General features: G+C 35.3%; 2 protein-coding genes across 2 annotated transcripts; one reads left to right on the forward strand and one right to left on the reverse strand.

Moving 5' to 3' along the window:
- The first annotated feature begins 25,337 nt into the window (after positions 1 to 25,337).
- On the forward strand, positions 25,338 to 28,592 carry LOC104604213 (uncharacterized). The gene is made up of 3 exons (XM_010268472.3): positions 25,338 to 25,869; positions 25,965 to 28,165; positions 28,267 to 28,592. Exons 1-3 carry the CDS (start codon positions 25,683 to 25,685, stop codon positions 28,339 to 28,341), a joined length of 2,463 nt encoding a protein of 820 aa, XP_010266774.1. The 5' UTR covers positions 25,338 to 25,682; the 3' UTR covers positions 28,342 to 28,592.
- A 2,829-nt stretch (positions 28,593 to 31,421) lies between these two features.
- Positions 31,422 to 45,752, reverse strand: LOC104604214 (inositol-tetrakisphosphate 1-kinase 4). Its single transcript, XM_010268473.3, has 10 exons — positions 45,151 to 45,752; positions 43,337 to 43,418; positions 43,020 to 43,052; positions 35,997 to 36,117; positions 35,721 to 35,813; positions 35,187 to 35,306; positions 34,919 to 35,095; positions 33,146 to 33,201; positions 32,968 to 33,052; positions 31,422 to 31,805 (listed from the first exon to the last, which is right to left on the reverse strand). The coding sequence occupies exons 1-10, from the start codon at positions 45,324 to 45,326 to the stop codon at positions 31,672 to 31,674; spliced, it is 1,077 nt and encodes a 358-aa protein (XP_010266775.1). The 5' UTR covers positions 45,327 to 45,752; the 3' UTR covers positions 31,422 to 31,671.
- Positions 45,753 to 72,089: the final 26,337 nt, after the last annotated feature.

Genomic DNA, 72,089 nt, shown 5'->3' on the forward strand with positions numbered 1-72,089 from the left:
GTTTTCGTAATTTTTTGTTTTTGTTTTTTTTTTTTTTTTGTAAACAATGCATCTTCATCAATTTTAGTGATAAGTGTTCATATCACATTTGAAACTTTTTAAAAATTATTTTACCTTAGGCCATGTTTGGGAGTGCTTAAGTTAAAAATTAGTGCTTATTCGAATAAGCACTTATTTGCATTTGGCACCCAACTTTTTTTCAAGTGTTTTTTTTAATAAGCACTTGTTTTATATTGAGTGTTTGGTAGTCTTTTTCTCTAATAAGCACTTAAATAAGCGTTTGTGACTATTTTGTCCTTCAATTTCTTTCAAAATTTCAAAATATACCCTTTGAAAGAACTTTTATGAAAGTACTTTTACAAAAACACTTTTATAAAAGCACTTTTGTAAAAGTACTTTTAAGAAGTACCCTTATGAAAGCACTTTTATTAAGTACTTTTATAAAGTGCTTTCATAAAAGTACTTTCATAAAAGTGCTTTCACAAAAGTGCTTTTATAAAGATGCTTTCATAAAAGTACTTTCTTAAAAGTGCTTTCATAAAATTACTTTTGTAAAAGTGCTTTCGCAAAAATGCTTTCACAAAGGTACTTTTATAAATTTCAACTAGGGATAATTTTACAAGTGGTATTTAAAAATTCAACTAGGGATAGTTTTGAAAGAAAAAAATTCATGTGCTTATACAATAAGCACTTAAAAAAAGCTGGAATTTGGGCTTAAAAAATAAACTCTTATTTTTGAATCCCAAATACCGATAAGTGCTTAATGGCCCAAATAAGCACTTATTTTGAATTAGCACTTATTTTTAAGCACTCCCAAACATGCTTTAAGAATTATAAATGCCCTACTTTCTTTACCATAATTTCAATAGTCAAAATATTTTAATACTTATAATAAACTCAGTATTTTAAGGAAGGCTTTTATTAGGGTTAAAACACAAAGGGGATTTATAATATTGTCAAAAATCCCAGAAGAGGTTTTCGTAATTTTTCCTTTTTTTTGTAAACAAGGCATGCATCATCATCAGTTTTAGTGATAAGTGTTCATATCTCATTTGAAACCTTTTAAAAATATATTTTATCTTAGAAATATAAATGCCATACTATCTTTATCATAATTCCAATACTCAAAATATTTTAGGGAGAATGACGGTTCAGCCCAGGGTCAGAATTCATAGGCACAAAGTACAGTTGGGGTAGGTGCCAGCTCGGAATTGATGCCAATTCACGGGCGGGCATTGGTGCATAGAGTGGGGGTAATTGACCTTTTGAAATATTGTAGATCTGCAATGGAAATCAGAATTCTGCAATGGGCCTGTCCGTACTTCTCCGAATATTTTAATAGTTATAGTGTACCCAATACCTCAATAATAAAATGTATTTTAAAAGAAAATTTTTATAAAACAGTTGTAAGGCCAGTTATGCTATATAGAGTAGAGTATTAGGCAATCAGAAATAACATGCCTAGAAAATGAGTGTAACCAAAATGCGTATGCTGAGATGTAAATAGAAAACTAGAAAAGATCATATTAGAAATTAATAGGGGTCTTAGTTTCTATATGCTTGCGTTGACACTTGACACCCCCTATATTTTATGTATTTGCTTATGTTTGAACTGACCGATACAGACTGTGGGGAACTCTGGATGGGTGGAGGTCTGTTCCTGTCCCCCAGTGATGGCCATCTCGACGATCTTTCCGGTATTTTTAGTTGATGCCATTGATGGGATGTTGAAAGGTGTGATTAAGGTAGAGAACTCGACTTTCTTGTCATTCCCACAAACGTTGCTAATTGGTGGTGCACGATCTGGAACTCCTAGCTGGATGATACCTCAGACACCGGTTGCTTGGCTGGCGAGTTGATATGCAAGAAGAGAAAGCACAGAGAACCCGGGGTGGTTAACCCAGCGTGGTCACTCCGATGCTTAAGTCAGTGGCTAGTTTGTAAGTGAGCTAATACTTGAATGCAGGAGAGCTAGTAAGCACAAATCGCGCATACTTGGGTCTTAGGGGCTGATGCCCTTATATAGTTGGGTTGTTGTGGGTCTCACGAATCACCTCCGAGATCCTCAGCCTGAGCCGTTAGGAGTCCATTCCACCCGGGAAGTGGATAACGTGTTAGCCGATAAGGTCGATCGTGTCTGTCTGATCCGGGCGGGATGAGGATTAGTCCTTCGAGCGTGCGACATAACCTGAAGAGCTCAGAGACATCTGACAAGCTTCTAGAAGTCTGATACGTGTCACCTCGGTAAGTTAGGCAATCTCAAGCTATTCGAACCTCGATCATTGCTGAGGTGCTCGAGACACCCGAGGTGGCAAATGGTGCTGAGATGACAATATGTGATGGGTCATGATCTACCTGGTAGGTCGCATCCATGTGTCCTCCATCTACTAAGTCGGGCAAAATCATCCCTCATCACTTTCCTTTCCCTACTTTTTCCTTTAAACAAAACATAGCCAAAGGTTATCTTTGGTTTGAAGGAAAATGTAGGGAAAGGAAAAAAAAACCTATATAAACTTTGTATTGGTTTCCCCATCTTTCTCTACCTTTTCCTTCAAATCAAACATGGCCTAAAGTGAAAAAAAATTGAGATGGTAAGATTGTATTTAATTAATATAATGTTTACAATAAAACGTGCATAATTTATCAATTTCAAAATGTACATTTGCGAGTAAAACTAATCATTAATGTTTTATTAATAAAGGTATTTTGATAAAATATCTATCTAATGCCTTGATTCCCACACCTCTAATAATAGGGGTAGGGGTGGAAGTAGGGGTATTGGACTGTCAAGAATGTAGTTTAATTCTTCAAGTAGCCCATGTGGGAATCAATTCGGATTAGCTGCAGTTGGCCGTGGAACCAATCATAAGGTTCCATGTCAATAACAAATTCACGGGCCCCAACCTTATCATTAGTTTCACAGTCCGTTAAACAGCCATCGTGTTCAGCCATTCTTTGTTTGTGAGAAGAAATTATGGCACGCTTAAATGGTGTGGTTCGGATCATGCCTAAGCTAATATGCTTAAGGGTAGCAATTTTTAACTCAACCCGCTGAATCCACCCAATCCACACCCAGAATCTAACCCACCCAACCCGCCCATTTACTTGGCGGGTTGTGTGATCAATCCGTTACCTAACCTGCTCATTTAAATGGGTTGGATTGGGTTGGGTTGTAGATAATTATCGGGTTAATCATTATATACATTAGTATTAATTTCTTAGTTTTTTTTTTATTTTCTTCATTTGAATTAAATAATTTATAATTAATGTATTAATTTTCTATTAATTATTGACTAAATTTAGTTTTGTCTTGAATTAATACACTTCACCTAACATAAATCCAAATCAATTTGACCCAAGTCCGGACTAGTTCAATGTGGTCTGACCCGACCCAACATATACCAATCCGGGTCGATCCGAATTCAAAATAGACCTTGGATGGGATGTCTCGGTGCCGCTTGCTTTACCCAGTTTGGGTTGTCCGGTCCAACCGTTATTCACATAGCTCGGCTCGACCCGGTACAAACCGATCCGGGTCGACCTAAATCCGAAACAGGTCGGATTGGGTGGGGTCCGAACCCTAAACAGCCCCGCTTACTTTGCCTGGTTTGGATCGTCTAGATCGTCCCAATTTACTTATTTTGACCTGCTTCGGCCCCAAACCCGTGCACAAACCTAATATGAGCCGACCCAAGGCAATCCACCATCTGGCTGAACCGGCCCGATCGGGTTTTGTCTGACCGGACTGACTCGGATCTAAACGGTTCAACCACTCTTGAACTTGATGTGATTACCTCGAAGACAATCCAATTAGATAGTTCAAATTGGTCTGACCGGTTTGAACCTATGTGGTTCGTCAAATCCGAAACCCAAATATAGTTAAATGGCTTTGATGCTTGTATAAAAATAACATGCATGTAATGTGATTTGAACCTTCACCACTTGTATAAATAGCAATTACTATTATCACCAAGCTATGACTAACTTATTTATTAACAAAGAGTTAGTTTTTTTGTTTTAAGTACATAAATATAAGATTAATGGGTTTGGGCGGGTCGAATTGGATTAAAGCAGGTTTGGGTTGCAACCCAACCCATTTAATTTTATATAACTGGGTCATTAACAAGTTGACAAGTTAAATGGGTTGGGTTGAAACTCAACCCAAACCAAACCGCCCAATTCCCTTGATTATATGTAGTACAAATGTAAATGAAATAATACAAAATATAAGGTTTTGCATTCTACATATTTGTATTTATAAACATAAAGTGTTGTATGTTTTGCTCAAAAACACTGGAATTATGTGATTTAATTTTAGAAATTCAAATTTCAAATCAATGGCGATAATAATTTCGACCAAAATACAATCGACTAAAAACTTATAACTTCACATGAAAGACTTATTTACTACTTAATTACAGATCAGATCATGAACCTAATCAAAACTGGAGCTGTACCTTTATCTATGCTACCTAAGTAGGAGCGAACAAGGACCAATTTGGCAATGTTTGAGGAGAATAGCCTATTCGAATACCCTCTCTTGGATCGTTATTCAAGATTTTAATGCCACCCGATCTCCCAGTGATGATAAACTTGGGGGAAGAATGGTAACTCCTAGCCAGTTGAGAGCCTTCAATAATGTAATTGAGGACTGCAATTTGATGGGTTTGGAAACAAGGGGAAATAAATGTAATTGATGAGGACTGTAATTTGATGGATTTGGAAACAAGGGGAAGTAAATGTAATTGAGGACTGTAATTTGATGGATTTGGAAACAAGGGAAAATAGATATACTTGGAGAAATAAATTTATTTTCGAAAAACTTGATAGGACTTTAATTTATAGAGTGTGGCTCTCAACCTCTCCTTACTCGAATCCCTACTCTAAAAATCAATGCAGCATGTATTGCAAAGTTGGGTTGGGGAATCTTAACCCAACCAAACAACTTATGGGTCCAAGACATCAAAAACAAATAGGTAGTGGTAAGTCCATCAAATTCTAGGAGGACAACTGGGTTGATGATAAACATTTGAATTTGGAGCAACTCCAAACCCCTCTTTCTAATTTTCTGTTTTTTTACATCTTTTATTTATTTTTATTTTCCATAACTATCCATCATTAAATCAATAAGGAAATAGCATAAGCTTAACTATTTCTAACAACCATAAAGAAAGAGAGATTTGCTTTTCTAGTGTTTAGCAGTGGCACTACCTTCCCCCACTTTCTCCCTAATTGTCTCAATTCCTATTTATCTCCTAAATTATCTCTAATTCCCATTTATCTCTAAATTATCTCTAATTTAGTATAGAGGTTCCCTCCTAAACTATCTCTAATTCCTATCTAAAGAAATTGCCAATTAAAAAATTTAGAACTATTTAAATATTATAATGAAATTATATACTAACTTTAAAATATTTATTCAAAACACAAAAATTAATTATAATACATTTAACAATATCCATATTATTAATAATTCTTTATTTTGGCAAAATTTATCATGAAATTATGTAGTAACAATATAAATTATAATTTTATGAATTATTCAATTTAATGTTATTCAAATAGAAAAAATTAAATATTAAAAAACAAAATATTATTTAAATATTTCAATAACTAAATATCTTAAATAAGGAAACATTAAAAATAACTAAATAATTATGTAACAAAATATTTAATACTACATAAAAACATTAAAATAAATAAAATTCAAATAATGAATCATTTTAAATATTTACATATTATTTAAATATTTAAGTAACAGAACATTTAACATAACTGAATTTTAAATAGTTAAAATAACAAAATTACGTAATAAAGTTAAAACGATTCTTAAAAGTAGAAAAATAATTATAATAGATTTCATAATATTCATATTAATAATAATTTAATATTTTACAGAATTAATGATGAATTATGTAATAATATATTAGTAATAATTTTAAAATGATAGTGTATATTCATTATATATTTATATATACTAAAATTATATTTATTTTATTTTCGGTAATTATTTATTGTATTTTTGATAAATATGTTTTCAATAATTATTTATAAATTTATTTTTTCTTTGTTATTTAATAGTAAATTGTCAATAGTTATTAGAGATTAAACAACTATTATTTAACTTTTGAAATTTAATTTATTGTATTTTGGTTATAAATTTATTTTTAGTAATTATGTATTTTTTGTAATTTATTGATTAATATTTATTTGAGATTAAACTATTATTTGATATTACACTAATTATTGATTAATTTAATATATTTTTAGTATTTATTGCATTTTGTAATTATTGTAATTTTATTAGATATCTATTGTATTTTCATCATAAATTTATTTTCAATAATTGTGTATTTTTGCTATAAATTTTTAATAATTATTGGAGATTAAACTATTGTTCTTTATTAGAGACTAGACTATTAACTTAGCAGAAATTAGGAGTCTTTAAGGATTGGTTCAGTTCGGTTGTAGGTTGCTTTGCCAACCAAATCGACCTATTTAGGTCGGGAGTTTGTCACCTGAAACCGATTGACCATTAGTGAAAACCCATCAACTCGAGTTGTATCAGTTTGGGTCTATTTTCGGTTTGTTCTTTTTGTTCAAAATAATTAAACTTAAAAATTAAATTTAAATTTAATAAATTACAATGGTATTATTAAAATAAATTTATTATATAAAATATTTTAGAGTAAGAAATATGAGAATTTCCCACTTTCTTGTATTAAAAATTATATTTAAAATATAAAATATTAATATATATCTATGGTTGGATTGGTTCAGTTTTGGTTAATTTACAAATGGCCAATTCGAAACTAACCTAACTTGGTCGAGTTGGAAAATTGCTAAACCAAAGCCTATCGGAAATACTAGAAAATCAACCAACTTGGGTTGAGTTCAACCGGATTGGTTATTAAAAAGTTAAAATATAAAACAATTATATACTCCTATGTATTTCTATTGTTTAACTTTCTCTTAACAAAGCCCGTGCATTGCACGGGTCCCTGCTAGTATATACTAAAGTTGAGCTTGACATCTCATATGGCTTCTCTTTGCCCCATTACCCAAATCGAGCAATTCTAGAGGGAGTGCAAGATTCCCTCTAAAAGCCCTGAAGACCATTGAGTTGCCACCTAGCATGGCTCTCTCTCCCTTTTTTGCCCAAAAATTATCACTCCCAAAACCATTCCTTATTTTTCTCATCCAATAAAGACTCATGGGATACCAATTTCCTCTTTTAATGCAGATTTATCTCCTTTATTATAGGCATCTCTATCTCTCCCACTAAACAAGGACGTTACCCTAAATCCTAGCTTCTCATTCATTCACTCTCCTTCCTCAAAGTGCCATCAGCTTGCCACTCCATTCATGTTTTCCCTCTCCCATTTGACCACATCTGTTAAACTATATTTAAATTAATTTAAACTATAGCCTCGTTCGTTTAGAGCTATCACACTTACCTGAGAAAAGTCACTTACCGAGGTAAGTGTTTCCTGGGTAAAATTTACCCAAGAAAGTTTATTCACCCATGTTCTTTTAGTTGAAACTTACCCATGTTCTTTTGTCTCACCAACTTTCTTGGGTAAGAGGCCAATATGTTACACTATTGCCAAAATGAATGTTTTTTTGTGGAGGTTTTATTTTATAACCTGTGTAATAGGTCCATGCCATATCAAAAGGAACCCAATCAATCATAAACCAATCACCATTGCCAACATTACCCTTTTTGGAGGTTTTCTTAATACCACTAATTATAGAAAGATCTGAATTAAAAACAAACTAGAGGTTCATCCTGTCCAGACTTTCTCTTTGAATTGAAACCAAAGAAAAACCAAAACTACCTGAAACTGAGTTAACACAATATATATACAAAAAAATGAAAGAAAAGAAACCATTATGGAGAAGCCAGCTCCTTAAAATCCACATAGACTCCCAAACCAAACCAAACAACTTGAAAACCTAACTGATCTAACAAAGTTTAAGAAAAAAACAACATTCAGCCATTAATCGGATGGAAACCCAAAAAATTAAACATCAAATACAAGAACAAGCTCTTACAAAAGCTATGAGATTTGCAACTTACCAAAAGCTACCTGATCGAGCTCGAAAATTCCAACAATTAAAGCAAATTTTTGGCAGATCACTTTTTTTTTTCCAATTCCTTTCTTCGCCTTGCGTCTTTACTGAAACAAAGAGAGAGTGGAGGCCTGGAGGTGGAGGGGACGCCAACCTTTGCAAGCAAATGAATGAAACTATAGATTGCTATTTGCTAGCAATGCGAATGCCCTAAGTTTGTTGACAACATAGGGGTATTTTCGACTGACTAAAACACCCCACGATGGGAAAGTAAACTTACCCCCCTCTGAGGTGGGTAAGTTTTTCCCATGTAAGTGGGCTTTAAACTTACCCAGGGGGAACTTTATTTTCTGTGGGACCCACACGTTTTTGAAAAATAACATGAGAAAGCTGGTCAATGGGGAAGTTGACCAACTTTCCCACCTCAACTTAGCGGTAAACAAACGGGGCCTATAATTAACATTAATTATCTTCAATTATATTTTAAATTCAAATGTTATCAACAGTCCAACTATAAGTTTTTAATTATCAATGAGTTAGAATTTAAAAAATAATTAAAAAATAGAAAAAATAATTATTATTCTGAATAAATTATATTTTTCCTATTTAAAACTATATTATTTAAAATAAATTCTACTTAAACTGTAATGATATTTAAATTAACATTAATTACATTTTAAACTATAATTAACAGTAATTATATTTTCAATTTAAATATTATTAATGCTTCAACTATAAGGTTTAATTATCAAGCAATTTAAAAACAAACTATAAAATGACAAAGTAACTATTATTTTGAATGACTAATAATTTATACTTAAAATTTAAAATAAATTATATTTAAATTAATAGTAGATATATTTAAACCATAATTATATTAAAATTAACACTTATTGTATTTAAACTATAATTATATTTAAATTAATAGTAATTATATTATTAACTATAATTAACATGTTTTTCTCAAAATTATTTATATTATGACAATTCTGAATAATTACAATAATTAACTAATTGCTTTCTCATGTAATTATTCAAAAATTTTGTTCAATTATTAATACTAAGTATTTATTGAAAAATGAAAATAATACAAATTATTGTAATCATTTTCATTTATCAGTAATTATTAAAAATTATTAATTAATATTAAATTATTCAACAATAACTCCCATTAATTAGTTAATCTGAAATTAAATTAAATTTGAATAAATTAAAGAATTCACAAATTAATTGAGTTTTAAAAGAAAATTATCATTTAGTTATTCAAAATATTCTTCAATATCAAAAAATTATTGTGTTTAGTAGTATTTATTTAATTATTTCTTATAATTAAATAAGTAACAATAAAATAAACATCAATTATTGGTGAAATTTCCTAAATTAGTGGATGGGAAAGTGAGTTTCCTAACAAAAGGGAGTGGGTGTGTGTACATGTATATATATTAGTAAAAGTGTATGTACGTTGCACGTGGCAATATCAAATGATGATAATGATAATAGCTAGTCAGCAACCATATGATCTTATTGGTTGAACCATAAACCTATTTAATTAGGAAAATAGATTATGATTAAGATATTAATTCATTTTTTTCTTTATATTTTTCTATTTACTAACAACAATTCTTATTTTTCAAACATATTTTTGTTTAATATGAAGAATATATAATATTAATGCATGTTTAAATTTTTCCATAAAATTTATAAAAAATTATATATTTTTATTTTTATTATTTAATTTATGAGATAATGAAAATTAAGTTTTTACCAAGAGGAAATGCAATTCCAATATATTGTTTGAATATTGGTTTTTAATATTGTGGTCAAATCAATTATTTATATATATAGTATATATATTATTTATATATAATATATATGATATTAATTATTTATTTATAAATATGTTATTTACATTGCATTTTTGTAAACTTTTTATATGATGGAAATAGTTGAAAAAAATACTTATATTTTTTTGTTTTTTATTTCAACTGTTATATTTTTTTTCTTTTAATAATTTATTACTTTTCTAAAAAATTAAATTGGACCGTAGCAAATTTGAATATTTGACATCTTGATCAGATTCGGATTTGAATCAATATTTATGAGATCCGATCGAATCTTTGGGTTAGATCAAATTTGAATATATACCCTAATGCAAATCTAATATGATCTATTTGCATCCCTACCAAACCAGTTGCCTATGATGACCTAGCTAATTAACCTATTGAACCATTTGACATAGTTAGTCAGGTCATGTGTTAGACATTAATGCTCTTTATTTTTTATCCTAATTTTTATCCCATTTCTATCATTAATGAAAATAATTCTCATTAATCACACTTTTTATATGATGAATATATAATATTATAGAATGTACCCAAAATTATCGACAAATTTCTAGATTTTCTAGAATTTTATCTATTTTATTATTTAATAATAACATCCATTCGACATGGATAGTTTAACCACTAACCCACCACTTGGATGGAAAATCATGTATTCCATTTTCATCATCGATAAAAGCAATTCTTATTTTCACGTTTATATTTTTTTAATATGGTTAATATATAACAATAGAATTGTATCAAAATGCTTTATACAAAGCTTATAGCTTTCTTTGAGTTTATATATATATATGTATGTATGTATGTATGTATGTATGTATGTATGTATGTATGTATGTATGTATGTATGTATGTATGTATGTATATATGTATGTATGTATATGTGTGTGTGTGTGTGTGTGCATGTATGTATTTAATATTCGCTACTTAGTTATGACATCATAGATTGATCCATTTGACCCGGAACGTTAAATCATTAACCTACCTACCATCTAGATATGGAAATGGTTTCATTTTCAAATTGGTTTTAAAAATTTCATTTCATTTGTATCATTGATAAAGTAATTATTATTTATCATACTTATTTTTGTTTATATTATTAGTATATAATATTATAGATGTGCCCAAAATTGTTTCATATTTTTTTGTACTATTCTATTTTAAAAAAATATTTTTAATTATACATCATGAGTTAACCTATTGACCTGTAAGGTTGAACCATTAACCCACCCCCTAGATAGGAAGATGGTTTAATTTCCCATCGGTTTTAAGTTGTACATTTGATGTCCATCATTAATAAAATTATGCCTATTCTATCATAGTTATTTTTTAATATGACATATGTAATAATAGAAATGTGTCCAACTTTATTTCAAAATTTCCTTTTTTCTATATTTTTTATATTTCTAAATTTGTATTATTTATTTATGGCATCATTAAATTATCAATTTGACCCAAATGGTTGAAGTACTTACCCACGACTTAGATGAAAAGTATGATTTCATTTCTAGGTTTATTTTCAAAATCTAAATTTTCATTCTATTAATAATTATTGTGTATGGATTTATTAGTGGAATTTAATGATAATAAACAAAGTATCTTTTAAATTTCTAAATTTGTATTATTTATTTATGGCATCATGCAATTATCCGTTTGACCTAAATGGCTGAAGTACTTACACACCACCTAGATGAAAAATATGATTTCATTTCTATGTTTATTTTAAAAATATAAAATTTCATTCTATTAATAATTATTGTGTTTGAATTTATTAGTGGAATTTAATGATGATGAAAAAAGTATAAATGTTGGATTCGATGAGAGTGAATGTGCTTTATCTAATGACTTAAATGTGAGACTAAATGAGAGGTAATTGAATATATTTAGTGTTATTCTTTTAATTACATTTTCTGTCCTTTCAATGGAGAAAAGTATAAATGAAGGGTATTTCAGTAAAGAAAATTTTCAGAAGCCAATACCTCCTCATTCGCACTTTTATAAGTAGTATATATATATATATATATATATATATATATATATATATATATATATATATATATATATATATTGTAATTTGAGCCCAAGAAAATGGTTTTTTTTTGGAAAAAATAGAGGAGAAAGGAACTTGATGCATAGATATCGAAAAGTTACCCAAAATAAAAAAGATCACCTTAATCGAACATCAGAGTGCAAAGTTATGGTCTCTCAAAGTTTGCATAAACGGTTAGTGTGCAACCAGTGACCTAGTCACTAGGTTGAACGGACAACGGTTCAACCATTGACCATGTCAGATGGTTTTTGACCAACTCAATGGTTTTTAACCATCTACCAGGTTTTACTAAAATCAGACCTGGAATCTTGATTGGTGATGGTTCGAGTGGTTCAACCGGCTGGGTCAACGACAAGTTGAAAACACTGATTTAACATGGCCAATTTTGTTTTAATATATTATAATAGATTATTGTTGATGACTAGAAACTATTAATAATTTAAATGTTATTTTCCATTAATTATTCATGTGTAAATTATTATCACAAATTATCAGTAATTCCCTAAATTTATTAGAGTTTACTAAATATACCAAAATTTACTAGACATTTCCAAAACTTAGATAAAATTAGTAGAACTTAGTTGTAATAAACAAAAATTACTAAAAAAATACAAGAAATGACCAAATTGTATTAGAAATTAGTAGAAATTAGATGTAGCTAATAGAAATTCTATGTAAATTACCATGAGATATCAAAAAATTAAAAAATTATCAAAAATTACTAGAAATTATCTTTAATTACCAGAAGTTAATTGTAAATTATCAAAAACTACTAGAAATTAAAAATACCAAAATTAACTAGATTTCACCATAATTAACCATGAATTGCCAAAATTTACCAGAAACTATCTACAATTATAAGTAATTAAGTAATAGTAAATAATCAAAATATACCAAAAGTTTCCATATTTAGCAATGCTTTTTGTAGTAATTATAATTTCCAGTAGCTTTTGAATTGATTTGAACTAATTCTAATTCAATTTTGATTAACAAAGTCCTTGCATGGCATGGGGTCCCACTAGAAAAGTGATTAGACCTTGTTAATTAAATTTCTATATTAATTTAGTGTACAATATTTAATAAGTTAATTAACTTAAAACTAATTAATTATGTTAATTTAGATAATATATTAATCTCTACCCAGTTATTAAAGTGATTAAGTATCTTAGTCATTGATCTGTTAGCTTTATATTTTTATTAATTATAACTATAGGGATAGCAATTTTCACTACAAAATTGGGGCTCTGCCCCGCTCTACCCTAAGTGGGGTAAGTTTTCCCTGATCTTAAATGGGGATGGGGCAAGGACGGGAAAAATATGTTTGCCCCAATTATGGGATGGGGGTGGGTAGGGGTGATCATTTCAGCCCGGCTTAGCCTGCATAAGCCCGACTCGGAAATTCTGGGCTTGGCCTGGGTTTTGTGTTCAGGCTCGGCCTGAGCCAAGGTCCGCATCAGGCCCGCAAATTTTTGGGTCGGGCTTGGGTTAAATACTTCAAGTCTGGCCTGACCCACATATATTTAAACTTACACATTTTGTGTATAATGTATACATGTAATTTTACATTATTTTACATATTTTATATATAAATATTATGACATGACATGTATAATTTATATTATATGTAATATTTTATATTATATAATGTATAAAATAAGTTTATATGCATGTTATGCCATTTAATATAAAATATTATAGATATATAATGTTTTATATATGAGTGGCGGTGGCTCAGAATCAGGCCCGACCCGATCCCACCCCTGATCACCCCTAGGAGTGGGGATAGAGTTTGCATATAATTCCTAGATTTAGTAAGATATCCCTAGATTTAGTACCAATTTTTAAAATATCTCTAAGTTCTCCTCAAATTCTTATAATCCTAGGATAACATAATTCCATTTACAAAATACTCCAAATTGTCATAATCCAATCCTAAAATACCCCTAAATTCCAATAATCCCATTTGTAAAATAACCATAAATTAGATTATTTTTAGGTGGTTGCCTCAGGGCAAGAAAAAATTGAGTATTCCCCGTCCTTAATGGGGAGTGGGTGCCTTGCCTTGAACCTTCCCAACACTTGGGAAAATGTGGGAAAAATTTGAGGATTCCTGTCCCTAACGGGGAGTGGGTGCCTTAACTTGAACTCGCCCAACACAATAAGATATCCCTAGATTTAGTATCAATTTTTAAAATATCTCTAAGTTCTCCTCAAATTCTTATAATCCTAGGATAACATAATTCCATTTACAAAATACTCCAAATTGTCATAATCCAATCCTAAAATACCCCTAAATTCCAATAATCCCATTTGTAAAATAACCATAAATTAGATTATTTTTAGGTAGTTGCCTCAGGGCAAGAAAAATTCGAGTATTCCCCGTCCTTAATGGGGAGTGGGTGCCTTGCCTTGAACCTTCCCAACACTTGGGAAAATGTGGGAAAATTTTGAGGATTCCTGTCCCTAATGGGGAGTGGGTGCCTTAACTTGAACTCGCCCAACACAAGGGATGGGGTGGGGAAAATTCGAGGATTCCCTGTCCCTGATGGGGATTGGGTGCCTTGCCTTGAACCCACCCGACATTGGGGACGGGGTAGGGAAATTTCAAGGATTCCCCTCCTTGACGGGGAGTGGGTGCCTTGCCTTGAACCTGCCCGACAGTGGGGATAGGGCGGGGAAAATTCGAGGATTTCCCATCCTTGATGTGGAGTGGGTGCCTTGCCCTCAACTTGCCCAACACCGAGAAGAAGCTAGGAGAATTCAAGGATTCCCCATCCCTAACAGGGAGTGGGTGCCTTGACCTTGAACCTACCTAACACTTAAGACGGGGTGGGATAGAGTTTCTTGACTATAGGGCGTGGATAGGGAGGGGGTGCCCCGCCCCATTGTCATTCCTATATAATTGTTAATTATTAGTGAAATTAATAAAAATATTAGCTTTTATAATTATTTTTATTTATTTAAAGACAATCAAAATTTCATTTAAAAATAATGAAAATAATAACAATTATTAAAATTACTACTAATGATTTATAAAACTATATTTATTCATATTAAATTAACAATAATTATTTTTTGTAAATCAACATTAAATAAAACATGCAATTATTAATAACTTTGAACATTTTTAGTTAATTAACAACAAAATTTGATCATTAGTTTGTCAATTAATAAATACTAAATGAAATTATTCAATCTTTTAGATTTTCCCGTGCATCGCACGGGTCCTCACTAGTATATATACTAAAGTAGAAACATGCCATGTCTTGGCTTGAGCTTTCTCCTTTATCCCAACTGAGAACTCTCGGCCCCTCTTCAGTTTAGCATTCCTTGCTCCCTCATGAAGCCACCTCATCACTAGGGATGAAAACGGATCGGATCAGATTTGAATCAGGGTATTTTCGAATCTGATATGACACTATTCATGTCGGATCCGATCCGAAGATTCGATCGGATCTGATAGGACTCGATATGAATTCGAATCCTATCAGATCTTCGGATCTTAATTGATCCAACTTATTTTCTTCAAAAATTAATGAATTATTAAAATAAAAAATAATATATACCAATTTAAATAAAAATACAAGTCTTTTTTTTAATTATTTTCATCATATATATACATGTTTTTTATAAAAAATAAATAATATAACTAATTTATGAAAATACAATATAAATATATTTATAAGTGTATAACACATCGGATCGGATAAGGGGTGATTCGGATCCGATCCGATTTCTGATAGGATTATTGGATCCGATCCGATCCAAAGATCCGACAAGGGGTGATCCGAATTCGGTAGAATAGGATCAGATCTCAGATCGTATTTGATCATGATCTGATCCATTTGCACCCCTACTTATCACTCCCATCTCCCTCTCATTTTGACATCTCAGCATGATTGGCCCATCACTCTTTTCTCTATGTTTATCCCTTTGGATATCCCTTCCTAAAACTATTCCTAAAATATCTGTTTACCAAAATCTAATCTAATCTAGCCAAGTGGCACCACTATCCCCCATTTTCTCTTAAATTATCTATAATTCCTATTTATCTCCTAAATTATCTATAATTCCTAATTATCTCCTAAATTATCTCTAATTTAGTAGAGAGTTTCTCTCCTAAATTATCTCTAATTCTTATTTATCCTACCCCATTTTTCATCTACTTTTTCCTTCCTTTCCCTACTTTTTCCTTCAAACCAAACATAGGTTTAATGAAGCTGAAACGTGGGCTGCCCTTCAAACTCACCATGTTGCAACAAAGTTTTATTTTTTGAAAATCATCATTGGAGGGGATTCAAGTGTCATCATCAACGGTTTTCGTGGCAGAGAAAGACCCTCCGTGGAATATCAAAACTCTCCTTTTAGACTCGAGTTTAGTAGGAGTACAAATACAAATATGTAGAGTGCAAAGCCTTATATTTTGCATTATTTTGTATGTATTTGTATTTTACATATTTGCATTTATACTCTTTCCAAACTGAACGAGTGTTATGAAGAGTGCAAGCATTATATGCTTATAGATTCTTACAACCATGCCCTTATTGAAGCAAATTTTGCTACGGATTGTTTATCTAACCTAAGTCATGAAATAGATGTTTTAGAGTACTTTTTTTCTATTATGCTCAGTTTGGAAAGAGTTCAAATGCAAATATGTACAGTGCAAATACATATAAAATAATACAAAATATAAGGTTTTGCACTTTACATATTTGCATTTGTATTCCTTCCAAACTGAACCTTATATGAGCTTGTAAGCTTGTGTCTATCTGTTTGAATATGATGCGTGGGGTCATGCTACCCCCACGATATAGCTTCTTTGTTTTTTCTTCTTTTTTTTTTTCAAAAGAGAGACTTCATTACTTGGATAACCATTGATGATATTCACAATACCTTGAGATTCAGGCAAAAGAATAGCAAAATTGATCTTTAGTGAGCAATCTTTTTCAAGGCAGAATTGATCTTTACTGCCCATCATTCGACTTGATTTCTTGATGAAGCTTTGATCCTTCGACTTACTGTTAATACCAGAGATTGATATTCCAACTGCATACCGAGTTACTGGATCATATGAGCCATCAACATAATGTAGATTCCAGTGTTTTGTTGGGAGTCTCCCGGTGCAGTGGCTGATTCAGGACCTTTGATCAGTGGGGGCACACCTGTGGACTTACCTGTGAGGCCTTTCAAAACCATGAAAAAAGACCTCATTAAAAAAAGTTGACCCTTAGTATTTTATTTGAGTGGGGGTAATTGTAAAAATAAAATAAATAAATAAATTTCTTCGTATACATATAAAGCAGTTTTAAATTTTAGTGGGGACAGTTAAAGTAAAGAGAAGAATGGTCTTTAAAGAATGGGTCGAATTTTACTATAATGAACAATTGTGCATGGCTGAATATATATACAAAATAATAAAGAATAAATTAGAAACAATTAAAAAAATAGAAACAGAGAAAATAAGGAAAGGAGCTCCAGTAGGAAACTTGCTAAGATGAGAGTTTCCTTTTTGCATTGATTGATCTCTCTTTGGTAAGAGTCCTTTGTATAGTAGCTGGTTCTTCTTTGGCAGGAAGACTAGAGCTTTCTTTGGTAGGAGATCTAGGGTTCTCTTTGGTAAGAGTTCTAGAGCTCTTTTTAGGAGGAAGACTAGAGCTCTCGTTGGTAAGAGGGGAAGTAGACCTAGGGTTGGTCAACTCCTCAATACGCCCCCTCAAGCGAATGTGAGCGGGAAGCACTTGAACCTTGAACCAATGCCACTCAAATCAATGAGAAGAGAGAGGCTTAGTGAAAATATCAGCAAGTTGATCCGGTGTGGGAGGGAACCGCATGATCAGAGACTTCTTAACGATTATATCTCGAAGAAAATGAAAATTGACCTCAATATGTTTAGCATGGGCACGGAAAATTGGATGAGCTGCAAGATAGCGGCCCCAATATTATCACAGTAGAGAACTAGTGGAGACTAAATTTTGACCCCCAAATTGGAGAAAATATAATTTAGCCACAAGAGTTTGGTGGTGGCATTAGCTAGAGCTCGAAATTCAGCCTCAGTACTAGAACGAGCAATAGTTGGTTATTTCTTAGCACTTCATGAGATCAAATGAGAACCAAGGAAGATGCCATATCCGCCAGTTGAGCGTCTATCATCAGGGAAACCGGCCCAGTCAGCACCAGAGTAAGCAGTCAATGTTTCCGATGTGTAAGCCAAGAAAAATAAACCAGCATCAATGGGACCTTTCAAATATCGTAGATTACATTTAACTGCACTCTAGTGCTCAGTTGTAGGAGCATGCAAAAACTGTCAGACTTTATTAACTGCAAAGGCAGCATTCGACCGAGTAAGAGTGGTGTACTGAAGTGCACCCACGATGCTTTGGTATTGAGTGGGATCAGAGAGTAACTCGCCATCAAACCAAGAGAGACGAGAAGAGGTGGCCAACAGACTGGAAACCGGTTTGGCTATAGCAAGATTAGTTTTCAGCAAGAGATCCAATATGTACTTGCACTAAGAGAGGAACAACCCCGAGGCACCACGGTGAGATTCAACACCAAGAAAATAATGCAAAGATCCCAAATCTTTCAAAAGTTTGAAACAAACTACTAATAAGTTGAGAAACATGCAAAGAAGAAGAACCAATAATAATAATATCATCAACGTAAACAATAATATATATGATGATTTGATCCTGACTGTAGATAAACAAGGAAGGATCACATTGAGAGCTATGAAAGCCAAGATCGTATAGTTTATTACTTAAATGAGAAAACCAAGCACGGGGAGCCTGTTTGAGACCATAGAAGGCTTTATGAAGTTTGTAGACGTGATCAGGATAGTTACTATCCTCAAACCCTTTAGACTGACGCATATAGATAGTTTCAGTAATAAACCCGTTAAGCAAAGCATTATGTATGTCTAATTGGCGAATGTCCCATCCACGGGAAACCGCTAGTGACAAAACAGTGCGCACGGTTGCCAGTTTTACCACAGGGCTGAAAGTCTCAATGAAGTCAACTCCCAGAACTTGAGTGAAACCTTGAGCGACAAGACGGGCCTTGTAACATTTAATCGAGCCATCAGGGTGCCATTTGATTTTGAAGATCCACTTGGATCCAACTACGTTCATAGAGGAATCATAGGGAACCAATTCCCAAGTGTGGTTCTGAAGTAATGCATGGAATTTGACAGCCATAGAAAAACGCAAATGAAGGGATTTAGCAACCTGTCCGTAGGAAGATGGTTCCTCTTCATGAGTAGTAACAATGAAGGAGAGCAAGAGGAAGAGGATGGCGAGTGGCTGACAAAGCATGAGCCGATCTGGATGCCATTAACCTTGTTGTCATAGTATGAGTGCGAACAGGGGTGACACAAATTCCTAAATAGGTCTGGTGCACCAAACTGGTAAGAGATCATCAGTAAAGGAAGCTTCCTGTTCCAATTTAGAGGAAGAAGTAGCATATTCCTCATTAGTAGCAAATAGAAAAGGCAAGGAAGGAGGAGATACCTCAGGAGTAGAAGCAGTAGGAGTTGGACACGTGTTAGCATTAATGATACCCAGAGAAGGGAGAGTAACACCAAAAGGAGTAGTAGGGTTGAGAGATGAAAATGACGCTACAAGTCCAGGAAAGGAATGTTCATCAAAAACAACATGGCGAGCAATGATTTCCTTGCTGGTAGCAGGATTGTAACAACGATACCCTTTGTGACTGTTGTTGTAGCCAATAAAGATACAAGGAGTAGCATTGGCCCAGCATTGGCCGAAGTAGAGGAAAACCTTTGTAGCCAAATACTTTCAACATAGAACAATCAGGAGGTTTGCCAAATAACTTCTCATAAGGAGAGATATTACCAAGACCTGGAGTAGGCAATCGATTGATAAGGAAGACTGCAGTTTCAGTAGCATTGGCCTAGAAGGACTGAGGGAGAGAAGAGGACGCCAGTAGAGATAGGATGGAGTCAATGATGTGTTGGTGTTTGCATTCAGCACTGCCATTCTATTCATGCGTGTGGGGACAGGAAAGAGAGTGAAATTCACCACCCCAATCACTCTAAAACATCTTGATTTTTGTAGAGAAAAGATTCTCAACATGATTCTTGAATTTAAGAAACATATTAAACACATCCGATTTTTTCTCAAGAGGAAAAATCCATGACAATTTTCAATATGCATCCATAAAAAAAACATAATACCGAAATCCTTTATTGGATAAAATTGGGGCAAGTCCCCATACATCAGAAAATACTAATTCAAGAGGGGAAGAAAAAGATGTATTTGAAGACGGTAAGCTTAAACGGTGGGCTTTGCCCATCTAACAAGCTTCACACACAAAAGGATGACTAAAAGAACCAAAATAAGGCAAACCAAATTTAGAAATAATGCTTTTCACAATTCTTAAGGAGGCATGACCAAGTCGTTGATGCTATTTTGCCAAGGAGGTTTTCTCTCCAACACAAGCTTCCAAATTTTCTGCCCTTTGCTGAACCACTCCAGGAAACTAATAGAGTCCATGTCTACCATGTCCTCTGAGTAAAATTCTCCCCGTATGGTCCTTTAAGAGAAAGAAATCCAAATGAAATTCAAAAATCAGATTATTATCCTTGGTAAATTTACTTACAGAGAGCAAATTTTGGTAAGTGAGGGAACATGAAAAATATTCTTCAAGATAAACTGATTATCATTGCAAACTAACGAAGTCGACCCTATATTATTTATAGTCAAACCTGTGCCATTACCAATCTTGACTTGATTGGAACCTTGGTATTCGGATCAAACTTGTAAGTTGTCAACATCCGGTGTCATATGATGGGTGGCGCGAGTGTCTAGATACCAAATTAAATCAAATCTAGATCCAACCGTAGATCCATTGTGAGGTACACCACTGTGGAAGATTGTAGGATCTGCTGGATGCGAACTGCTTTCTCCTTGATATGATAGATCAAACCGTTTGTAACACTTCTGTGCACCATGGCCTGGTTTGTTACACAGTTGACAGACAATGGTATTTCCTTTGTCGCGAACTTGCCCATGGCCTAAGGGCTGACCTCCACGCCCCCTGCCTCTACCACGATTGTTGTCACCCTTGTTTTGATTATATGAGTTCTAAGGAGTCTGAAAATTGTTAGTAGCATTTTTATTATTCATGGCAACATTTTCATTAGGATTTTCACTAGAAAAATTATGTTGCAAAAGCTAGGATTCATGGCTCAAAAGTAATCCAAGGACATCACTAATATTGAGTTTAACTACATTAGCTCAATTTGTGATGGCTGTAATAAGAGATTCATACTCACTTCCCAAACCAAATAAGACGTATAGAACCAAATCTTCTTTTGCTACTGGTTCTGAAACTGCAAAATGATTATGTGCAATGATTTTGGCCTTCTGGACATAATCACTGATGGAGAGATTTCTTTTCTTCAGATTTTGAAGTTGGCGCCTCAATTGTAGCACCCTGGATCAAGAATGAGAGGAGAACGATCTTTTTAGAGCACTCCAAACTTCAGTAGTAATGAAAAGACCAACAACGTGCACCAAGACTCCTTCAATTAGAGAGGCAACGAGCCAGCTAAGGACAAGCTGATCTAACTGCACCCAGGTAGAGAAGTCTGGATTTAGAATTTGCCTACTGTTGTCATTGGGATCTGATATTTCTTCTGGGGGAGGCTTGGCCAATCCATCAATCAGTCCCATGAGTTCGTGAGCTCGAAGTATTAGAAGCAACTGAGCTTTCCAGAGAAGAAATTATCCCCATTAAGTTTGATGGTAAGATAATGAGAGATGTTGGGAATCGAACTGATGCTCATGGGTACAGAAGCAGTTTGGGAGAGGGTTGAGCTCGAGCACATTGCTTCAGAAGCAAGAGAGGTATTGTAGGCCATAGGCTCTGATACCAATTAAGTTAAAGTAAAGAGAAGAATGGTCTTCAAAGAATGGGTTAAATTTCACTATATTGAATAACTGTACATAGCTGAATATATATACAAAATAATAAAGAATAAATTAGAAACAATTACTAGAAACAGAGAAAATAAGGAAATGAGCTCCAATAGGAAACTTGCTAAGATGAGAGTTTCCTTTTTGCATTGATTGATCTCTCTTTGGTAAGAGTTCTTTGTATAGTAGCTGGTTCTTCTTTGGCAGGAAGACAGAGCCTTCTTTGGTAGGAGATCTAGGGCTCTCTTTGGTAAGAGTTCTAGAGCTATTTTTAGTAGGAAGGCTAGAGCTCTATTTGGTAAGAGGGAAAGTAGACCTAGGGTTGGTCAACTCCTCAATAGGAACAATTGCACATACAGGATTCTACGCCATTGTCCCAGTGCCCTGTCTGAATTCAGATTTGGTCCTCACAAAATCATTGCCATATCCTTCTCCAACCATGTATTGGGAACATCTCTGTTACTTATATGTTTTAATCATGGAGAGATATTCCCAATGCACGATTGCAAGTGAGTGTGAGGACGGCTTTGTGAAGAACAAATTTGATTTCCTATCTATTACTTGTAGGGATTTTCATGGGTCTATACGGGAATCAGCTTTCTCCATTAGTTGTACTCTCCCATCCTATCCAAAAAAACATCAAAATTTTAGTACAGATTTTTTCCCTTTTTTTCATGCCCTAAGGCACTCGGGATTTCCTACTCACTCTTTCTACCCACTATCTACCCACTGTGAATTGGAGCCACACATCTCTATTATGAATTGAGGGATGTGTGGCTGCAATTCATGGTGGGTAGAGAGTGGGTAAGAAAAGAGAGTAGGAAATCTGGGCTATACATTAGAAAATTAAAGGGAATGCAAAAAAGGCACTCCTATAGAATTTGTGAGTGTGATGTAGTCCAACACCTTCGATCGAATGGTGATAGAATTCAAGTTTTAAAAACCAACCCAGAAACGAAACCATTTTGGCCACCAATTTTCAAATCAGTGGTTCAACCATCCGGGTCAAACGGTTTAAATATTCTAATTGGTGATATGTCATCTTACCCATTAGATTGGAATATTTGGGTAAGATGCATATAAATACAAGAGAAAAAAGGTTTGACTATTTGAGAATGAGAGAGATATGAGAAGCTGTTGATGGCTGTGAGAGTTTAGAAGAGAGAGAAAAGAGAGAGAGAGAGAGAGAGAGAAGAACAAGAAGAACAAGAACAAGAAAAAGAAGAAGAAGGAAGAGGGGGAGGAGGAGGTCACTTGCAGGCTCAACGGGGGCAACGACGACGACTTACAACGGCAATAGTGATGGCAACGATGACGAAAGTAGATATGAGATTTCTCTCAGTCTCAAATCTCTCTCTCTCTCTCTCTCTCTCTCAGATATGACATAAAGACTCTATCCTGCTCTCCCAGATCTCTAAGATCTCTCTCACTGTCTCAGACATCCCTCAACTGATCTCTCTCTCTCTCCCCAGTATATCTCAAATCTAAGAGATCTTCTTTTCTTTTCATTCTTGCCCTAACTTAATAAACCACAAACTGCTCTCCGGGTCGAACGGTCAAACCATCTGGGTCAATGGTTTGTTGACTAATTCAACAGTTTTGATCAAAGACTGGGTTTAGGGTAAAATGGAACTGATTGCCTGAATGGTTTCCAATCTGAATGATCCAATCGTCTGGGTCAATGACGGTTCAAAAACATTGATAGAATTGATTTCGCCTTGGTATCATGCTGCTTGATTACCTTTCTAGTGAGTGTTTTGAGTGTTTTGATATATGATTGTAGCGCTCATTTCTTCCTTGATCTTTATGCAATCGCCCTTAATGATATGGCATTTCCATGCATCCTTACAGGTTTCATTCAGCATATATCTCTATCTTTATCTTGGAATCTCATTCAATTATGATGTTTGAAGCACCTAGATCTAGCTTCTAATCAGGCCCTCATTATTCATTACCGCTACTAATATTAATATCGAGTTTTTTACCTATTGGACTTGCCACCCATTTGATCGTTTCTCTTTCAAAATTCTTGCAATACATCCACACCCCAACTTTTCTAGAGGCATCAAAATTGATTTTGATTTCCATTTGACACGGGGTCTATTTTGAAGTCGGATTCAATCAGTGCAAGGCCCATTTGAACAGCCTTTATAGCCTTGCATTGAGAATATCTCCCCATGAAATAAAGTACAGAAGTATGGAGGCGTTCTCAATGCAAGGATGTAAAGGCTATTTGAAGGTGTTCGAACCGGTCTTGCACTGACTAAAGCCGATCTCATCCATTTCACCTATGACTTGCTTTCAGTCTTTGTGTTAAGGCTGCAACTTGGGTCGAGTTGGGTTAGGTTAGGTCGGGTTGATGCTCAAGTTAGGGTTAGGGTTGAAATTTATGAAGCTGACTTTAGTTCGGGTTGGGTTAGGATTGACCCCTCAGGCAACCCGACCCAACCCGAACCCTACTTTATGGTACATATCATGTATAAATATATGTTATATATATATATATGATATATCATAAATTGATTTGTTTAGATGCATGATAGTTGTATAGCTCCCACCACATACTAAAACCTTAATAACATATTTTATGTTTTTTTGAATATTTTATTCTCTATCTCCTCTCTGTTGTTTGCCACCCATAGCTTGTTGCCCATAAAAGATCTATTATAAGTTATATAACTCATAATAAAATATAATCATCTCAAATACTTTTTTTTTGAATTTTGTACTTAAAGAACCAATAAAAACATTAACAAACAAATACTAATAAAATATAAGATTAATATATATATAATGTAAGTTGAGTTAAAATCTGATTTTAAGAAGTTGTATGAGATTTTAAGGGAAGGAAAGAAGGTTGGGTTGAACCCGAGCCCAACCCATGAATTGGATTGAATTAGGATTAGGGTTGGGGGTTTAGAACTTAGGGTTAGGCCTCAACCTGGCCCTACTTGAAGCCCTACTTTTGTGTGCTCTATTCCTTTCTTATTTTCATCAGTTTGCCGTTAGACATCTAACATTATTCGTCTGAAAGATACTGATCCAAGTCAGTTAGACTTCCCACGTGTAAAACTAAAAATATTTGTTTTTTCCTACAAAACATTATTTTTTATAGAAATGAGAAGGAGCTATCCCCACAAATCACTATAACAGATAAAAGATAGAAAGCTAAGTGCCAAGAAAGATTACAAGAAACAAAACCTTAAAAACATATAGTTTAAATGCTTTATGCTCCACTGGCTGACAAGCGCTAGGATTTTGGTACCACAGAGCAGCAACTCCGATATTGCAAAGCTGCAATGCAACGTCTCGTTGCTTTTTCTTCATTCATTTTCTTTTTCTATGCTTCCCATCGCAGGTCAACTTAAACGGTCATATGATATATGGGACCCACCCACCATATCAATATGGAGAACAAGAACAACACTGGAGTCGTATGAAGGTTGTTTACTACTACTACTACTAATGACCAGCCATGCTCATCTCTTTCGTTGAGAAAAAAAGGGGTAACTTCCAAGTTCTAACGGTCAAAACAATCCGTTAAAATTTTTAAATGTCGGCCAACTAACGGTCATATTATTTGAAAAAACTAGCCGTTCTCCATCCCCGTTTTTACATCGTCATCCCGAGATATCCTCGATCCTTCTTTACTTCTTCCGCCGCAGAAATCTTTCTTTTCCATCTTCGTAGTTTAACGCCAGCATTTTTTCCCTTTCTTTCTCTCACTTCGACTCCGCCCTCTTTCTCTCTCTTTCCATCTCCAGCGTTACAGGTCGTGAAACCATGGTGATATCTTCAAACAGGTCTCCTTCTCCCATTTCAAATAGAACTAACACTAACTCAAGGACCCAGGAAAGCAGTTGTGGAGTCAGGAGGAGTTTCGGTGGAAATTCTTTCGCAAGACCCTCAATCGTTCCTCATCAGAGAAGCTTCAATCCGGCCACTCCGGCTAACAGCCCTGCAGCTACAGGTAGCTCCGCAGTCCCTCACCCAGGATCAGAATCTTGTCTTGAATCATGGATATTGATTTTTTTTACTAATTCATCTTTGATAAATGTAACTCAGATTTCACGAGAAGGAATTCGGGTTGCAGGGAAGGACTAACGTCTCCCCGAGTTTCCTACGAGCAAAAAGAGAATGAAGAAGATCATAACTTTAAGCTGGTGAAGGCAAGGTCGCCATCGGTTTCAAAGGGATCAAAGAATTTCATGGCTCCGACCATTTCTGCATCTTTTAAGGTGAACCCATCGCCGAGAAAGAAAGTGTTGACTGAGAGAAACGAAGCTGTTAGAACTTCCACCTTGTTCTCTGATGGAAAATCCCCTCTTACTTGCATGGATCTATCGGAATCTACGGAAGAGACTGGTACGAAGTCGGAAGCAATTTTTCATTCTCAGGTACGTTTAGAAAGCAAAAGCAAATCAGAGACGTTATGTGAACCAGTCATTGCAGATTCTGATTGCAACCTCATCCTAACTCCTTTGGTTTCTGAACCTCTCAAAAGCACTGCTAAACCACAAGCCAATAGTTCATCGATTCCAGGAAATCCACCTCCTACCTCAACAATTAGGTCTCTAGACTTTGCAGCAGGGGAAGAGATCGGTGTAGAACCAGATGACCTTCTCGATTCCCAGGAACCCTTAGAAACCCAGAAATTTGCTGCAAAGCCTTGTTTGTCCTCCCCTGATTTAGCTCCTCTTGATGTTGATCCGTCTCTTCCTCCTTACGATCCCAAAACCAACTATCTTTCCCCAAGACCTCAATTTCTTCATTATAGACCTAATCCTCGGATTGAGGTTTACCTGAAAAAAGAAAGAGAGATGGAACAGAGTGAAGGTAAGCGACTCGAAGACGAGTTCACCTCTGAAAGCTGCTCAGATACTGAAAATGCTGAAGAATCCCAATCCATAGATTCGCAAAAGGAATCTGATGATTCTTCTTCACAGATGGTACCCGAAGAAGAGAATGAATTCCAGTCTTGTGAACCTGAAATCGAGAGCACCCACAATGAAAAGACCATCACAACTAACAAAATATCTAAGAATCGTTCCTCAGCGAGATCCAAAGCTGCTCCTCTTCTTTTGGTTCTTGTAATTGCTTGTTTGACCTTCTCTGTTACTGATTCTCCCGTCCTTTCTCCTTCAATCTTTAAAGGCCAAACCTTCTCTAAGCTTGATGTCCCGGTTACGGTATCTGAATTTGCAAGAGCAAAGTTTGTTGAGATGACTCATGATTTCAGGCTCTGGTCAGTAAGATCCATGTCTTATTTGTCCAATCTGATTTCCATTCCAATAGAGGAAGAAATAGGCTCAATCCATTTCATTAACTTAACATCCTCAGACGAGGAACTCTTTATTGATGGGTACCAAGAGGCAGAATTTAGTTACAAGGGAGTAGACAAACAGCAAGATCATACTGGGGCAGAGTCTGTAATGGAGGGAGAAGTCGAGGAGGTTATGAAGGAGGAGGAACAAAGTCGTGTGGAATTTGAAACAGAGGAAAATATTGCAGAAGACGGTCAGGTAGTATCCGAAGAACAATCTCAACTGATACCGCATGCTCCAGAAGATACACCAGAAAATACAGAGAAAGAGGAAATGGAATGCCAAAACGATGTAGAAGTTAACATGGGGATTGAGGAAAACTCGTCTGTGCTTCCACAAGCTCCAGAGTTAAAACCTGAAACTCCTAAACAGGAGGAATTCCAGAGCCAGAACAACATTGATATCCTCCCCACCAACATCGAACCCACGATCAACAGCTTGGAACTGGATGAAAGCTCTATGGGCTTGGAAACAGGAGATTCTACATTTCCTCGATCTGAATACAAGTTCCCAGTAGGAAATGTATTGGGAATCTCTTCAGTTGTTCTCACTCTGGCTGCAGCTACAGCTTTTCTCTTCCTCAATCGAAGAAAGGCACCCACCCCAGAGGTTGTTCCAGCTAAACAGTTGCCGATGAAGAAGTTCATCTCCAGCTCAGTATCAGCTAGTAGCGACCATCCTCCCCATGGGAGGTCATATTCTCGGAATCGGCCAACAGAAGTTGAGATGGTTGGGGAGTCAGGCCCATCAGAGATGAGTAGCAGTTTTCAAAAGAGTTCATCTTGCAGCAGCAGCAAAAGGAAGCAGTTGGAGAAAGCTAATGAAGCCCAAAGCCAAGAAAGAAGACTAAGGAGAGAATCTTTGGCGTCTTCATCGGATTACTCTGCCGGATCCCTTTCTTATGGAAGCTTCACAACGTATGAGAAAATCACCAACAAACATGTAAGTGTGTTGCTGCTCTTCTATCTATTATTTGGGGCACTGATGAATTTTCTTTTTTAACTTCCATTGTTTACTTACTTGAGAGATGTCTGTGTGTGAAGGGTCATGGAGATGAAGAAATAGTGACTCCAGTGAGGCGTTCAAGCAGAATTAGGAAGCAGATAACTTCTCCATGAAAAGCAGAATTAGGGAAGCAGGATTTTTTTTTTAATGTTCTTGTCTGTTTCGTTTCATTGCTCTTTCTTCTGCCTCTGTCTCTCCTCGTGCCAAGATATGTTTGGAACGTGGATGCTACTAACACCACAACGTGTTGTCGTGGGGTGGGTTTGGTTTCTTCAATTGGTTGTAGGTTGTGACTCTATGTCTTAACAACCGATTGATTGTAATTTGAATCCTTAAATGGAATGACTTCTAATTATTTCGGCTATTTCTTCACTATCTTTATTAGTAGTATCTATGGAAAATTAGTAGAGGCAAAAGAAATAATGCAAGGGATTGTGCGAATGGTGTTGTGAGCATCAAATCCGATTTCCAGTCATATCCTACAATATGACTGGATATCCTACAGTCATATCCAGTCATATCCTACAATCAAATTAGTAGTATTAAGAACCTCTTTTATGAATAATAATGTAAGTACAGGAGATGTTCCTGATGTGTAATTGGATCACGCTGTAACATCATGAGAAATTCTGTGATCTAGTTCAACACATTTGGATGATCTTTCAATAAGAAAAAAAGTTCAATACATTTGAGATATGACTTAATTATGAAAGATAAATATTGGTCTCCGCATTATAAGGGTGTCAATGCACTTTGGATTGGACCCTGTTCAGTCCAAAAGCAATTTGGATGGATTGGATGGATAGTCCAAAATATTTATCAGATTGGATTGGACCTGGTCCATCTGTAATAAATTTATATGGATTGAGTTGGATTAAGCCAATATCTGGTCTATTGATATAAGATAAGAATATATGTGTCAATGGATTGGGTTTGAGTTGAAACCAATCTAAATCAAAATGAATTTAAACAGATTGGACGGTCCAGACATTGAATTGGACTGGCCCAAATTGGTCTAGAGCATTCATTGGATTGGATTAGACCTGGTCCATTTATGATGGATTCACAGTGAACTGGATTTGTCCAATTGACACCCCTACCACGTATTTTGGGAGAGAGGTTTTGGTTTTGGGGTGGTGGTAGTAGTAGTGGTAGGTTTGGGATTCACGAGACCGTCCTCACAGTTCCTTGCAATTGTGCACTGGAAAGATATTCCCAATACATGGCTGGAAAAGGCTGTGAGGAGAATTTTGTGAGAACCAAATCTGAATTCGATGGGAGATCTGAGATCAGATTTGGTCCTCGCAGAGCAGTCCTCGTACTGTAACTTTCCATAGCCATATATTCCCAATGCACAGCTGCAACGGATTGTGAGGACAGAATCCTTTGAGGATCAAGTTTGATTTTGATGACTTGTAGATTGTAGTGCAACTCTTGTGAATTGTCATACTTGTCGTGGGAGATGTTCACAATTCACGGAGGGATAGGCTGGCTGTGGGGAAGCCCATCCCATCTCCCATGTACTCTTGGGCTCAGTTTGAAAGGAATATAAATACAAATATATACAGTACAAATACATACAAAATACAAGGTTTTGCTCTTTACATAATTTTATTTTATTTGTACTCCTTCCAAAAATCGAACATTAAGTTCAGATAGGCTCCCCACAGAGCGCGTCCCACAGGCCATCCCCCCTCAACACATCTCCCGTGCTTGTCACGGGAACATCTCCCGTCTTCCGTCTGCCCTCAAGTTCTCCCACTACACCGACCTTATTCATTAACATCACTTCATGCATGAGAGAGACTGGAATAGAAACACTTTTTTATTTATGTTCGATAGCTCTTCCTTTTTTTCTCTCTTGAACATGGTGGGAAGAGCGTTACAAACATTTTGCTTTCTTCGTCCTTGGCTGCGAGAAATATTCATAAAATAATAATAAAATAATAAATAGATTAATACAAAAATTGAATTTTTTTAGTTGATTCCGATTTCAACTCCCAATAAACCAAATAGTAACAATCAGAATCCGATTTTGGTTCCTAATTGAACCAAACAGGCGTAAAAAATAGGTAAATCCCAATTCTGGTCATGTCCACGAACCAAATGGACCCTTAGTTACCTTTCGTTCCTTCCTCTATGGGTGGAAAGGGAATTCATAATTGTGAATCCCTGCCTTTTCATGCTCTCTGTGCAAGGTTTCAAGACAACGAATATGTTTGGAAAGAATCCTTTAGGTTGTGTTTGGTTGCAGTGCAATTTTATTTGCTCTAGTACAAAAGCATGGGAGTGCAAAAGAAAAAAATGCAAATTCTCATTTAAATTTATTTTGAGATTTACTATACTCTGCTTCATGTCTTAATTTACTTCATTTGTACTGCAATCAAACAAAATAAGTTGAAATTGGAAACAAAAATAGGTCAGAATTTACGTTCAAATCATTTGAACTACCATAATTTTGCATCAGTGCAAATTTATTTGCATTGCAACCAAACTGAACCAATTTTCCAACAGAAATTGCACCAGTATTGTTATTTGGGGTTTTTACTGTTTAGTCCATCCCCAGGAATCTTAACTCCACCATACAAGTAGGATGAATCCTGACCATAGATCGATGCCAAATCCATGGGCAAGATGTGATTTATAGGGGGGCTACTATAAGTTTAACATATAGAAGGTCAGGTGTATACCGTCTTACATTTAACATAAGTTTATTATTTTCAACACTCTTGGCCTCTCTTGCCCCCAATGGACAACTAAAATAATCTCTGTACCAAATCACACATCTACATATAACATACCCTCTTATCCTCTATGGTGCATCCATTCATTCTTTGGGTTAAAGCCAATACCATCTAGATTGAAAGGATTTAACATGGGATTGCAGATAGCATAAAATGAGACAATTCTTTTACAACGTGCTACCTTCCCTGGTACATAAACCAATGATCCGAAGTGCAGAATCTGCAGATTGAGGAATTCCATGTATTGTGTTAATATCCTTTCTGCCCGTCCTTAGGCTCAGTTTGGAAGGAGTATAAATACAAATATGTAGAGTGCAAAACCTTAAACTTTGTATTATTGTGTATGTATTTATACTGTACATATTTGCATTTATACTCCTTCCAAGCCGAGTCTTAGGACCTATCTTTTCGAAAAGAACGGTTCCTAACCGTTTTCCATGATGCCGAGATGGACCAAAGAGAAGATTCCATGTTAAATCGCAACAAGGCTGTGTACATGATAGAGGCACTACGGTGAGGGCATGCCATCACAGTCCGGATGATAATTTCAAGTTAATGCGGAGTTTTTTTTTTTTTTTCACTGCCTCTTCTGTGTCAACATCTAGCTACTGCAACCACATATCATACAAAATGCTGTACAACTAATTCACAGATATGTGAAACCTTCCTCGTGTAATTACATCTAAATTCTGACCACGATTAACTACGCCATTGTTCTCTTAAGGACCCCTCAACGTTTACTGGCAGTAAGCTTCTACTTTTAGTACTTGCCCTGCACAAGCTCAGGAGGAAATCCGTAAATATGTGCTCGTATTCTGGCATTTTTCCATACCCTGAGATGATTTCGGAATACCAGTGTAAGCTTCAAAACTCACTTTCAAACCATGACAAAATTAAATAATGCACAAAAAGACAGAAATATCTGGAAATTTTCACGTACATGAAACTGATATAATGGGTACCATTCCTAACTATTTGTTAAAAATTACAGCTTACCAAAGATTAATAATGGGTTGTGTATTATATCATTGATTGGTCTTTCCCAGTGAGAGATGTTCTCAATGTCTGGAGCTATTTCTGATCTGTAACATCTTCAAAAACAGCTGTTACAGATCAGAAATATCTCCAGACATGTTATTTTTGGGAAAAACAAGGAAAAGCTTCTCACGTTATGGCGTTATGCCAGTAGCTTCATCAAACTCAAAGGTTGACACCAGCAACTGTTTCCACAGACCATGTATTGTTAACAGGAAAGAAAGATGAGACACTTTCACGTGATCAGAAACTCCTTTTTCATTTTCTTTTATTGGTAATTAAGGAAACAATGTGCTGTATGGGAGGATGAAAGAGAGAAAGAGCAAGTACAAATCCTATATCTAAGATCAGAAAATAAAAACCCAGGCGGCAAGGCACCCCAGGAAGGTTCGTTTATACAAAATGTGCATGCTCAACATGCCAAGGGTCACATAACAATAAAGGGTATGCTGAAAGTTATGAAAGGCAAGCAAATATTCTTGACAACTAGGGGCCCGTTTGGCATGTCTTTCTGCGTGGTCTTTCGGCTGTTTACAAGCCGGGAAGACCAATTTTCGGTCTATTCCTGTTTGGCTCGCGGAAGACCTAGCTGCCAAAAGACGGAGCGCCGAAAAGACGTGAGAAGCCCATTTTGGGCTGCATCTTTCGAGTTTTATTCTCGCACAGGAAGACAAAAAGCTGCACAGAAAGACGTGCATCTGCCAAACGTGCTTCGGGCTGCTCATATCTTCATGCAAAAGCTCAATGCATATTTTGCATGTCAGAGCTACCAGAAGATCTTCCCAAGAAGACGCGCCAAACAGGCCCTAGATAAACTGTTTTTTAGCATTTCTCCAAAGGAGGTTTTATTTTCATATAAAAATTAAAACACAAAAAAAAAAAAAAACCACAAGCACCAATTCTCTGTCTCCAACAATATATTGATAGGTAGACAAGAAAGGTTTTGCAACTTCCACGTACCAGGGAAATAGTTGATATCAATGACATAAAAGGAGTCTCTAGTACCATGCTCCCGGATTATATCTATGTTGAATAAATGGAGGCCCTACACATTAAACCAAATCCAGGCATGAACATAATGTAAGCCAGAACCAGAAGAGTACTGTGAAGCCAATAAAAAGAGAATAATAGAAGCTACCAGGCGGTGACGGAGCTCCCTTGCTAGCCTCTCAAGTAAAAGTTGTGGTGGAAGTTCTGTTAGAAGAATAGAGTTAACAACTTTTCCATGGTAGGTAGATGAAATGTCAAGAATACTTCTTGAATATTAAAGGTTTGTTCAGAAGCAGCTTTTGTCATCTCAAGCCAATTTCATATTGATGCTTGATTCAGTTAAAGTCTCAAGGGTTTAATTGACCCTTATCTGAAGCAATCCTGAATAAATGATGTATTATAAAGAAGCCAGAAAGTCGCCAAACAGGACCCAATATTACAACCCCAACTTCTTAAAAAGTAGAAACTTGGAAATATTCTATTATTCTGTCTGACCAAACACAATCCTAACTCATCAAGAGCCTTATTCCAATGATTTGGGTCAGCACACAATTAATACAAATCCTGCTTTCCCATTCCACTGTAGTTGTGAATCAATGCCCTAGCATCATGAGCTTCAAACCAATGTTATAAAAACTGACCCAGAGGCTGATCTGCTTTTGACCATCCAGGTCGAAAGGGTCAGACCATTCCACATCAGCACTATATTTTATTAATAAACAGTGTAAAATTATGTTTTACATATAATATATATTATTTTATATTTAATTTATGTTTTTTAATTCAGTTTTTAATTTTTTTATTTATAAAAAATATTAAAAATTGCAATTTGAGGCCAAAAAAGTTTTTTTTTTGGTGAAAAATAGCGGGGCTTAGGAGGCATAGATCTCAAAATGTCAGTGATTTAAAAGGCATGCCTCACTTAGGCAAGGCACATTTTGAGGTATGTGTCCCAAGCCCTAACATGGATTTGTTTGGGCTTTGCCTAAAGGGGCTTGGTACAAAGAAGGCTCGTAGAATAAAAAAATGCATTAATGCAAAATGTTTTACATAGCTATTTTAAGTAATGCAATTGATGAGAAAAAAAAAAAAAAAAAAGAAATTCTGGGTTTTACATGCCTGAAAATGTTTTATATGTTTGATTTTATTTTTAAATTTTCATTTGAATACGTTTTACATGTTATGTTTATGTATTTTAATTTTAGATAACAAGTTTTTAAAATATTTATTTTGAAATTAAAGTTCATATTTTTATTTATATTAAGATTAGTATTTTTCAATTTTTTTGCATTTTTTTGAATTTTTTGGCATTTTTTGAATTTTTTGACTTTTTGAAAAATTTTGCCATTTTTTGCATTTTTGCACCTTGATTCTAAAAGGTGCACATCTCACCTTGCACCTTGGGCACAAATTGCCCCTTGCACTTTTTTTTTTTGCACCTTGTGCTTTTAAAACACTGCGATAAGTTACCCAAAATAAAAAATAAAGATCACCTCAATTGGACATCAGAGTGCAAAGTTATGGCCCCCGAAAGTCTGCACATACATTGAGTGTGCACCCACAATCCAGTGACTGGGTCAAATGGGTCAACAGTTGAACCACCCGGGTCAGACAGTTTTTGATCAAGTCAACGTTTTTGACAATGGTGGATTTCAACAGAACTGGACCTGGAATCAAGGCCAGGTGACGGTTCGGACGGTTAAACCAGTTGGGTCAACAGCAGGTTGAAAACACTGCTTCAAACAACAATTCTAGGAGCCTGACCTAAAAATCCTGAACCTGCTGTAATCAAATACACCCTAGGCACAATGCTATCCAGAAAACAGAAACACAACACCATCCAACAAACAGAAAATAGAAACACAACACCATCAAGCAAACAGTAACACATGAATAGATCAAAAGGAATAAATAATCTCACCAGCAACACCTGGGTCGAGATTGGCATTGTCTGCAGAAGCTGCAGCACAAGAAACCCTTGGGAATTGGAACACGCCAGCATTATGCAGAAGTTCACATTTATTGACATCAGGTAGTGAGAAACGACGAACAACCTTTATAGTTTCACCAACAATATAAACCTTGAACAGTACACCTCCTATAACCAGACAAGTAAAAGACAGCTCCTGTATTATTAATGAAGTTACAACTGCAAGAAGAATGTAAGACCATCATGATAATTAACATACCATGGTTAACAAACTCTTGCAGAACCAATGGGGGTTCAAGTTTTGAGAGGGAGAATTGATCGTAAGCAAGAGACAGTTCATGTGACTTTGCACTTCCATCCACAACTAATGGTTTTGCAACTGCAACAGTAATCAACCAAAACAGAAACAAACCATCATGATAATTAGCATACCATGGTTAACAAACCCTTACAGAACCAATGGGGGTTCAAGTTTTGAGAGCGAGAATTGATCATAAGCAAGAGACAGTTCATGTGACTTTGCACTTCCATCCACAACTAATGGTTTTGCAACTGCAACAGTAATCTACCAAAACAGAAACAAATAATATTCTCGTAATTAAGAACTGACATAAAATATAAGCAGATAACAATCCCATCAACAACAAAACGTATACCCATAAATTAAGCTAATCAGCTCTTGCAATAAAATAATGTACACAAGTTTTCTAGTGGAAAAGCTAGTATTGAAACATAAGACAACGTTACATGTTACACAATGATCTGAGTAAATGCAGTTGCAATACAAGCTTACCTAGGGGTAGCATAAGCCCAGCTTTAGAAACTGCATCAGGGATTGATGCTGGATCCTTCTTAATAACTAATTGCCTTGGAACACCAACTTTTCCTACAACAATAGTATATAATCAATATAAGGAGTACTTGTATGCATATATTAGAGATTCAGAAATGTAGCTGCAAAACATGTCAACCTACGCATTCAAGCACACAAATTTTAGTGTTACCTCAATAAAATTATTAGTCCCTCCAAAACAAGTCTCACTGTATAGGAAAATGGCACAGGAATTACCATAGCAGTCAGACAAGTTAATATCTGCAACATCCTTGAGCATGGACTGGCGGTTGTGTACATGTTGTATGGCATCGGGAGGATCGAGAACTGTAACTTCAGGATGCTTTTGTCTATAATCCTTTAAAAAGAAAAAAAGTAAGTGTAAGGAAATTTCATGTTTCATGGAATATTTTGTTGCTTAAATTAATATGTATTATAACACACATACATATGTGTGAAATTTGAGCTACCATATCAAACGAACTGATTGTGGGATAAGAATTAAGAAAATCAAGAAATGATATCTAGAATTCAGTTTAGAGGAGAATTATTGATAACTCTGTATTTTGATGCCTTAAGAGCATCATTTTAGGGGTATTTTAGACCTTAGACGGACTAATCTGTACCCTTTTTCCAGTTAAATTCAATGTTGTGACCTCTGAGGGTCCTTGTGCAAATTCTGAGTAAAAACTGGGAAATTTACAGAGTTTTCTGCAGATTTTGGGAAACTTGTGAGAATTCTAGCTGAGAGAGGGGGTGTTTCTGTAAAAAACTAAGCACAAGAGGGCGCCTCCTATCTGCTAAACCCAGAAAGGCACCCCTCCTACTATATTAGCATACTCCCCTCTCCTTAGCAAACCCTAGGGCGCCTCCCCACTCATTCTTTTCAACTCTAACAAACCCTAGCCGCTTCTAACTACTAAATCTTCACCTTCTTCTCCTCCCTAACATCTAATCTCAACCATCCAAGCCTTAGCAGCCCCTCATACCCTTAGATCTCTCCCTAGACAGCATCCTAGCCTTTACACTTCACTCCTTAAATCTCAACCAATCACCTTAGGGCGCTACATCACACCAACCAATCACATTTCTCCAGCTCTAGGCGCCCAAATCTGCTCCCTCCATTCTGGGTGCCCAAATCACAGCCCTACATAATATTGGGCGCCCTCTCCTCCTCTTCTCAGCCTTAGGATCACCTTAGAACAATCCTAACCCTCCATTCTCAACCCTAGGGCGCTCATATTTCTGCAAAAACCCAACTACCGCCCCTCTCTTTCTCTCTAATCCCAAACCTATCCTTCCTTCTCTATAAAAAGGACCCAAAGGGTCCTGAGAAGGGGTTGGATTCTGCCCCCAAGTAAGACAGAAGGCTGTTCTTGAGAAGTTCAAGGGTAGAGGAAGAGGAGAACGCACGAGCAAGAGGAGGGGTTCTTGCTTGCAATTCGCCTAGCCACTATTGCCACCTCTGGATCCGGATCCCAACCAGTTTCCCATAGTTTTAGATTTACTTTTTACGCGTGTTTTTATTTTCCGATCTTTAATTTTCAATTTTTATTTTATTTCTATAATTTATTTTTATCAAATTTAATTTTTGTCTTCCTTTCTGTAAATCTAAAATTCGGCCAAGTAAGACGAAAGGCCCAGCTTGAGGAGTTTGAGGGGTCAAAGGATAGATCCGGAGACTGCTACCTCTGACCGAGTTACGGATTTTTTATTTAGTTTTTTTATTTCTGTTATTTATTTATTTTTCTGCAATTTTTACTTTCAACATTGTTAGAATTTTATTTTAATGGATTCCAGTTCAGTTAATTAAATTTTGTGTTTCTGCAATCTCAAATCTTGTTATTTTGTCCGGATTGAAGTACGTAACAATTTTTCCCTCACTTCCATGTGGATACGACCCCTTTCTCACCACTAAATGTGTTTTGTAGTTATTTTGGGAATTGGAAAATTTATAAACATTGAAACTGGTGTTCCGAAGTGGTTAACACGCTTCCGGACACACCAATTATCTTTCTAGCAAAGAGAATCAGCTTAGCATATTTATCCTATTGAGTGAGGTCTTGCTTAAAAGAATTGACAACATGATGTCCACCAAGATGACCACCTAATGATGTACAAGACTGATCACACAATGTCAATAAGTAATTTCTTAGTTATGACACATTCACCATGGTACTTTTTAAGGTTAATATTTTCTAGGATGACAATTTGGATCTTAAATACCCTATTTCCTTTTTAAAAAATGGCAAGAAATAAAACCATCCATGCAAACAAAGATATTTCTTAGATCTCATTTCTTCTCTTTTTTTTTCATAAGTTGCATAATAGATCATGCTTAAACTGCTTTTGACACATTGAACAGGGAAGATCTAGTTTTCACAAGTTATGATTTTTTTTTGAGAAAAGGGTAGCCTTCATTCAAAAAAGAGAAAAAAAAAAGAAAAGCTTTCAAAAGTTATGATAGCTACAAGCATAGAAATATTGATAGTTTATAATTTAGAGTTTCCAGGAAAGTACATTTCTTTTCACAGAAAAAGTTTTTAAGTAAAAGAAAGGGGGAAGAAGAAATATGATAACCAATCATGAAACGCCAAGTTTGCCAAAAAACAAATATGATAACCAATCATGAAATGCCAAGTTTGCCAAAAAACAAATATGATAACCAATCATGAAACACCAAGTTTGCCACAAAAACAAAATAACAAGTTTACGGATTCATCCAAGATATGATCATTCTAATCATCAATGGAGTTTAGCATACAACATTTTACATATTCATTCAAGATATGTTACATATGTACTTCAGCACAGAGCTTTTTATTGAGCCTTCATCTAGAAATACAACAAATAAATCTTTAGGAGTTCCACCAACAAAATGGATGGCAAGGTGAAGTGAAAAGTTCATGTGGAGTGTTAGCCATAAATCTTGATATCATATAGCACAAAAGTTACATGTAATACATATCACAATATTTATTAGCACAATATCATGTGGAAAAAGTGCAATGTGAAGTGTCAGGCTCAAATTTTGATAGCATACAGAACGAAAAGTTATATGTAATGCATACCACAATTTTATTAGCACAATATCATGTGGATGCATCTAAAATACACAACCAACTTAAAAAAAAAAAAATCATTAAGCAAAATCTTCAAAAGCCACATAAAGGTTAAATATACAAAACACTAAAAAGGAAATACATATCACAATATTTATTAGCACAATATCATGTGGAAAAAGTGCAATGTGAAGTGTCAGGCTCAAATTTTGATAGCATACAGAACGAAAAGTTATATGTAATGCATACCACAATTTTATTAGCACAATATCATGTGGATGCATCTAAAATACACAACCAACTTAAAAAAAAAATCATTAAGCAAAATCTTCAAAAGCCACATAAAGGTTAAATATACAAAACACTAAAAAGGAAATACATATCACAATATTTATTAGCACAATATCATGTGGAAAAAGTGCAACGTGAAGTGTCAGGCTCAAATTTTGATAGCATACAGAACGAAAAGTTATATGTAATGCATACCACAATTTTATTAGCACAATATCATGTGGATGCATCTAAAATACACAACCAACTTAAAAAAAAAAAAAATCATTAAGCAAAATCTTCAAAAGCCACATAAAGGTTAAATATACAAAACACTAAAAAGGAAATAACATAGCAAAGAAATGAGACGAGAACACCAATGGATGAGAATTTATGTTATAAGAATCTGATGTGGGTATGGTCCATTACATGGTTTTCAAAACCGGACTGGACCAGACGGTCAGACCAGAAAAACCGGGAACCAGTCAGGTGATCGGTTCCATTTTACCCCAGAACCATTATTTTGCCAAAAACCACTGATTTGGTCAGCAAACCGCTAACTCGGGCGGTCGACCAACGATTTTGGCCTTTTTATTTTTTTTTATTTTTTAATTTTTTGTCAGAATGGGCCATTCATTTGGTTCGAACGATCAGACCATTTGACCCAGGAACCAGATCCCTGACCGGTTTGTTGTCTTATTCGATTTTAAAAACCTTGGTCCATTACAATATATCCTAGCAACATAGACCAATAACATATATCATTTATATTGAGTCACAACATTATTCATATCAAGTGAAAACCAGTCAACCTCTCACCAACTAAGCTGCATCTACCTTAGTTAAACAAACTTAGGAAATAATGCCCAAAATATAGCCATAGAGATATTAACAAAAACACTGACACTAACTTTAGGAATTTGAGTTATGCACTCAAACGATTGATCAAAAAATTTATGCACTCAAACCCCAACTATTTGGGGTAACTATATCAAGAATCTTACCATTTATCATAAATAAATAAATAAATAATACTATATCAAGAGCCTTATCCTTATTCCTTAGTAATTTTGGTGTTCCCTTCCCTTTCTCATGAACTTTATATTCAACAAGTTCCATCTCATTGTGCAGTTATTTGTCTTTTTTGCACATGGTAGAACCATCATGTACATTTATTAGATATAAATAATTCATAAACCTAGATGTGGTCAATGGAATGGATATTGAATATATCAAAGTTTTAACTCTACGTGGAATGTTGTGTACGAGTTCATAATGCATGTTTGGCATGTTCCCAAATAGAAAGATACATTGACAATTTTCAAAACAAATGGTTGTTCAACAAATATTTCATACACCTAACTTATATTTTATCATGTTGGCACATATTGGGATAAAATGAAGGTTGAGTCATGTAACTATCAATATTGTGAATGTTGTGATCCATGAAACTTTGCCAGCATAACAAACTGATAGCTTAATAACAAGAAAAAGAGTAGGTCTCACACAACAACTCACCTTTTAATAAGTTATTGATGTCAAGGCAAATTAAACCAACACAAAGATGTTAGTATGTTATAGTGTTTTAAAAGGCGTGGGAGGCGTACTCTTGGAGACGCGCTTCCAGGTGAGGCGCTTCCAAAATGCCCTGAGGCGTATGCCAGAGGCGCTGACACCTCTGAGGCGTACGCCTCAGGTGCAAGAGGCGTATGCCTCAGGTGCAAAAGGCGTATGCCTCTTGCACTTTTTTCATGAGGCGTGATAAAAGCGTACGCCTCATGCACATCTGATATAAAAAGACAGAAAAAAAAAGGAAAGGAAAAGAAAGGGAAGGGAAAGAAAAAGAATGAGAAGAAAAAAGAGAAAAGAAAAGGAAAAGAAAGGAAAGGGAAGGGAAGAAAAAATAAAAATTTTTATTAATATAAAAACCCCCCTTTCAACTAATGTTATGCATCTTTATTCTTCTTAATATAAAAGATTTTTATTAAAAATAAAGAAAAAATGAGATCCCCCTTCCTCTTCATCCTCCTCCTAACCCCCCTCCTCCTCTTAAGGAGGCTTACGCCTCCTTGTGTTCAGGAGGCTTACGCCTCTTGCGTTTTGAACTACGCCTCACGCCTCTACGTAGTGGAACACCTCGTGTCACGCCTTCGCGTTTTAAAACATTGGTATGTTACTAAGGTCTAAAAGCTATTCCTTGCAATGTTTTAAAACATGGAAGTATGACACAGGCATTCTACTACCTAAAGGCATGAGGTGTAGTTCAGAAAGAAAGAGGTGTAAGCCTCTCGAGCACAAGGAGGAGTAAGCCAAGTCAAGAAGAGGAGGGGGAGTTCTTGTTTTTCTTGTTTTTTGATGAAATATGTTTTGTATTAAAAGGAATGAGGATGCATAACACTAGTTGAAAAGGGGCTCTTATCAAAGTGAAGGCAAGCAAACAAAGGAAGCTTACGGAGCCTGGAACCAAAAAAAGTTGGGGGTCTGGGTTCACCCCCTCCCCTAGCCAAGGGGGTCCCTTCCTCCCTTTGCTTCCCTTCCCTTCCCTTCCCTTTTCTTTTCCTTTCCTTATCTTTTCTTTCTGTGTGAGACATGCATGAGGCACAGCAACATACACCTCTGGTATGCATCATGGAAAAGGTGTTTGAGGCATACACTTATAAGCATAAATGCTGCAAGCATGATTCCTTGTTGAGTGAACATCCTCCTAAAATATGTCTTTCAAGCTTTGTTTGTTTGAATTTCAATTTCATTTGCACTAGTACAAGTTGCATGGGAGTGAAAAAGAGAAAATTGTAAATTTTGGTTCATTTGTGCTGGGTTTTACTTTATTCTGTTTCAGGTCTTACATTACTTTACCTGCACTGCAAATAAAGAAACCAAAGTAAAACCTATAATAAAGTTAAACTAAAACTTGGACTTGACTAATTTGCACTCCCATGCTTTTGCACAAGTGAAAATGAAATTACACCGCAAACAAACAAGTCCTCATGGGAACTTCGTGAATGTTAAGACAATGCATTTGGAGTGCTTCCAATAAAATAAATGCATTGGGGCCTCACAAGTCACAAAAGCAATGCCCATAAATCAAGACCTAAATGTGGCTGTGAACTCAAAAAAATTGCAGAAGCACAAGATGTTTCTAATTCATATGGTTATAATCTTGAAAGTTGAAGGACCTAATGGTGGTCCTTGACCTTGCTATTTAGTAAAATCATGCAGAAACGTCAAGCATAATATTGAAAAAAATAAAGGAGATTAACCTAGCCCACATCATAACATTTACTGCTATAACTCTATGTAGTATTGACTACCACCAAAAGCTTGGATATTAGACACGTGTCAACATATCCAATAATCTTGTTAAACCATAAAATATTGAAATGGGGGGAAGCAATTTACAAACCTCTGCTTCCAAGGCTTAGTGCAAAAAGAACAACCCTGGAAATAGTAGACCCAAATATCGATTGAAATACGCAAGATCAACCAAACAACACCACATTCAGTGACACAAGCAAAGAAAATATGGTGCTCCAAACAACTGATTAAAGGATACCATATACTTTTTGCAGAGATTCTTAACACCTGAACAAGTCATCTAGGTTTGTAATTGAAGGAAAAATATCCTCACTTGTTGAAATTCTTAAGGCATCGACCTCAACTATCTGGTCATGATTCATGATTGAGGAAAGAGCAAGCACTCTGCAAATTATGTCAGACAGAAATGAGTTTTAAGCCTAAGGCATATAGTTGTTCAACCAGCCACTGTCAATTCATCTTATCCCGAGAATATATGGCATTACATAGTAACTTAAAACAACTAGAGAACCTAAAACACATGCAATCAACACTATGAAAATTAGTAGGCTGCATGGTATGAAACAAGTTCCATGGACAATATAGAAGAATAGGAAAGTTAAGGCACACTGACCTCAAGAATGTGGCGCCATTCCCTTCCGGATAACTAAAAAAGAAAGGAAACATAAGTTTCATCAGGAATTAATGGAATCTGCATTGAGTAATGTTTGCCACCAAAAAGAAGACAAAAATAACTGATAATGTAGTGTGTTACTTATCAAATTATGAGGATAAGTAAAATTACGATCTGAATATGATTTCACAGGTCATAACCATATGCAATATCAAAAAGAGACAGTGGAGACACAGAAAAGCAAAAGTTCATATATCCAACTCTTGACCACAAGGAGAGATCAAAGAAAATAAAAAGATCCCTCCCTATTCACTGACCTTATGTAAAACAACGTCGAAAGGACCTTGATCGGAAAGTGACCTGTTTTGGTCAATTGCAACAAAGAATATCCCCTTATTCCTACACCATTAAAGCATATCTGTAATTAAGTAATTATTAATATGAGGATTAAAGCCAAAAAAACCAAACAGAGCAAAAAGTGAAACAGTTTGAGGGTCTGAAATTCCCCAACAGAATGAGATATCAATGCATGAAAGACAAAATAAAGTAAGAGATCTTATCTCCAACAAAATGGCTACCTCTGCAAGCAACTCACAGAATTAATTAAATCCAGAGTTACTAAAAATTTCAGGGTAAAGAACACTTGAGAGGACATCAAACCAGCAAACACCGTATAGAGTATTAAAGCATATGATGGTTTGAAAATTGAAATGACTAAAATAGCAACTCAAAAGTAGTCAAAACATGCCATACAACGTATGGCAAAGATGAACTTACATTGATAGTGACCAGTAGAAAAGGTCCAAATTATTTTGTACCTAAGCTTAGTTTGGATGTCTATCCTAGCAGGACTATATACAGAAATAATAACATGTAGTAGGGAGAACTAAAGGTAGGAGCATTTCTTTGCAATAGTAAAATCTTTGGCTCAACTACCAAAAAATAGTAAAGCCTTTGGCTGTCAAATGTGAGGATGCAAGTTCGAGTCTGAGTGTGTGGTCACTTCATGCAGAAAATGCTGGAAGTTAGGTCAACACCATGTCCACCTCTCCCAGGATCCCAGATAGCAGGGACCAGAATTGGGCAATGGCATATCTAGGAAGAAGTAAAGCTTTTTTTTATCAAACCGTCAGAAAATAAACAGTACCAACCACAGGTAAATCCGTGATTCCTAGTAACTGCAAATGGTGAGAAATATAGGATACAAAAAAATATCTATCCGGTTATCTATGTGCAAATACAAACATAAATAAACTATATTAATATTAACAAATATGAAATAATTCATTTTTCCTAGAAAACTAGGGAAGTGTGAAGTCAAACGAGCATCAGTTTCAAGCTGAGCCGCCATTTATAGATCTCACTTATATGAAATCAGAGAAAATCCAGGGAGCATCAAATTAACAATAAATCAAGGACATATAAACCCCTTGCTTAGTTGAAAAGTTGGGCAAGTGCTGAAACTTTAATAATTTTAAATCATGGCACAGAAGCTTCAAGAATTGACTTTGAAAGCTGCTGGAATATGTGGAGGAATATTCTGAATCGTATTCGAGATAACAAGAACGGCGACTAAGATTCTGAGAAGATAAGTTCAAACGAATGATAAAAAATTGATTAACAAATGAAATCCCCAAAGATAAAATCAATTTAACAAATATTTGTATTTTTTCAAGAGAAATCTACGGCTGGATTCATGATATTATGCAGAATAGAGATCGAGCGTTTCAAGATAAATAAATAACCTAACAGCTAAAACCACTACAAAACCTCGCCACCAACATTGAAAGAGACAAATGGCTCACAGAGCAAAAGAAAGCCATAAAATTGAAGGGACGTTATTTCTCGGACATGAATCACCAAACCAAGATAATGATGGGAACGACATATAAATAGTTAAATACAGCAGATCTAGCAGGAAAATTTATCTCTTAGCTGCAAAATGACTGAATTTTCCGGTTTCCTTCAAACAAGTGCTTCCTCAAACAAGCACAGTATGAATTAATATACGAGAGAGAGAAATGATACCAGCAGTTACAGATAGAAGAGAGAGGGAATGGGGTGGGATGAAACAAATAGTAAAGAAAACGACCTAGAGATTGAGCTCTAAATGGTAAAATCAATCTATTACCTAGCCAATCCTTCAAGCTTTGGCCGCAAAAAGCTCTTCTTCTTCTTCGACGTTAAAGCATATCCAACGACGAGTTTCTGCGGTTGCGGAAAACCAGGACCGATGGAATACGTCTGTGAATTCCGCCCGTTATCCTCCTCTTCATTTGGATTGGAGATCTCTCCGTTAAACCTCATTCCCAACGCAAACAACTTCCTCACACAAAGAACCAAAAAAAAAGAAGGAATAGTGATCACAACGCTTCTCGCTTAGTCCCTTGACAACAAATTACAACAAAACCCTAATTCTATCGATTCCCTTAACGTGTTTCCTTAGTCCTTATCAGTTATCATTGCAGCCAAACGGTAAAGCCGAAAATTTTCGAAGAATAAAATGTTTGAGACACAGGGGTCCTCGAAACGAGGAACTGTAGATCGAGCTCTGTTCAGGAAAACCCAGAAACGCAAATCGGTAGGTTACGTTTGCTTTCGTTTTTTTCTCTTGGAGTTGATGTTTTCTACTCTCAGATTTGGCGGAAAAATTGTAGAAGAGCTTCGCTTAGCAGTAGAGAGCCGGAGAGGGACAGAGATAGAGCGAGAGAGGGTGCGAGGAGGCGAGGGGGGTTTGGTGGGAGGGTGGCAGCAAATAAATAGGTGCGGTAAAGGTCCACTGACAAATTTGATTCCAAAACGAACCTATTTTATGCCAGTTAATTACTAAATGGACCATTATATTATCGAATTACGGATATACCCCTCAGTAGGATCCTGCCTACGACCGTTATATTTTCGTTATTATTATTTTCTTTTTTTTTGGTAACAGAAATTTGACTTGATGAAGAGAAGAAAAGTCCTTCGGGGCAAACTCCTGGGCCCATTCCGGGCAAGCCTGGGTATACAAACCTGATTCCCTTCGGCATTTTGTAAGGCTATGAGTCACAAAGCGTTTGTTTGGCATCGATGTCATTGCTCCAGAAAATGGTGATATATTAGCATCACGTTAGAAAAAAATGGTGTTCTAGGAAACGTTAATATGTTTGGAACCATTTTTTCATAAAAAATGGTATTCCGAGCCATGTCTTAGAAATTGAGAAGGCATGGTTTAGAGTAATGTCGAATTCGATGTTTTCTCATATTGGAACTCGTTATTGCCAACGAGGACATGATGTGGCAGTGACTTGGATTTCCTATAATGGGTACCAGTGCTGAAAACAGATATGGAGCACTGTTACCAAACAGAATGTATTGTTGTTGCTCTAAAAAACATCGTACCTGACAGCAATGTTTTCAAACAAAAAAAAAGACAATTTTCTCAAAAAACTGTGCTTCCAACCCACACATCAGTAGTTGTATCTAAAGCATTGATGTCAAACATATACAAAGTTTGCAAACCTATTCACCAAAGAAAAGGAAACACTTCTATCTTTTACAATGTTTATAATATCCAAAACTAGGAAAGTTGCATCCTGCTTCAGCTTGAATGGGGGGAGTTCACTTTACAATTACCAAAAAGAGCACCCACCACTTTCTCATTGTGATCCCTAACAACAGCTCCAAAACCAGCAGATCATCAGACCATAAAACTACCATCAATGTTAATTTTAATAACACCAAAACCAGGGGAGAGCAAAAAGAAATCATTTTGTTTTAATTAAGAGTTGTGGAAGAAAGCCATCATCCTTGTTGGGAAGTCAATTTCCTCTCCTTTGCCATCCTCTCAAAAGACAATAGAGTGGAAGTTGGATCTATAGTTGAATTTTCAAAAATGAAAGCATTTTTATTTTTCCATATTGACCATAGGATAACAGAGGACACAGCCAAAAGCTCTTCATTTTTTTTTCCTTTTGATTTGAGCATTTTTCAATCCATCATCTAAATCACAAGCTAGAAGAAGGAAGTGGAACAAAACTTTCTATCCTTAAGTTTAGTACATTAGCAAACAGTGGCTTTAGCATGATCACAAAAAAGCAAAGTGTGAGCAATCTCTCTTTGGAGCATATAGGGAAAACATAAAAGTCCCCTACCTTTTCTTTAAGTTTTCTTTAACTGCCAGGGCATCCTAGCAACATTTCCGAAGGAAATTTTTTATTTTTGGGTCAATATTAATTGCCCAAAGAGTTTTCCAAGGTTCTGTTTCTCTCTCTTCTTTCCTCTTGAACACAACTGAATTTTTTATTTAATTTTTTCGCTACAAAGTAAGCTGATTTAACTGAAAAAAGACCATTTTCATTCAGGGTCTATATCAACTTATCTTGCCAGTTACTTGCAACTAAGGGGATGTTTAAGATATTTTCTGCAATTAGTTCACTGAAGTTATTCTAATAACCTCCTTGTTCCAAGCTCTTCCCAAAGGAGACATTAGGTCTTTAACTTCAATTAGATTTTTATTTAAAGGCCTAGGAGGCTAGGACCCTGAATTTTGAAACTTGGTATACCAAGAAGCCAAGGGTCCTCCTAGATTTTTATACTATCCCCTTTATTCACTGCCCAGAAGGCCCCACTTTTTATTACTTCCCTTATAGTTAGCATGCTCTACCATCCCCAAGAACTTCTTTTTCGGAGGTTATCATTTAGGCAGCGTTTGATAATGTTGAATAGACGTTTGGGTTCATGTCTTTAAAGTGGATCTGAATGCCACTTTCAGATCTAAAACGGTAAGAGGTCGCCCAACTACTTAACGTGGTCAGAGGCAATTCAGGGTTGATAAAATGTCTTAAATGCCCTCCTATCATTTCTCAAATGACAAAATTCGCTTCTTTTAACCCAAATCCAAGCCCCAATTCACTTCTCGAGTTAAAAGCTTCAAGTCTTCCTTCTCTGATGCCAGCAACTCTACCAGCGATGGTTTCCAAGTAAAAACGACACATTTTTTAGTTTCTTTTTGTCTTCCTTCTCCATTCCGACAACTCTACCAATGGTGGTTTCCATTTCTCACAATGTAAAAAAATAATGCATTTTACCAGCAATGATTTCCATTTCTCACTTTGTGAAGCTCTCCATTAATGGTGGACCTCAAGGAACACCTTCTCCCACCAAGACTCTCACCACCTGTAAACGTTAGAGAGCAATCATTCAAACCCCTTGCCTCCAGCTAGTCGCTTTTCCAAGGCACGAACTTCCTAGGGCTGAAGAAGCACGGCAAAGTATGCATCTCTATGTTGACACCTTTGGGAACTCTCACCTCATTTTTGTAAAACCGGCGACATCTACCGATGACATCGACAGTGGTTCCTTGTGGAAGATGCATCCACCAACCATTTGCTAGTTTGACTTGTTCAACCTCAATACATTAGATAGTTGGATGAACTCTTCCCTTTGGATTAAAATGATAAAATCCACCATTTTCAAATGTTGAAGGATTGATCTATCTCAAACAAGCTTACTTGTTTAGAGCCTATGAAAACAGAAAAGCATGTATACCTCTTTTTAGACTTCAAAGCTAAATAATAACTTTTATACTTTTAAGATTCCAGACTTCAACATTATCAAACGACATCTTAGAAAATTTTTGCCTTTTAAATATCTTGCATTTATAATTTTTGCCCATAGGCTCTCATTATCAGTGTAGTGTAGAGACTCCATGCTTGTTTTGCAAGGAGGGCAAGATTGAAGCAATAGGGATCCTTAAACCCTCTCCCCCATCTAATTTGTTTCTATAAGCGTTTGACCAGCTCACCCAATGGATTTTTTTATTTGACTTACCACTGTTCCACTAAAAGTTTCTTTGTACTTTTGAAAATAAATTATAGGTGGTTTTTGGAAGTAGAAAACAAGATATAATGTGTGAACGTATGACTGTTATAATTTATTTTATTAGAACCTCTTTGCTAGCTTGGGAGAGGAGAAGCTCCTACCAATTCTCAGTCTATATTTTATTAGATATAGGGATTTTTTTTTTTTACTTTCTAATGGCTATGTGGAGACCTAGACAAATGGAAGGATTTCCTACCCTCTTCATTCCTAGGGACCTTTCTATCAATTTTTGAGCTTAGGATGTAAATTTGAGCTAAAGAAAATCTTAGACTTGGCCAGATTTACTTGTTGCCTAGATGCTTGCTTGTAGCTATGGAGTGTCTAGAAGAACATGTCCTCCTTCTGAATTTGTCCTAGTGAAAGGATAGTTGTCATCTAAAAATAAATAAATGTGAGACCATTGGGCAATCTCTATTCAATTTTATGCCTATTGTTTTGAATTCACCAAATTTATCAAATTTGCAAATAAAACTTCTAAAATTATCAAGAAGAGATAAGGGGATAGAGGATCCCCTTGTCTCAAGCCCCTCTTTGGTCTTAGGGTTTCCCTTAGAGTCCCATTAATGAGGATCTTGTGTGTGAATATTAACACACACACACACACTCTATAACCCAATCAATCTAGCATTCCCCAAAACTTAACTTAGATATCACCTTTTTAAGGAAAATCCACTTTACCCTATCATAAGCCTTACTCATGTCCAATTTTAGAGCCATTAATTTCTTTTTTCCCTTGGTTTTCCTCATGATATCTACTACTTCATGAGCTATAAGAATATTGTACTGGATTTGTCTCCTCGAAGTGAAAGCACTTTGGTTTGAACTTATGATTTTGTTTAGCAAATGTTAGCCCTATTAGCAAGAATTTTTGCAATAACCTTATAAACATTATTACACAAGATAATGTGTTTATAGTAGTTTGGTGTTTCAAGGTTTCTGACTTTTGGGATAAGAGCTATGAAAGTTGAGTTTATATCCTTCGAGATATTTTTGGTCTGGAAGAACAATTTAACAATTCTATCTATTTCCTTTACTACAAGACTCTAGTATTTTTGAAAAAAAAAAGATTTCAAAAACATTTAGGGCCCAGGGATTTCCTTGGATTCATCTGAAACAAGGCATCCTTAATTTCCTCAATAGTAACCTCCATTTCTAAGAAAACTCTATCTTCTTCATCTAATCTTGCCCCTAAGTTTACCAAGCTTTCCTCCATGTCTCTAGGGTTAGAGCTCTTATAAATGTCTCCGGAATACTCATTGATGCAAGATTCCACATCCTCTATTTTATTCGTCCATTCCCCTTATTGATTTCTTATTTTTACTATTTTATTTCTAGTCCTCCTTTTCTAAGTTTAGCATGGAAATATTTTGTTTCTTTATCCCCATAGGCCAGCCAACTAATTCTTGACTTTTGGTGCCAAAATATTTCCTCTCTTCTTAGCAAATCATCTAATTCCTTCCTTAGTCTTTTAATGTTTTTCCCATTCCATTCCTCCTTTGTTTATTCAATTTTTATCTCTACTATCCTTTCATGAACATTACCAAAGATTTCTTTGTTCCACTTTTTCAGAGCCTTCTCTGCATTCTTGACTTTTTTTTTAACTTTGCTTGAATAGGTCCAAAAGCCTCATGGGTTGACCACATCTCTTCAAATCTGAATGGCCTTCTCTTCCATATTGTTGTTCTCTCAGTATAAAAAACAACAAAAAAATTTGTTGTTCTCTTAGTATTTATACATAAAGGCACATGGTCAGATTCCAAAGCATTAAAACTCTATATTCTACTTGATCAAACAAACCTACCCAATCCCTATTGCATAGGGCTCTATCTAGTTTAGCTCTGATTAACATTCCATTTACTATCTTGTTTGTCTAAGTAAAGAAAATGTTGTAGCTCATGAGTTCCTATAAACCACATATTTTAAGAAGTTGTCTATTATTTTGCAAATAAAACTAGTTACACAAATTCTCCCCTTCCTTCTCATCTTGATGGAATATTAAATTTAGATCCCCCAAACATAGCCAAGGCTCCTTCACTAATTCTACCAACCTTTTCTACTTTGAAATGAACTTTTGTCTTGTTGACCTCTTTGGTTCTCCATATATGAAAGTGCAGCTCCAAGTTTTGCCTAATTCATCCAAGATCTTTATATGAATAAAATTTGTATCTACATGTTTGACTTCTAGATCAATATCTGATCACCAAAATAAAGCTAAACTCCCACTCAAACCTCTACAATCCACCCACAACACTATCAATTATTCAAAAAATTCAACTTTTTTTACATCAAAGATGAGAGGTCTTTGTCTCTATTAAGAAAATGATATCAGCCCTCTCTAACTTCTGAGTCACTTTCAGGGCACAAATTGTCAAGGAGGATCCTATCCCTTGACAATTCCAACCCAGAATTTTCATTTGGCATCCATGCCTTGTTTTGGGACAAGACCTTGAACCCACTTATTTTTTCCCCTTGTCATACTAGTAGAAAAGTAGCACCTAAACTCTCCCATCTAATAGATCCCAAAAAGTAAGCCATTTCCAAGAAGATTCCCTTCCCTTTACATGTTTTTTTCTTGTCTTCAGTTGCTCTGAAAATCTATTTACTGTGAACAGAATCATTTGAAAAAGATAATCCATAGTAGTAAAATATTTCCAGCATCTTTTTTCCTTTTTTTCTTAAATTTTTGAAAATTATGTTTTTATTGATCAAACTAATATTTTTTTTCCTTATAGATGACCTTGTAATCATTTTTACCTTTTTTTCTTTAAATTTTTACACACTACAAAATTCGAAATTGTTCTTTCCTTATTATTTTTGGATTTATTTTCTCTACAACTCACTAAATTTTTAACAAATATTTGATTCTCTATTTTCTTTTTCCATGTTTTGATATTGTAGAGCAATAAAAAGGCATAATATTGATATTAGAGAAACAAGGAAATACAATAAAATTATTTTCTTGACATACCTCATTCCTGTGAAGGTTCTTGGATTCATTGTTGTGATCTCCATGATCCAGTTCCATCATAGCACCATCATGGATATTCTTTGGTAATACCAAAACCGCACTCTCTCCCATTTCTACTTCTGCTCATCCCCAGTTTCATTACTCCTATTTTCTCCCTCTCTTTGTCCCACTAAATTCGACTCCTTGCCTAATACAAGACTCTCATAAATTGAATCTTGTGTTTAAACCCATCCCCACTTCCTCTTTTCTGTTTAAACCCATCCCCAAATCATAAATTGAATCTTTTCCCTATCTACACTTTTTCCTTTGTTTTTTCAACTCAATTCCTTTCTCTCTTCTAGATTGTCCTAACTAACAAAATCCTCTACCTCTTTGATCCTACCTAAGACCTTATCCTAAATAACTACTTCAATTTGAAAGATGAAATGACTTGAACTCACCTATCCCACCCCTATTTTTGAAGGAGACAGGCTCAAAATGGTATTATCTTTGATCGCCACATCATTGACTCTCTGATCTACCACCAAACCACTAAACTTCTAGTTTTGCCTCTCTGGAGAGATCAGAATCTGGTATTAATGGTTGTTGGCGACTACCTGGCCTATCTCAGTGACAATAGTTCAGTTTCCCCTTGAAATAGTCTTCTTCTTACTATCTCTCTTGCTAGAGTCACATTTCTTCCCTCCTCCTACTTAGGAGAAGCCAATATCACTTTGATTCTTTCTTGATCTGCTCTGGTTTCCTTTGTCCTTGTTTTCTTTGGTTCTGACTTCCCTGCCTCCTTTGTCCTTTTGTTGATATACTTAAATCGGTCCCTATCCATCACAACTTGAAGATGAAGCCCCAACAAACCTTCACCTCTTTCTCAACCTCTCGATTGCTTCTCCATCTTTCTTGTAAGTTGATCTAGAACCTATTCCTCAGGAACATGGCAATAGTTTCTTTCCCCATGGCCAATGAGTCCGCATCCCACATAGAAAATAGGTAGTTTCTTGTATTTGAAGTCATATCAAACTGTTGAACCATCTTCCTCCATGTCGAAATTTCCCGGTTATATCGGATTATCCATATTCATGCACACTTTATGCAAAAAAATCCATCTCCATGTCGGATTTCATATTAGATTTGGATTTAATCCACAACCATCTTAATCTTGTTGTGATTAAAATGGTCAATAAAATAAAGAATAAAAAACTAATTATTTTTAACTACATATATAATAAATGTATATAAATATAAACATTAAATTTATCAATTATAAACTTTATATAATTATACATAATACCTATATATACATAATTATACTACATATATCAATAGAATAATGGTACTAATAATTTAATAGTAAACATGGCTTTAAATAGAACGGATTGGCAAAATATCTAGGATTCATTTAACCAACCCCATATAGTTGAGATAATGTTAGGATGTTAATGATATCAATAAAGTAATGATATTTTATTGGACTTGAATTTTAATTGGATATGATGAAATTAAATATAAATCCAATCTAATTTTTAATAAGATGCAAGTTGGAATATCCTATTCATGACAAGGATATCTTAGATTGTTTTCTCTTCTTTTAATTTCCAATATGTGTAAGGGTGTTATTATAGGTTTTCAAAACAATGATTGACAAGGAATAGGAAATGACAGTGATTAGATGGTTGATATTTGATGGTTTGTGGCCTCTTTTTTGTTTTCACACCAATGAGAAAGTAGAAAGCAGGTATTTCTTTCTCCTACCCGAAACCTACCACGCATTGCCCATCTCATTTTCCAGCAAGTTGTAGTTTAGGTTGAATAACCCTTGAAGTGGGTCAACCTGTGTAAGCATACAAAGGAAGATAATGGTTTACTCATCTGTACTGCCTTATGTTTCCATTGCTAGAGAGGCCATATTGGAGAAATATTGCACTTACATGCTCAGAGTTCTAATTACGATGACCATAGTTATTTCTTTTGCAGTAGGGAAGGGGCTCAGTTGTTAATACAATTGTGAAGAAAAAGTAGTGGTGTTCAAATTCGATTATCAAATTGAAAATCGAATTCACTAAACAGAATAAGCTAATTTGATTTGGTTACTTTGATTTTTTTGGTTTGGTTTTGATGATTTTAGAGATATTGGTTTTTGGTTTGGTTTGAGAAAAAAATTCAAACCAAATAAAAAATTAAATTAACCAAAGTAAATACATACATTTATATTTTAATTATAAATACTGATATTAATATTAATGTTAATGTATATAAATATTACTATTTATAATAATAATAATAATATAATATATAGTATATAATATATTAATTATAAATGTGGTATATTTTAAAAATAATTATTAATAGAAATATAACATACATTTATATTTCAACTAACCAAATTAATCGATTTAAAGCCAAACCGGATCTATTTAAAATCATTTAGGTTCTATTCAAAATTTTCAAGTCTAATATGGTTTGATTCGATTCATGAGCTCCCCTAAGAAAAAGAGACCAAAACAGAAGGTCTAGCAACAGAATTGGGATAGAGTCCAGATCTCCTGTCCATGAGAACTCTTCCCATGCTTGCCCACATAACCTCGCAGCCATACATGGAGAATATCTCATCCTCATGCATAGTATTATAAGGGGGAGATATTCCCTATTCACGGGAGTAGTGAGTTGTGAGCAAGGTTTAAAATTTCGATAAGATACACCCGATACAGGGTGTATCGTATCGTATCTTTGAGAAACTAATACAGGATATGCATGGAAATCGGACGTTTTGTCTTTTTTCATGCGTATCAGACCCGTATTGGGGCATATCGGAGTGTATCAGGGGTGTATTGGGGCATATCGGGGGTGTATCGGGGCGTATCGATAGCGTATCGATGAAAAAGATACGACCAAAAACTAAAAAAAAAAATTAAAGGGGGAAAGCAAGCTTCTTTTCCCTTAAATAAGCCTTCTTTCACCCCCCAAATGACTCTAAAACTCCAAAATTCATTCCTAGAGTGCTAGATTTGCAAAAGTTTACAAGAAACAAGTGTGAATCGTTATTTTTTAAAGATTTTTCAATTTTTGAAAAAATATGGCAAAAATAGGTAATTTTTTTCATTCTTTTATAATATTTTGTGATTTCTTTTTTTCTTGAATGTTTAAATTTATGTTGATCTACATTACTTACATTCAAAATCACATTTGAAAATCTAATTTTTTCTTTACCTATAAAGACTAAATATGTTTTACATCTATAGATTTATCTATCATATCCATAGAGCAATTGAAATTTCTTCTTTAATAGTTTTTGATTTTTTATATTTTTATAATTAAAAAAATAAATAATAATTAATTATATTTTATCAATTGATCACAACAATTGAATATATTATAATTCTATGGATGATCTATCATATCCACAAACCAATTCAAATTTCTTCTTTAATAATTATTTTTTATTTTTTTTATTTTTAGAATTAAAAAATAAATAAATAAATAATTATATTTTATCATTTGGTCAAAATAATTGAATATATTATAATTCTATGGATGATCAATTATATCGACAAAGAAACTGAATTTTCTTCTTTAATAACTATTTTTTTAATATATTATATAATGTTTATTTATTTTTATAATTTTTAGAAATGAATAATAAATGATAATTATTTAAATAATAAATAATTATTAATTATATTTTCACATAGAAGTTGTGCCATGCATGTTTTGTGGTTGGATAGGAGAGTTGGTTTTTCTCATCCCATAAAATATTAAAACTTAAAAATTATATTTAAGCATAAGATTTTAATGAAACTATAATTAGCTATAATATATTTCTTCATAAAACCACTAAAATATATTAATTTAATGTACATATACCTCATTGAGGTCTTATATTTAGTGTTGTTGATGTATTTTTTTGATTTGTTAAAGTATTTATAGTGTTTCCAAGCGTATCTATGTGTATCTTAGTTTTTCTCGGATACACAGGTGTATCACAATCTGTCTCTTAAAATTGTCTTTCCGATACACTTGGTGTTTCCGATACTTTGAACCTTGGCTGTGAGTAGACATAGACAGAGTTCTCTGTGGGCAGGAGATCACACGTCGTTGGGATATGCTCTCGCAATGCGTCTTAGCGACACATCGGAAACATTTCGATACTTTATTTTGTTATTGATGGGAAATATTCCCAATACATGATGGAATGGGACAGTGAGGTCGTTGTGAGGTGGGCTCGGTGAAGAGCAAATCCCGATTATTCACAGCAGCATCATCTTTTGGCGCAATAAGGCTGGAAAAAGAAACGTTGACCTTATGGAGCAAAATGAATTGAGAGTGCGTGTGGCTTAGATGTGACCTTCCATCTAACATTAAGGAGGGGCAAAATTAAACTTAAAAGAAAAAAAAGGTGGTGCCTTTGGCGATTCTAATTTGATCAAGGATGGTGAGTTGCTTGGGGAAAGAGGCATTTTCCCATTTCTTTTATGCTGTGTTTGGTTGCAATACAAATTATTTATATTAGTATAAACGAAAAAAATACAAATTTTCATTTAATTTTGTTTTGTGTTTTACTTTATTCTGTCCCGTGTCATAATTTACTTTATTTGTATCATAATCAAACAAAATAAACTAATATTTGAAACAAAAATAAGTCAGAATTTACATTCAAATCATTTGCACTGCCAGCGGGCTGCGGCATTGCCCCCATGGGTGAATAAACCAAAGTTTCACATTCAAACGTAACACTTGGGAGCTCGATTCATTATCAAGCTTGAGCTGAATCGAGCTCAAACCTGTGAGTTTTGTAATTGAATTGAACTCGAGCTTATGTTTCAAATTTGAACCGAACTCGAGCTTTGCATTTTCCTACCGAACTGAGCTCGAATACTCAAATGTCCGGCTTGGTTTGACTCGAATCCACCCCTAGGTGTGCAGTGGGCTCGATGAGGAGCAAATCTCGATTATTCACAGCAGCGTCATTTTTGCGAGTGGAAAGCTCAAGGCGCAATAAGGCTGGAAAAAGAAACGTTGACATTACTGGAGCAAAATGAATTCAGAGTGCGTGTGGCTTGGATGTGACCTTCCATCTAACATTAAGGAGGGGCAAAATTAAACGAAAAAGAAAAAAAGAAAGGTGGTGCCTTTGGCGAACCTGATAAGGATGGTGACGTTGCCTGCCGGAAAAGAGGCATTTTCCCCACTTCTTTAGGCTGTGTTTGGTTGGATTGCAAATTTATTTATATTAGTATAAATGTATGAGAGTATAAATGAAATAAAATATATGTATATAAGGTCCGTTTGGTTTGTAAGAATAGGGGTCTGGAATTGGAATCGGAATGGGCTATTCCGATTCCAACTATTTGGTTGGACGGAATCGGAATTCCATTCCTATTCCTACTGGAATGGCATTCCCCCATTTGAGGGAGTGGTCATTCTCTGCCTTTCTTGGGAATGAAATCTCATTCCTATTGATTTTAATTTCCATTCTCATTATTATCTGAACTAAATAGACTATGGGAATGGACCATTCTGATTTCGATTCTGACTACCAACCAAATGGACCCTAAATTCTTATTTAATTTTGTTTTAAGTTTTACTTTATTATGTTCCATGTCTTAATTTACTTCATTTGTATCATAGTCAAACAAAATAAACTAAAATTTAAAATAAAAATAAATCAAAATTTACATTTAAATTATTTGCACTGCCATAATTTTACAACAGTACAAATTTATTTGCATTGCAACCAAATACAGCCTTGGCTTTCTTATCTCTCTAATAATTAATTGATCATTAAAAACATGTAAATAAGCATGTGGAGATCGTGGTCCTAATTTTCCATCTCCAGCGCTTATGTACAAATTTGCAAACACGACCACACGAGGAATTTAGTGCAGCATATAGCTGTAGCTCTTGTCAGTTTTGGAGTTTGGACATGGTACACTGCATGTCACTTTTCGCACCTTACCACATTAGCCCATGTTTGGATATGGTTCTACTTTTTGACTTTTCGGCTATGATAAGTAAAAATGTGACAAAAAAAGGTACTTCAGTATGTGTTCAGTGTGTTCTTTAAAAACATAATCTATAGTCAAATCACTTTTTAGCCCCAAAATACAAAACTCAAAATTATGTTTTTAAAAACATAATCTATAGTCCAAAGGCAAGATTTTTTGTCTGGTGATTTTAGCAAATTAAGGTTTTTTATTTAGTATAAGTATTTTCAAAATGGCATGGCGGGCCAAGATAGGTTGAAAAATAAAATAAACACTCGTTGAAAAAGTAATTAAAAATAAGCTTAAAATTTGGACTTCTCAGATAAGTGCTTTCTCAGAATAAATACTTACTTCCCAAATATAAATAAGTTCTTACTGATGTATTTTCAGACCAAAATAAGTGCTTATTTAAATAAGCATTTATTTTTAAGTACTCCCAAACTTAGCCTAAATAAATTTATTTAACCATTTATAAAGGATTGATACTTATTTCAAAGACATGGCTGTTAGTAGATTTTATCATTTATTGCCAAAACTAAAACATTCTCAATCAATAATTCTGTTCAGAAACCCATGATTCAATAGCTTAACTTGTTACTTGGCATCCCTCCCTCCATTTGAGGAGGCATGGGTTGAGTTCAAATCTGCCAAAGGACAGGTTCTTTGCGCATACATGCATCCCTCCACTACCCTTTTTTTATGGTATTACATGTGATATGTTCTAGGGGGATCAATGGATAGAAACAGAGCAGACGCCGGATCTCCTGTCCACAAGAATTCTGCCCATGTCTATTCATAACATACTACCTCGTGCATTCAGAACATCTCCTTGTATAGGAGTATGTGATATTCTCCATGTGTAACTGCGATGTTATGTGAAAAGATGGGGGCAGAAGATCCAGACTCAACAGAGCAAGAGTGCCTGTAAATCAACTGCCCTTATCAGCGGGGAGAATCTGTAGTTATTCAAGTTTTGATCCCGGGTACAGACTGACCTAACTTGGGGGAGGGGGATTTGATTTAGTCCTCATGCCATCCTCTCAGCATTTTGCAGCTGTGGATTGGGAACATCTTCGTACTTGTATAGATATTCCCAATGCACAATTGCAATGAGCTGTGAGGACAGTATCAACCAGCAAAGAAGGTAAATTTGGCGCAATTGCAACGGGGAATGCATGCATGCCATTTAATCAGGAACGATCATAGGATTCTGATTCCATCCAATCAAACAGTTAGAATCAAAATGGTCCATTCTAATTCCTATTCCACCAACCAAATGGTCCATTAGATAGACAATGGATAAGATTTTGTTAATTATTTAAAATTAGGGTGAATTCCCCCGGTTTTATTTGTGAACTTTTCCATGTCGTGGGGTGTGGGACCTATGACCTGGTTTGAAATATAATTAATTTGCATCATCTCTGCACCCATCAACCTACTAACTACTATATGGAAAAAAGCCACAAGAAAGGTAGTGTTGTTGCCTGCAAATTTGGTATGGAAAAAAAAGCCTATGATAGAAAATAATAGAATTACATGAGAAAAAAAAATCCTAGAATTTTTTTTTTTTTTGACAAAAAAATCATTACTACAATAAGTTATTAAGTCTTGGTCAATAGATCTCATAGGATTTAATTTTTACCTATCAAGGGTATTAGACAATGTGACTCCATATTTGTTTGTTTTATGTGGAGAGGCTCTTACTCCTAATGTTGAGAATTACAATTGACTAAAAGAAAGATTTAGGTATAAAATTAGTAAAAAAATGCCACAAAATATTCCAATTTTGTAATTTGTTGATGGCTAACTATTGGCTACCTAATATTTTTTTAAAGCATTAATTGGTGCTAGTTTCAAAACAAAGGAGAGCTTGGATAAACATGTAAAGGCCTTAGGGCAATTCCCAAATTACTAGAATCTTCTATATTTTTTCTCCAAAAAAGTTTTGAAAAAACTGCAATAAAAATGTTGGCTAAGATAACAAAAATCCCATAAAATAACATAGAAGGGCGGTACTTTAGGGCTCCCATGATGCTTCAAAAGAACACTTTTAAAGAGTGTCTAGACAAAATTAGAGATAAACTGATAGGATGGAGGAAATTTTAAAAGAACTAGATAAATTAAAAAAAAAAAGTTCTTATGAAAAGTCATTTTCACCTAGAAAAATGGCATACAGTTTGTTTGCTTAAATTAAAGGAGGGCTTGGTAGAATAAGAATGGATGTTGGTAGTTATACAAATATAATGAAATTAATGTGGAGAATCCTTACTAAAGAAAGTGATTTACAGGTTCAATTGATGAAGAAAAATATTTAAAAATTGATGACATGTTTAATGCAAAAATCCCAAGATCAAACCTCTATCTTTGCATTTGATCCAAATCTGACATGTTGGATTTCATATTAGATTTGGATTTAATCCACAACCATCTTAATCTTATTGTGTTTAAAATGGCCAATAAAATAAAAAATAAAAAACTAATTATTTTTAACTTATACATGTATAATAAATGTATATAAATATAAAATATTAAATTTATCAATTATAAACTTTATATAATTATACATAATATCTATATATACAAAATTATACTACATATATCAATAGAATAATGGTACTAATAATTTAATAGTAGGCGTGGCTATAAATAGAACGGAGTGCCGAAATAGCTAGGATTCATTTAACCAACCCATATAGTTGAGATAATGCTAGGATGTTGATGATATCAATAAAGTAATGCTATTTTATTGGACTTGAATTTTAATTGGATATGATGAAATTAAATCTAAATTCAATCCAATTATTAATCAGATGCAAGTTGTAATATTCTATTCATGACAAGGATATATCTTAGATTGTTTTTTCTTCTTTTAATTTCCTATATGTATATGTATGAGGGTGTTATTATAGGTTTTCAAAACACTGATTGACAAGAAATAGGAAATGACAGTGATTAGATGGTTGATAATTGATGGTTTGTGGCCTCTTTCTTGTTTTCACACCAATGAGAAAGCAGAAAGGAGGTATTTCTTTCTCCTACCCTAAATCTGCCATGCATTGCCCATCTCATTTATTAATCAAAATAAATACATACTTATATTTTAATTATAAATACTGATGTTAATATTAGTGTTAATGTCTATAAATATTATTATTTATAATAATAATAGAATATATAATATGTATTTTAACTATAAATATAATATATTTTAATAATAATTATTAATATAAATATAGCATACATTTATATTTCAACTAACCAAATTAGCCGATTTAAAGTCAAATCTGATCTATTTAAAATCATTTTGGTTCTATTTGACTTTTTTCAAATCTAATTTGATTTGGTTCGATTCATGAGTGCTGAGCACCCCTAAGAAAAAGAAACCAAAACAAAAGGTCTAGCAACAGAGTTGGGATATGCCTCGCAATGCGTCTCGGTAACACATCAACACATCCGAAACATTTCCGTACTTGATTTTGTTATTCATGGAAAATATTCTTAATATCTGATGAAATGGGACTGTGAAGTCGGTGTGAGTTGGGCCAGTTGAGGAGCAAATCCCAATTATTCACACAGCAGCATCTTTTGGGAGATGAAAGCTCAAGGCGCAATAAGGCTGGACAAAGGGACGTTGACATTACTGGAGCAAAATGAATTCAGAGTGCGTGTGGCTTGGATGTGACCTTCCATCTAAGGAGGGTCAAAATTAAACGAAAAAGAAAGAAAGAAAGGTATTGCGTTTGGCCATTCTAATTTGATCGAGGATGGTGACGTTGCCTGCCGCGGAGGAGTCATTTTTCCTCACTTCTTTGGGCTGTGTTTGATTGCAGTGCAAATTTATTTATGTTAATACAAATGCAATGGAGTATAATAAATAAATAAACAAATAAATGTAAATTTTCATTTAATTTTATTTTGGATTTTATTTTTCTGCTCCATGTCTTAATTTACCTCATTTATATGATAATCAAACAAAATAAACTAAAATTTGAAACAAAAATAAGTCAAAATTTACGTTCAAATCATTTGCACTGCCACAATTTTACAACAGTATAAATTTATTTGCATTGCAACCAAACACAGTCTTAACTTTATGTAAACCGATAAACGTTCCTTATCTCATTGATCATTAGAAGCATGTAAATAGGCAGGAGGAATTTAGTGCACCATAGCTGTAGCTCTTGTCAGTTTTGGAGTTTGGGCATTGGTACATGTCAATTTCGTATCTTACCACATTAGCCCATGTTTGGATATGGTTCTACTTTTTGACTTTTCGGCTGTGGTAAGTAAAAATGTGACAAAAAAAGTGCTTCAATATGTGTTCATGTTTCCTTTAAAAATATAATCTATAAGTCAAATCACTTTTTAGCCCCAAAATACAAAACCCAAAGTTTGTGCTTTAAAAACACAAATCGTGGAGCTTATCCAAAGGCAAGATTTTTTGTCTGGTGATTTTAGCAAATTAAGGCCTCTTATTTCTTTTCATTCTTACTAAAATGTACTTTCAAATTAAGACTAATTTGGGAGTGTTTTTTTTAATAAGTGCTTGGTGAAAAACACTTATTTTAAATAAGAGTAGTATAAGTATTTTCAAAATGATGTGGCAGGCCAAGATAAGTCGGAAAGTAAAATAAACACTCATTGAATAAGTACTTAAAAATAAGTCTAAAATTTGGACTTCTCAAGTAAGTACTTTCTCAGAATAAATACTTACTTCACAAATGCAAATAAGTTCTTATTGATGTATTTCCAGACCAAAATAAGTGTTTATTCAAATAAACATTTATTTTTAAGTACTCCCAAATTAACTTAGCCTAAATAAATTTATTTAACCATTTAAAAGGATTGATACTTATTTCAAAGATATGGCTGTAAGAAGATTTTATCATTTTATGCCAAAACTAAAACATTCTCAATCAATAATTCTGTTCAGAAACCCATGATTCAATAATTCAATTTGTTACTTGGCATCCCTCCCTCCATTTGAGGAGGCATGGATTGAGTTCGAATCTGCCAAAGGGCAGGTTCTTTGCGCATACACGCATCCCTCCACTACCCTTTTATTATGGTATTACATATGATATGTTCTAGGGGGTCGAGGGTGGCAATTTGGAAGGAGTACAAATATAAATATATACAGTACAAACATATACAAAATGCAAGGTTTTGCACTCTACAAATTTGTATTTGCACTCCTTCAAAAATGCAAGTTTTGATCCCGGGTATAGACTGACCTAACTTGTGGGGAGGGGTGATTTGGATTTAGTCCCCATAACATCCTCTCAGCATTTTGCAGTTGTGGATTGGGAACATCTTCTACTACTTGTATAGATATTCCCAATGCACAATTGCATTGGGCTGTAAGGACAGTACCAACTAGCCAAGAAGGTAAATTAAGAGAATATATTCCTTAGGCTCAGTTTGGAAACAGTATAAATGCAAATATGTACAGCTTGCGTAAATACATACAAAATAATATAAAATATAAGGTTTTGCACTCTATATCTTCCAAACTCAACCTTAATTTGGCGCAATTGCAACGGGAAATGCATACATGCCATTTAATCAGAAACAATAATAAGATTCTGATTCCACCCAATTAAACAATTGAAATCAAAATGGTCCATTCTAATTCCGATTCCAAACCCTTGTTCCACCAACCAAATGGTCCATTAGATAGACAATGAATAAGATTGGTACTTTTGCATTTTATTTGTTAATTATTTAAAATTAGGGTGAATTCCCGGTTTTATTTGTGAACTTTTCCATATCGTGGGACCTATGACCTGGTTTGAAATGTAATTAATTTGCATCATCTCTCCACCCATCAACCTACTAGCTACTATATGCATTGTTTGAACAGGGCGTAAGAGAAGAGAAGAATGCAGACAATATGGGCTCAATCCATTGAAAGACCAACTCCATTATTTTATATCATATCATGTCATATCCACCAAAAGCTGGAGATAAATTAAGGCGTAAAGCAACATGTAATTTGGAAAGATTAGATTTGCCAGGTGTCATTCATATCAGATTAGTTACGTGATAATAATAGATTAATGTTGACAGGTGGAGGACGGTGAGTGTTGCAACGAACCCATCCATGGATAACAACCCGTCAAATTGGCACAACCATACAATTGAGCGGTCAATGATTGGATTTGGATAACTATACCAACAAAAAGGTCGCTACCTAAACACAATGGGTCGAGTAAGGTATGGGTTTATCCACTAATTGCATGACTTATGTGGGTTTGATAAATCTGAAAATTCAGATTTGAAAAGTTAAAAAAATATTAAGTGTTTGAAATCTGAAAAAAGGAATAGATGCTTTTTTATTTTTTAGTGGATTTAAATTCATAAGTTTATTTGTGTTGGATCAACCCTTTATCATCTGAAATTTACTGATTCTACTATTTTACCCTTAGAACATACTATTTGTAAATGTTGAGTTTAATTTGTATTATCTCATAAAATATAATTTTCAACCTCAAAATAATATTGAAACAATACAAATAAAAAATAATAAATTACTAATTAATAAATAAAACAATTAAAATTAAAAAATAATTAACGACTATAAAATATTAAAATAATTAATAATTACAAATTAATAATTTACACAAATAAAAATTAAAATAATTTTTAAAAATTAATGAAATAATTAAAAATTACTAGTTAATAAAAATAATTAATAATTGATAAATAACACAAGTAAATTTAATAAAAAATAACTAATGTTTAATAAAAATATTAAAATAATTAATAATTAATAAAAATAATTTATAATTAAATATTTTTACTCACCGAACCACTGTTGCTGCATGTTGCAGCGGTGGTGAAAACACAGGAGAGGGGGAGGGGGAGGGAGAGGGAGAGAGAGAGAGAAAAGCCAGGGGGAGAGAGAGAGAGAGCTGCCACTACAAGTTGCAGTGGCGGTATCGGTGATGGGAACATAGGGGAGGGAGAGAGAGAGAGAGAGAGAGAGAGGACAGGGGAGAGATTCTCTCTCACTCTCTCTCTCCCTTGTGTTCCTGCCACCACCATCGCCCTTGCAAGTTGCAGCGGCGATTCTCTCTCTCTCTCTCTCCCTTGTCTTCTCTTCCTCTCTCTCTCTCTCTCTTTCTCAAACGCCACCTTAATACTTCCAAATGAGGTTCCTTGATCCATAACCTCTTACCTTGCTTCCACTATTGCCATTATTGACTACTCTTTGTTGAACTTCAAACCTATACCTACCCTATTCAGATTTCTTATTAACCTGATACTTTCTAGAACCATTGGCTAGAACCCAAAGACTATAGCCCTTCGGAGATATCACTTGGCTAGCCCCAAGTTGGATAGACTAGACACCTACCAGTTTCACCAAAGCTAGAACCCTTGAACCAAAGGTTGAAGTCGAGTCTTAAGCCAAAAAGAGTTGAAGGTCGTGTAAGTTGACTAACCACTAGTTGGTGAAGCAAAAGGATATGATGAAGAGGCTATTTAGGATAGTTTCTAGTTCAAAAGAAAACCCTGAAGAATGTAGTACTAGTTCTTCCTTCACAAAGTCTTTGTCAATAAAAAATATGGAAGAAATAAACTATAGTAATATAGAAAAATCCTTACAAAATTAGACTATCCCCAAGATTGCACCCTCGGAAATCTATAAGAGAGGAATGTTTAGTCTAAAATAGATCTTAATGTTAGAACTATTGAAAGGACTATTGCGTTAGGAAATGAATCAGAAAGCTTTCCTCTTATAGATAGAAGAGTCATAGAAACCTATAAAAAGAAAGTTGATTGTCATTTTATACACTTTCGCTTAATACAGGTAGCTATAAAACCATTAACTAGATTAGGACTTCAAACAGTTGTTCTAGCTTGTTTGACAGATTCTAGACATAATAAATTTAGTGATTCCTTATTACGAGTCATAGAAAGAAGCCTTCATCAAGGACCCACCTATTTTAATGCCTTCCCTAATTTTTCGGTGTCACTAATGGACCCAGGGATATACAAAGTCTTAACCCTTAGGCTGCAGACTCAAGGTTTCGATATGAAACTAGGGTCAGAAAACGTAGTATTAGTCTATAGGGTGTACTTTAAGACTACGAATACTATTTGTCCTAATACAAGGATAACCGAAACAAGATGTAAGGTTACCATTCCTAGGCAACACTAGGAATAGTGTTGTTCTAGACCAACACTAGGAATAATGTTACCATTCCTAGGCAAATCACCTGCAAAAGATGTAAGGTTGTTGGATAGTTGGTCAATAGCTAAAGTTGAACCTCCTAGACCCATAGAGTCCACTGAATTAGCTTCAATATTCAGTGAACAAGATGGATTTGTAGAGATAAGGTTCAGAAGAGCCTCGATTTCTTCAAGGCCCTCGTATTCTGAACCTATGGAGGTAAGATCTTCTTATTCAAGAAGGTCTATTGATCTGTCAGAACCAGTACGTCCTCCTCCCGACATCATTTATGCACCGTATGAAACACCAACAATAGATACCTCACCTTCGGATTATCATACAACTCCAAAAGGGAATCGGTTAGTGAAATCTTATGAGCCTATAGAGGCAGATTTTGAAATTAATATCTTGGAACTAGAAGAAGAATTCCAGATAGACAAAGACCTTATAAGGTTAGATTTTAACTCACAACCCATAAAGAAAAGATGGTTCTTTGAAAATTTCTCTAAAAGTGAGAGAGATCGCACCAGAGAATTATGGTACAATGACATGATAGAGTCAAAAGAAAATATTTTGTTTGGGATTGGTTCTCAAAACAAAAGAAATTTAAAAATATAAAACCCCCTATAGAAGAATTGGATCTCTGTGTTACGGAAAAATTTTCTAGAGCATGGAAAACAGTCTCTGTTGGAAAGATAGTGGAGTTAGTCCATCCACCTTTAGAAGCAATAAAGATAAGGAAAGATGAGTTGATTGCAAGCCCAATAAAAAATTCAACAATAATAAAAGAATTTGAAACAGTTATTCCAGAACATTGCTCTCAAATTATAGAGCAAAATAATTATACAAATATATGTCTTAACATGTTAGGCAAACAAACTAATAGAATAGAAACCCTCTTAAGTTCCTTAGAGATTTCTAAACCTAGAACAATAAGCAAAAGGGAAAAGCCCATGGCAGTAATGTCAAGTTTCCCAGAAGACATGAAAATACAGAAAACTCCTCTAGATTTATCAAAGGTAAGTTTTAAGGATCTATCTACGAGACTAATTTCCTCCTCAAAATGGGAGAAAGGAGAAACATCCAAACCTTCTAAAAGTGAGAAGGAAGAAAAGGCCTCAAATTCATACTCAATAAATCAACTGAGTGAAGGATCTGATGAAGAAAAAGAATCAATAAAAGAATTAAAAAACTCATTAGAGATAAATAAGCTATCTTATCAAAGCAAGAAGCCTTGTTATCCTAGGCACACCCCCGTAGACCTATTATTTGAAGAACCAGCTAAGCCTTAGGTTGGCTATAACTGGAATACTTTTCATGAGTGGAATTTGGATGAAAAATCTGAATAGCAGATTCATGAAGTGATACATCACATGACAATGTATGCTAGTGCCAGCGAATTGGCTAGGAATGATGAAAAGGTAATCGCCGCAGTTATTACTGAATCCTTTATAGGACAATTAAAGGGATGGTGGACTCATTACTTGACTGAAGTAGAAAAAGATTTTATTTTGAATGCAGTTAAGAGAGACGAAGATGGAGAAGTGGTCTTAAGTCATGGTCAACCCATACAGGATGCGATCATGACTCTAATTTTGAATATCCTTAGTCATTTTATAGGAGAGTTAGACAATATGGCCGAAAGATTAAGTGAACAATTAATAAACCTTAGATGTAAAACACTATCTGATTTTAGATGGTACAAAGACGTTTTCCTGTCTAAAGTTCATAGACTTACCGACTCCAGACAAAATTATTGGAAGGAACAATTTATCTCTGGCCTTCGGAACATAGGAGGCGATAGAATGCTGAAAAGGTTAGAAATCACCTTTGGAACATAGGAGGCGGTAGATTGCTATATCCCCATTATACCTATGGATATATGGTCCAAGTAATTAAGCAAGTTGGACTAGATTTATATAATGATTTACACCTAAAAAGGCAAATTAAGAAAGAGAGAACTGACTCTAAAAGAGAGTTAGGAGATTTCTGTTACCAGTTTGGAATGGCCCCTGAGCCATCCCGTTCTAAATCGGTATACAAAAAGAAAAAAATCAAATTTATAAAAGGAAAGAAGAGAAGAAAAACAAGAAACCAAATTTCTCTAAAAGAAGAGAAAATAAAAGGCCCACTTGTTTCAAGTGTGGTAAAAAGGGACATTACACTAATAAGTGTTTTAAAAATACAAAAAAGATTAATGAATTAGGAGAATCTAAAGAAGAAGATATATCTGAAAAAGAATCTTCAACCTCTTCAGGAGAATGATGCACCAATGGAATATGTACTTGTAAAAATGAGACAAGTATAGATGATGAAGAATCAAGGGAAATCAATGTATTAACCTTGGATGAAGAACACCTCTTAGAGATTCTGGATGAAATTCCTGATGAGGAATCAGAGAAAAAGCATATGCTTATGGCCCTCCAAAATAAAGAAAAATCTAAAAGGCCATTCAAAGTAAAAAATATAATCTCATATAGTGAGATTATGAGAAGAGTTCAAGTAGGAACCTCTAATCCCCCTTCTCTAGATGACATTAGACAAGAGGTTAATGAGTTCAAAAAAAGAAATCAAAACCCTAAAAGCCAGGGTTGACTAGTTGGAAGCTAAAAAATTATGGACAGAACAGTTTGAAAAATCCTTAGAATTAGAACCCACCAAATTTATTGGAGAGGATGAAGAGTTCATATACTCTATTGAGGAAGTCAAGTACCAAAAATGGTATTCAAAAATCACCATTAGAATAAAAGATTTCAATTTCTCAATTATCGCCTTAATTTTCAAGTGCTAATATAAATTGTATCAGAGAAGGAATTGTACCTTCTAAATACTTTGAGAAAATCTCTCAACAGGTAAATACTGCTAAAGGAAGGAAATTAGGGATAAAATACAAAATCCTCGTTGCCCACATTTGCAACCAAGGAACTTGCTTGGAATCCACTTTCCTTATGGTAAAGGATTTAAAGTAAGAAGTAATCTTGGGTACACCCTTCCTACTATCAATCTTACCCTGTCAAATAGACTCGACAGGGATTACCACCACTATAGGTGAAATATCAGTCACTTATAAATTTTGTCAAAAAACAAAAGTATCCACAATAAACACCCTAAAAGAAAGTCTGAAGGGTAAAGTCAAATTTATCTCTGAACTGCAAACAAAGATAAAAGAAAAGCAACTCATTAAGTTGCAAAATGAGCCAAAGACCCAGCTGGAAATTGAAAAATTTCAGACAAAAATAGAAAAGGAGATATGTGCTGAAACCCCTAGCGCATTCTGGAACAGAAAAAAACACATGGTTAATCTTCCATATTAAGAAGGTTTTAGTGAAGCCAAAATCCCAACAAAGGCTAGACCAATCCAAATGAATAGCAGATTATTAGAAATTTGTAAAAAATAAATCCAAGAATTATGAGATAAAGGTCTAATTATACCAAGTAAGTCTTCATGGAGTTGTCCAGTATGCTGTAGAAATAGAAAGAGGAGTTCCTAGGCTTGTAATAAACTATAAGCCATTAAATAAAGCCTTAAGATGGATTAGGTACCCAATTCCTAATAAACATGACTTAATAAATCATTTATATGATGCAGAAATATTTTCTAAATTTGACCTAAAATCAGGTTATTGGCAAATCATAATAGAAGAAAATGACAGATATAAAACTTCTTTTACAGTTCCTTTTGGGCATTATGAATGGAATGTTACGCCCTTCGTTTTAAAAAAGGCTCTTCAGAATTTCAAAGAATTACGAATGAAATTTTCACCCCATATACTCAATTCATAATAAGTATATAGACGGCATATTAATCTATTCCCCATCACTAAAAATAGTAAGAAGTGATTTAAGCACTAATAATTTAACAATTAATATGGCTTCAAATAGAACGGATTGGTGAAACAAGATTCATGTATTTGAACCCATATAGTTAGGATAAGGCATAGATGATGATGATGATGATTCAGGTCCAAATCTGAGCCCAACTTGACCATTGAGCCTAGACCTTGGGCCCAAGCCTGACCCTCATGTAAAGCTCGAAGCTTGATTGGTGATGAAGCACAATCCGGTCACTCCTAGTTGGCACTTGCATGGCTCCTGAAAGGTACTTGAAATGGAGAAGATGAAGGATCCCCGGGGGCTTGCCCGGCGGGAACACTCCGACGCTTAAGTTAGAATTCTGTGAAAGATGCAAAGAGAGGATGAAGGCTAAGAGTACAGATAGCCTGGGTATGTGGAAGTTACCTTTGTTCCTTGAGATTGGGCTTCTTATAACAGAATTCGGTTGCATCAGGCCCACTAGCCTCTGAAAGGGCAGGTATAACCACCACTGTCATCCTGCTGCAACCATTACAGGCAGGGCCGAGGTGGCACGCGCAGGGCCGTCATTGCAGGGTACGTGCCTGTCAGGTGTAAGGCACCCTTTAAAGGTGGCAGGCACGACACTGTCTGACGAGGGACATGGCTGTTGTCCCCAGATTTGTCGGGTACGGTGGTCGGGCAGGAGATCTTCCTGCGATATGCCAAACCGCTCTTTCGCAAGTTACCCTATGCCGAGCTATTCCGCATGTGGCGAGCTGCCCGTGGCAAGCTACACCGAGATGCCCGGCCCGAGGTGTCTTTACCTCGGGGTATCTAGAGGCGGATCGAGGTGTTCCTGTTTGGGAATGACCCAAAATCCACTGGGAGGAGCTCGGGCATTAGGAAAGGTCAGGAGGCCCCGAGCGCGGAGGTAGCTCGGAGCGTCTTAGCCTCGGGGAGGAGATGCGGGTCAGGCGGTTCTCGGCAAGTAGCTTATCCCACCGAGTTGTCAGGCTGAACTCGGTGGACCCTTCCCTCTGAGCTGCATACGCTCGCTGTGCTGTCATGCTGAGTCATTGCTTGAGCAAGGTCACGCCCATGTGTACCCGTGCTAAGAGGTCGGGCCAAATCACCCTCCATCAATTGCCCCCCACTCCCTATGCTGGCGGTGTTGACCCAGCGCGGGGAGTTCATGTCGCGCCGGGTGGATTTGGCTTCAGTACTCATGTTGCTTCATCACGCGACTTGCCTAGCTGGACCGGTCTAGTTCCCGGATCAGTCAAAAGGAACCCGGGTGGCGTTCGGTTTACGCGCGGACGTCACGCGATTCGGACTTCACGGACGCCAAAAAACGTGCTAAACTAATTTCACCTTGAGGAATCCGTAGCCGGTTTTTTTGAGAGTCGTTGGATCGTCTCCATCTTGACCGTTAATGCCCGGGTGCAATGACTATAAATAGTGGGGGCCCCTTGGTCATTTCTTCGCCACAAAGTCTTCAACGTTAGTGTTGAGCTCGCGTTTAAGGTTCCCAACTCGGTTATTCCCCTTAGTTCAGTTCGTGTTTCCTGCGGTGAGTCCCCGAACTTCTTTTCCTTTTCCGAATATTCTTTCCTTTCCATGCTGTGATGTCGTCTAGTGTAGATAGCCTCATCGACGAGCCCGAGGTGGTACCTCGGCTCAGGGTGGCTCTTCTGCCGCCCAGCCATCCGATGTACGGGTGGCTTCGGGTCATCTGGTATCCACCTCCCACCGAGGTCGGGTGCCAGATCAGTTCGGCCCTTCCATCATGACTCCGGAGAGACTCCAGGACCTCATACAGAGGTTCAACCTTCCTGGGGAGTACTCTTATAGTCTCCCCTCCAGCAGCTTTCCATGGGAGCACGGTCCCGATGAGATCGTGGTCTTCAGGGAGCAACTGGTCGCCGGACTCTGACTTCCTCTTCATCCTCTGATTGTTGAGGTGTTGGTGCACTTTAACATTACCTTGGACCAGTTTCACCCGAATTCCATACGGAATGTGGTTGGGACCATTTCCCTTTGCTTCGACCGCTCTCTCCCCATTGACCTAGATATCCTTAGTACTATATTGGCAATAAAGAAAAGCGCTTTGGGCACTCTCCCCGGGCACAGGCGGGCTTATTATCTGTCTCCCCGCCCAGGTTTTAAATTAATGCACAAGCTCCCGAGTAAAGCCCCAGCCTGGAAGCGGGACTACTTCGTAGTTCGGAGCAGCACGGGGTGGCCCTTCCCAACTGACTGGAGGGTGGCCGTTCAAGACCCCAGTGTTATCCTCA

This window comes from Nelumbo nucifera, chromosome 6 (assembly GCF_055504915.1).
Source record: "Nelumbo nucifera cultivar China Antique chromosome 6, China Antique-T2T, whole genome shotgun sequence".
Lineage (NCBI taxonomy): Eukaryota > Viridiplantae > Streptophyta > Magnoliopsida > Proteales > Nelumbonaceae > Nelumbo > Nelumbo nucifera.

Coding starts and splice junctions, on each gene's coding strand:
- LOC104604213 (XM_010268472.3), top strand. CDS start 25,683: ATGGTGATATCTTCAAACAGGTCTCCTTCTCCCATTTCAAATAGAACT. Junction 25,870..25,964: donor TAACAGCCCTGCAGCTACAG/GTAGCTCCGCAG, acceptor AATGTAACTCAG/ATTTCACGAGAAGGAATTCG. Junction 28,166..28,266: donor AGAAAATCACCAACAAACAT/GTAAGTGTGTTG, acceptor CTGTGTGTGAAG/GGTCATGGAGATGAAGAAAT.
- LOC104604214 (XM_010268473.3), bottom strand. CDS start 45,326: ATGAGGTTTAACGGAGAGATCTCCAATCCAAATGAAGAGGAGGATAAC. Junction 43,419..45,150: donor AAGCTTGAAGGATTGGCTAG/GTAATAGATTGA, acceptor TTAATGGTGTAG/GAATAAGGGGATATTCTTTG. Junction 33,202..34,918: donor TCTCGACCCAGGTGTTGCTG/GTGAGATTATTT, acceptor TTCTTCTAACAG/AACTTCCACCACAACTTTTA.